General features: G+C 47.9%; 2 protein-coding genes and 1 non-coding gene across 4 annotated transcripts in view; all 3 read left to right on the forward strand.

The window, feature by feature from the left end:
• Positions 1 to 4839: 4839 nt before the first annotated feature.
• On the forward strand, positions 4840 to 50834 carry BOD1L1 (biorientation of chromosomes in cell division 1 like 1). 2 transcript variants are annotated; one of them, XM_054708127.1, is made up of 26 exons: positions 4840 to 5171; positions 10697 to 10821; positions 16157 to 16347; positions 17058 to 17672; positions 18473 to 18622; positions 20404 to 20570; positions 21857 to 21968; positions 22967 to 23105; positions 24551 to 24623; positions 26190 to 32055; positions 32798 to 32862; positions 33916 to 34000; positions 35621 to 35664; positions 36969 to 37029; positions 38524 to 38594; positions 39192 to 39264; positions 41582 to 41661; positions 42259 to 42343; positions 42695 to 42768; positions 43754 to 43829; positions 43912 to 43946; positions 44707 to 44752; positions 46562 to 46611; positions 46709 to 46793; positions 47197 to 47350; positions 49523 to 50834. In XM_054708127.1, exons 1-26 carry the CDS (start codon positions 4935 to 4937, stop codon positions 49638 to 49640), a joined length of 8877 nt encoding a protein of 2958 aa, XP_054564102.1. In that variant the 5' UTR covers positions 4840 to 4934; the 3' UTR covers positions 49641 to 50834. The 2 variants fall into 2 exon arrangements, with proteins under 2 accessions (XP_054564102.1, XP_054564106.1); XM_054708131.1 differs by having other exon boundaries at positions 47197 to 47335.
• An 8562-nt stretch (positions 50835 to 59396) lies between these two features.
• LOC129147353 (small nucleolar RNA SNORA3/SNORA45 family) lies at positions 59397 to 59528 on the forward strand. Its single transcript, XR_008554731.1, has one exon. It is a non-coding gene; the product is annotated as a small nucleolar RNA SNORA3/SNORA45 family (small nucleolar RNA).
• Positions 59529 to 68773: 9245 nt separating this feature from the next.
• Positions 68774 to 70171, forward strand: part of NKX3-2 (NK3 homeobox 2) — a 2892-nt gene continuing 1494 nt past the window's right edge. Inside the window, exon 1 of the mRNA XM_054724136.1 lies at positions 68774 to 69239. Within this exon, the coding sequence (XP_054580111.1) occupies positions 68774 to 69239 (466 nt within the window). The remainder of the gene's footprint in view (positions 69240 to 70171) is intronic.

The following is a 70171-nucleotide window of genomic DNA, read 5'->3' on the forward strand; positions in this document are numbered from 1 at the left end:
TTGGCTCAAATAAACTCACAAAAATTATTTTTTTAAATATATTTTTATTGATTTTACAGAGGAAGGGAGAGGGAGAGATAGAAACATCAATGATGAGAGAGAATTATCGATCAGAGGTTCCTGCACGCCCAACACTGGGGATCGAGCCAGCAGCCCAGGCATGTGCCCTGACCGGGAATGGAACCATGACCTCCTGGTTCATAGATCAAGGCTCAACCACTGAACCACGCTGGTTTGGCCAAAAATTCTTTACAGATTTGAATGTTTCTTACATTAACACCGGACACCAGGCGTCAGACCATGTAAGGAATTGAAACTGTCCTGAAGACGCCTGATCACACACCTACCGGATTCCGTCTGCATTCCAAGCCCACCAGCTCAGCCCCCAAACCCACTGATGACAAAGTTTCCCGCCAGTGACTGTATATAAGGATGAAACTCCAGCTCCTGGGTGCTGCCATCATCGACCCAATGTCCCCTTGGCTGGGGTCTGTGTGGCCCTTCCCTTTGGATATCCTATCCCTCTTCCCTTTCCCCTAAATAAAATCAATTTTCTTTTTTTTTAAATTCTTTATTGTTGAAAGTATTACATATGTCCCCTTTTCCCCCCATTGACCTCTCCCAGCCCACCCTCAGCCCCCAACCTAGGCCTTTACCCCCCTATCGTCTGTGTCCATTGGTTATGCTTATATGCATACAAGTTCTTTGGTTGATCTCTTACCCTCCCCCGCCCAAATCAATTTTTTTTTAATTACCATCTGAAATGGCTATTTAGCCTGCCGGCGAGCACCATCCACCATGTTCACCTTTTTATCATACTACACACTTAATAACATATACATTTAGCAACATGTTATATTGCTAAATATATTGTTGGTAATTAGGTAAACGGGAAAATATGTCATATTCCCATCTTGTTTTTTTAACTAGTTTTGAAAATGGATAAAATAATTATATCTCCCACCATTTTAATCTTGATTGCTTTTACTAATAAATCTTTTAAGATTCATTTCATGACTCTCACTGCAGCCTTCATTATACTCCTCAAAATGCATGACGCTTTATGGGAATTGATGCAATTAAGCCAAACTGTTTCTGAGGGAAAGTAAATGCAATTTGGCTAGTTTGATGTTAATTAGGTTATAAGACAAGCATTTTTCATACTTGACAGTTTCACCTTGAATGAGCTGCATCATTAGCTGCAAAGTTTGGGCAAAAACAAACTTGAAACACTTAACAACACCACCAAAAGGCATTTTATCCAAAAACTTCATGAAAATGAAAAATGTTTACATTTTCCCCAAAGTTTGACTATATCAGGTAAACATGGTACATCTCATGGTGGGGTGGGGGGGGGGGAGGTCAACATCAAAGTCATTTGATGTCTTGGTAAAACCTATTTGGTATATTTCCCCAAAACTGAAAGATTAAGAAAAAGAAAAAAGGACAAGGTAAACAAACCCTCTGACAAGGCAGGTGGTTTTCAATTCTTTGCTTTCAACAAAATTGGAGGTCCTGGTTGAATAGTCAGCTCACAGATCATCAAATCTAATTTTTTGAGATGAAGAATTGAGTGACATTGCTACAATAAAACTCTGTCCACAGGTATAGTGCTTATTTATATGAACAAGGTTTCTGAAGGCATACAGCTATAAAAACTGGAAATAGGATTAAATTGATGTACAACTCTTCCTGTTCTGGCAATGACATCACCCACAGAAGAATGAATTTTATAAAGCAACTAGAGGCCCCGTGCACGAATTCATGCACAGGTGGGATCCCTCTGGGTAGCCTGTGGGGATTGGGCTGAAACCTGCAGTCCAATGCCTCCTGCAGCTTATACCTGCGCCTGCCAGCTCATCCTGGCCCCACTGTGCGTGCTGAGGGCTTGTGCCCAATTAGTCCCAATCCGGAGAGGCGTGCTGCCACAGCATCGCTCACCAACTGTGAGCCCTGCATCTGGCACCCTACCGAGGGGAGTGGCCTGCAGGATCAGGCTAAAACCTGCTCTCCAACATCCCCAGAGGGGTCCCGGATTGTGAGAGGGCGCAGGCCAGGCCAAGGACCCCACCGGTGCAAGATCAGTCTCGGGAGGGACCACGGGAGGGTTCCAGGGCATGTCCAACCCATCTGGCTCAGTCCTGATGGGCCGGACCCCAGCAGCAAGCTAACCTACAGGTCAGAGTGTCTGCCCCCTGGTGGTCAGTGCACATCATAGCGAGCCATTGAGTGGCCTTAGCATATAATTAGCATGTTATGCTTTGACTAGAGGCCCATTGCAGGAAGATTCCTGCAATAATAGGCCTTCCTCAGGCCTATTCATGCAAGAATAGGGCTTCCTCAGGCTATTCCTGCAAGAATAGGGCTTCTGCTGCCTCGCTCCCTCCCGTCTCCGCTGCCTCGCTCCCTTCTCTGCCGCTTTGCTCCCTTCTGCAGCGCTTGCTTCGCTCCTTTCTACACTGTCTTCAGTCTTAACTCCGTGCATGTGTATGCAAATTAACCACCATCTTTGTTGGGTTAATTTGCATACTCGCTCCTGATTGGCTGGTGGGCATAGCGGAGGGACGGTCGATTTGCATGTTTCTCTTTTATTAGTATAGATTGTTTGAACAGTCCATGGGTCACCTGACTACCGGACACTTAGCATACTAGGCTTTTATTATATAGGATGCTATCCACTTCACCAAGATGCATTTTCTTTTTCAATAGGTTTTCATTGATTTTAGAGAGGGAGAGCAAGAGATAGAAACATCAATGATGAGAATCATTGATCAGCTGCATCCGGCCCGCCCCGCCCCCTCCACTGGGGATTCAGCTCAGAAACCCTGCATATGCCCTGACTGGGAAGCAAACCAAGACCTCCTGATTCAAAGGTTGACACTTAACCACTGAGCCACACCAGCTGGGCAAGATGCATTTCCCAACACATTTTACATTCTACTCAATAGTTATGAAAACCGGCAATATTTATTTTGCTTTGATTGTGTGCTAATGTCCTATCTAATAAAAGAGTAATATGCAAATTAACCATCACTCTGCTACACTCACAAGCCACGCCCACCAGCCATGCCCCCAACCAATTAGAGCGAGTATGCAAATTAACCTCAACCAAGATGGCTGTAGCCACAGAGAACAGGAGGGAGGCTTGGGTTTCCCTGGCAATGGAGGAAGCCAAGCTTTCCACACACCCTGTCGGGCTCAGGCCTCCACTCAAGGGTACAAAGTTTCAATTATAGAAGGTAAATAAATTCCAACAGAAATGGTGGCAGCCACTGAGCTGGAAGAGCAGGAGGCTAGGGTTGCCCCAGGTGATGGAGAAAGCCATGCTGCTGCAGCCCTGGCTGGCTCAGGCCTTCACTCCAGGCTACAAAGTTTCAATTGTAGAAGGAAAATAAATTCCAGATACCAAGGCCTCAGCTTGGGTCGCCGGGGGGGCGTGGCCGGCCTGCAAGCCACCACAGGCCCCTCACCCAAGCTGCCCCATGCCCCAAGGGAACCCCCACCCTGATCCGGGACACCCTACAGGGCAAATCAGTCGGCCCCCACCCATGCACCACGCCTCTATCCTATCTAATAAAAGAGTAATATGCAGATTGACCATCACTCCAACACACAAGATGCCTGCCCCCATGTGGTCAAAGATCCTGCCCCCATGTGGACACAAGATGGTCACCACAAGATGGCCAGCAGGAGAGGGCAGTTGGGAGGCACCAGGCCTGCAAGGGAGGGCAGTTGAGAGGGACCAGGCCTGCAAGGGAGGGCAGTTGGGGGCGATCAACCCTGCAGGGGAGGGCAGTTAAAGGTGACCAGGCTGGCAGAGGAGGGAAGTTGGGGGCAAACAGGCTGGCAGGGGAGCAGTTAGACATCAATCAGGCTGGCAGGGGAGTGGTTAGGGGGTTATCAGGCTGGCATGCAGAAGCAGTTAGGGGCAATCAGGAAGGCAGGCAGGCGAGCAATTGGGAGCCAGCAGTCCTGGATTGTGAGAGGGATCCCAGATTGGAGAGGGTGCAGGCTGGGCTGAGGGACACCCCCACCCCAACCCCGTGCACGAATTTCGTGCACTGGGCCTCTAGTTTTAAAGATAATAGCCCAGAATCACGTGATTGGCTTTCTCTATAACCTTCAGCAATTTAGCTCATAGCTCTGGGCCTGTTTCCCGCTTTGCGAGTTGAGGGTAGTGTTGCTACAAAGATTGAGTGAGATGATGCAGGTCAAAGCTCTTGACGCCAAGCTGGTACACAGTGCATGCTACGCAAGCGTGACCTGCTATGATCAGAGGAATCAAAAGCAAAACCCTTAAAACTAAGCCTGTGGGTTCATCTTCGCTGGCAGGGAAACGGTGCTGGAGGGATGGGGTCCAGCTGGCTGGCACAATGGGAGTAACAAGGGATGGGACCGAGGACAAGGAGGATGGGGCGGGGACCAGGCAGGAGGCCCCTGGAGCTACCTGCTTGCAGGAAAACTGGGCTGGATCCTGAAAACGAGGGTTTGGGGAGAGGTCAGAACAAGCAGTTCCACGTGCGGTTCGCATTATAAAGGTCTATGGATCTCGACTGCTCCGTGAAACAGGAGCCAAGCACCAGGCCAGCGTCTCGGCCACCCGGGTGGCCTCGCGGGCCGAAGGCCAGCCCGTCGTGGACCGAGCTCCGCGCCGCCGCTCCGAACGCAGCACAGCCTCGCGAGTGCGCCTGTGCGGGCGGCGGCCGGAACTGGCCCTGCGCGGCTTCCGTCGCCGCCCCTCCGTCACGGTTGTCACCGCCTTTTGCTCCCTTCCCCCGGTTCCCTTTCACTTCCGGGGTTGCTGTGGATCCGCTGGTCCCGTAACAACATCCCGTGGGCCTCACTCGGGCAGCGGGACCGGTGCAGCCGCCGCCTCCCAGGAGCGCCGCTCGCGCGCGCGCCCTCCCGGCCCGCACCCTCCCGGCCCAGCCGCCATGGCCACCAACCCGCAGCCGCAGCCGCCGCCGCCCGCGCCGCCTCCTCCCCCGCCGCAGCCGCAGCCGCCGCCGCCGCCGCCCGGCCCTGGGACTGGCCCGGGCGCGGGCGGACCGGGCGGCGCGGGCGCCGGCGCGGGGGATCCTCAGCTCGTGGCCATGATCGTGAACCATCTCAAGAGCCAGGGCCTCTTCGACCAGTTCCGCAGGGACTGCCTGGCCGATGTGGACACGAAGGTTCGGGGCGCGCGGGTGCATGGGTGTGCGGGGCACGGGAGGGGAGGGTCCCCGGGCCGCCTTCTCGGCGGTCTCCCGCGTGCGTGGACCGGCCGCGCCTCTGCCTCCCCGGCGGGGGCCCCTCCGCGTGCCGCTCCCCCGGTTCCTGGGCAGCCGCTCCCTCCGCAAGCTGCCGCCTGCGCCGCGCTGGGCGCTCATTCATTCGCCCGCCGGCTCCCCGGTTCAGCCCGACGGGGGCTGAGCACCGACTACGCGGCTTAGGCGCCAGGGATATACCCGCGAGCAAGACTCCCTGTTCACGGGGGGACACGTTTGGAAAAGCTAAGCAGCGCTTTCATCCCCGGTTAATTTTTTTTTTTTTCGCGGTTTGCTTAGTATCCATGCTCCTCTCTTGAAGAATTCTGGGCGGGAAGGGTCGTGTCTTTGTCCTTTGGAGAAGTTAAGTGGTACGTGAATCAGATTGTGCGTAGGGTGCATTGCTGGATGATTGCGGAGGGGGGTGGGTAAAGGTACAAAGGTAGAGCTGGACAGCGAAGAGGTGGGTTGGGGAGATCTGAACTTGAGTGTCTACCAGTGACTGTCTGATGTGGGTAACTCAGGCCAGGTCACTTCCCCATAGTGAGGAGTTTGGGGGCGGAGGGGAGACCCGAGCCATTCCGTGGGAAAGGATGGAGGAGAGGTGACAGCAGACGATCAGGTGGAGGAAGGGCAGGAAAGAAGAGTTCAGGAGCGTGATGAGGAGAGGGGAAAGGTCTGCAAAGCGCTTCCCTGGACAAAGCGGGGTTGCACAGGGGGCGGGGCTTAGCACCAGATGTCAGCGTGGAAGGGGTGTTAGCAGGAACCAGGTAATCAATCTCACCTGGTTCTGCAAAGGGAGCGCCAAGGACACCGAGAAGGAGCTTGGTGAGAGGAACGGAATCCTGGAAGCCAGTGAAGCCGGAAGCCTCGGTTGGGAACAGTTGGGAAACTGTTGCTTTTTGCTTTTTTGGTTTGGTACAAGACAGAGTATGGTCTTGTGTGTGGGTTGCGGGGAGGGTGGTTGGTTTCGGCCTAGATCTGGTTGGGTCCATCCGGTAGTTTTGATGGGGTGAGGGTTTTCTCATGGCATGCTCAGAGCTGTTCTGAGAAGCCCCGTTTCTTTGAGAAAGGGGTGTTTGCAGTGCCCACCAGTTAATTCTTCCCTGCAACGTTGAGGTGAACTGCACAGTTCTGCTGTGTCCTCTGGGAATACCTTGGTGAAAATCGAGGCACGTCTTTTCTTATAAGGACCCTGGCCCCCTATGTAGACCAGAGTACAGGGTGCCTTTTTAGGCATTGGATTTTTTGCTCCACAGATAATCAAATCTACTTGGGATGTTTATCTTTGCGGGAAGTATATAGTTTCCTCACTTTGTTTTAGGGAATATGCACAGCCACCTTTTTTAAAATAATGCCCATTGCCTTTTTTTTTTTTTTTTTAAGGGGATAAGATTAGATAGGCATGGCCAGATAAACGTTACCCGGATAAAGCCAGTTATTTGTGTCTGAGATTTCACTTTGCAGTTCCCAGAAACCTACAGATCTGTGTTGTTGTGTATGCCAATTTAAAATATACTGATGGGTACCTGTATAAGGCTCAGCTTTTTCTTTACTCCAGCCCCACTAAATGTTACTACTCCGTGCCTGTAATATTGCTACAGATCCTCTCAAAGTGAAGCTTGAAGCCTTAATACCTGTCTTGGGGGGAAGGAGGGAAGCACAGTTTCTTAGACAAGGTCCTAATGAAAGCTAGGACCTCCTCCCAAGAAAAATGCACACGTACATATTAAAGTGCTGTTTTTTACAATTCAAAAATGGCTGACAGTTGGCAATTTCATGTTGCTCAACCGAATATGTAATTTCCGGGCGTGTTCAGGGACCACTGAATAAGGTCCCTGTGTTGATGTTTGATGCTAGAAAAGAGTGGAACTGAAACGATACCCCCTCCCAACAGAGTATGGTCTTGTGTTCTCCCCTCTCTCTCAAAGAGCGTAAGTTTGAACATACAAAAGCCAAGGTTTTCTTCTATGTGAGCTTAATATTCCTGCCAATTTGGCAAGTGGGCCAAAGCAGAAGTAAGGGTCCCTATTCATGCAAAGGAGCATCATTTTAATGGGATCCTGGGGTGTCATCTGTAAGGAACACCTTAGAGTTTAGACCACTTGCGGGACGGTGCTTTTGCTAATTGAACCCTGAAGACTGGCTTTGCCAAGCTCTGACCTGTAGTATATAGCATGCCGGGTGTCCGTCACATGCATAGTTAAGGATCAAGACATGTGACACCTGCCAGGTGCTCTCCAAGAGCAACACTACCATCCGGGCCAGTGTGTTCAAAGCAAGATGAGAAGTTCCGAAGTCTGCTGCCACTCCAGGGGATCCTAGGACCCCTCAAACTGTACTGGGGTCTTGGATGGTCCCGCCAAGAGAGATCTGAGGATGAGACCACATCAGCCCTCTCACCCAAAGAATCGGAACCTTGGGCAGCCCCAGGACCAGCCAGCGCTGAGGCTCCTCTGCTCAGACTCCCAGTCCAGCTCCCTGGAGTAAGCTAGGCGGTCACAAAGCCAGTCTGACCCCTTTGCATTGATTGGCAACTGGAGAACGTGAGGAGGGAAGGTCGAGTGTCCATCATTCTGCCCCAGCCAGGGAGCTCTCGTCAAACAAGTAAATATGGCACCTCTCTCCCCAGTAACGGTAATAAGGCCAGTTTTTAGATACTTTCTGAGGTGTAAATGACTCCTGGTCACTGTGATTATTGTCTGTTTTTTTCTTAGATTTGAAAGGAGTACCAAAGACAAAAATATAGAAATGTACTCACCCTACAGATATTTATGGTGTACCAGGCCCTGTTTTAGATGCCCGAGATATATCAGTGAACAAAACGTCCCTGCTCTTACAGAGCGTACGCCCCCCAGAAAAAAGCAGATGTCATAGGGCCTATGGAAGCAATAAAGCAGGGTGAAGCTGGAAGGACTGATTTGTCTTGAGTTCAGGGGAGATTTCAAATAAGATGCCATTTGAGCCATCACAGAAGGAGCCGGAGGAGCCTGGCAGCTAGCTATCTGGGCTGAGTATTCCAGGTAGAGGCCACAGCCAAGTGCAGGAAGCCTCAGGCAGAAACTGTCAGGAGAAAGTGACAGGAGGTGAGTAGGGGCGCCCCTCGCTCCCTCCTCAGCTCTGCTGGCCTGCGGGCCTTTTTAAGAGTTTGCCTTTTACCTGAGCTGAGAAGCCTTTGGCAGGTGTGCGTAAGGAGAACGTGCTTGCTCTGGCTTCCATCTTAGATGGATTGGCCATGTGTAATGATTAATAGTGTCTCCTTCACGCTAGGCCATGATCTGGTTTGGACAATAAATTATATGGTTGCCCTGATTTTAAGAGATTTGCATTAGCTGCTATAAGGAAAATAGACTTCAGGTGGGCAAGGGTAGACGCAGGGAGATGAGTTACTGTAATCCAGACAGGAGACGAAAATGCATCAGCATCGTAGCAGGAAAGATAGTGGAAGTGGTCAGATCCTGATGTCTTGTGATGCTAGTGCTGACAGTATTTGCTAATGGTTTGGATTTGCAGCGGAAGAGAAGGGGGGAGTTAAAAATGACTCCAAAGCTTTTGACCAGAGCTCTCTGGAATGGGAAGACGAGGCAGCAAAAAGTTCCCAGAAGAATAATGGAATCCTGATGTCTGGAGTCACCAGGCTAATTTTTACTGACAGGAGAACTGGGAACAAGGAAAATTACCTGTTGTGGTTCAGATTTGCTAGTGTTAATGGGACAACTAGAGTGCTAAATGCATTGTGATTTTTTTAGCCTAATATTTCTGAGATTTGGGAATACTGGAAAGAAGTATGTTTTACAGTTCTGCTGAAAATCATTGAGAGGAAGGATTCGTTTTTTCAGTTCACATTAATTGTGAATAAATAGAGAAGAACATGAGAAATGATCATGAGACTGTTTCTTATGGGATTGAAGTGGGAATTAGCAGAAGTCTGGAAACTGGAAGGGATACTGGGATGAAACCTTCAGCATCCCTGTTGGAGTTGGTGACCCATCTAACAACCACATTTTAATTGCTTATCTGCCAAGCAGTGTAATAAGCTTCGTGAACACATTTACCCGTCAGCGGGGAGGTTAATATCCCCCCTTCCCAAAATACAGTGCAGTGCAAGAGCTGCTGAGATGATAGACATATAGAAGGTATAGGGGACAGGAAGTATGTGGGGGCGGGCCTCAGGGGGCTACCTTTGGGTGTCAGGATAACTGTACAGATTAGGGTGAGTTCTGAAGGTGAGAAGTTTGCCAAATGGACAAGTAGAGGGAATGGTACATGAGGCTGTACGGTTTTGTTGAAAACATTGGGAGACACTCAACTCTATCTGCATTAAAGCCACTTAAAAGAAAGACATGACGAATGTGAGTGATGGGGAACAACTAGGAATGGAGCGTGTGGTCCTGCTTGAGTGGATGAGAACTTACTTCCAAACATCCCTTCCAGGCAGGAGTAGCCTTTCCAGTAGAAATGGCATGGCATGTGTCCTCTCTGCTGCTTCCCTTACATCAGGGGTTGTCAGCCTCAGCAGTGTTGACATTTGGGGCTGGATGGTTCTTTTTGTGTTGGGGGTTCCCCTGCATTGTAGGATGTTCAGCATCCCTGCCCTCTTCCCACTAGATGTGAGTAGTGGCTCCCCCATTTTTCTCCAGACATTACCAGATGTTCCCTGGGGAGGGGGTGGGGAGCAGTCACTCCCAGCTGAGAGCCACTGCCTAGCATTGAATGTAATGCCCAGTTCCCATGGTTGTCCCTCCATAACTTCTCTCAGATCCACGCCTTTCAGCCCATTTCTGCCACCCCATTATGAACCTTCGTCACTCTGTTGCATGCTCTTCTAGAAAAATTTAGTGTCTGTTCAATCACCAGAAAGCTTAGCCAGCACATATCACTCTGCTCATATGTGCAGGGCTTACCATTCTCTATCCCATAATTACAAACTTCTCAGACAGGTACCCAAGTCCTTCCAGCCCCTGGCCCCAAACTGTCGCCAGCCTCACTTTTCTGCTTTTTTGTATTCTCTTTTTCAACCAAATTGGACTTAATAATTTGGGGTGGGGGGGCCCAAACACTCCCAACCTCATGTTTTCTCATCCACTTGCTCTTTGCTTTATTGTTGGGGGTGCCTGCAAGACGACCTTCGAATTCCCAGCTGCATCGTGGAACCTTGAAGGTTCAGCTCAAATGCCACATTCTCAGTGGCTCTTTTCCTCTCCCTCTCTTTGCGCCAAATCATCACCGTAACATTTATTGGTATCCGTCTCTTGTCTACATAGAAGAGGTATGTTCTTTCTCCTTTGTACTCATCATATCTCCAAACATAAGCTATAAAACTTAGTTGCCATGTTGATACTCTAAGAAATGTGAACACTGTTAAAGATACTCCAAGTCTGAGACCATCAGTATTGTTACTGTATAACATTGGAGATTTTCAACATTTGTGTCTTCTTTTTTCTTTCTAGCCTGCTTATCAGAATCTGAGACAACGTGTTGACAACTTTGTTGCTAACCACTTAGCAACTCATACCTGGAGTCCCCACCTCAATAAGAACCAGCTACGAAACAATATTAGACAACAAGTGCTCAAGTAAGTCCCAGAATTACAGAGTTCCAAGGCGGGCTTGAAAATGCCACAATCTGCTTTATCTGAAAGCAGAGACATTCTGCATAAGTCTGATTAGCTCGTGCTAATTTTGTGTAGTTTGGCACCTTCGTATTGTGATACAGTGTGATTTTAAAAGGCTCTGGTCACTTCACATCTCCCCCATCAATTTTAATAGTCGGATTTCTCCGCAGCCCCTTGGAAATACTGAAGGAAGGGAATGACAATGTGACTTTAAAAAGTCCTAGATAGAATACTAATAGGTAGTAAATGCCGGAACATTCTGTACCGTTTATTTTCACAACCATTTTCTTGGCCCTATAAAGAGAAGGCTTTATTATTATTTTACAAATGAAGACATTGAAAATCACTGAAATTAAAATATTTTCTCTGGTTTTTGAAGCTGTATCTTCTATCTTCTGATACTGTCTAGCCCCTCCCCCCTGCCCATTTTATCTCTTGTGTTTTATTGTGATTTTAACTGTATTTTAGTGATGCTATTGCCCAAAAAAAAAAAAGAACCAGAAAAGTGCATCTAGACCTGTCAGCCATTTTTGATTGAACATAAGATAAAGAGAATGAGAAGAGATAAAATTTTTAGAGGGCCCAAGAAGTCATATTCCCCAGAAAAGCAGATTTGCAATATTATCTTGTTCTTAAATATAAATATTTGCCATGACAAGAAATATTTGCCTTCTGTCCCTACTTCAGCCCCTGAAAAAGGTGACTAAGTTATCTTCCTGCCTTGACAGATATTTACATTCAAGCACATTGTTTAGAATGAAATCTTGCTTGAAAACAGTTAAGCAGATCGCTTTTATACCGGCCTCCTCTGAATTCCCTCCTGCCCCACGGGAACCTGGCAAGCCTACCTAGTGTGCTCCTCTGCTGATAGTTGTCACCCACAGGAAGCCCCGCACGCACAGCTCGCACTGACTCGAAGGCCCACTTAGCCACAGGTAACACTAGAACCAGGAGCCGGACTCCTGTCTCCAGGGAAGAAGGGAAGAGAGAAATTCAACAATAACTTTGTTGTCTGCATTTTAAAAGATGTTTGAGGAACCTGTAAAGAGTCCAAATGAGATCAAAAGATGCCATTAGAGGCTGCATAACAGCACCTGTGGGGAAAAGTGAAAGCCTTTCTTGAAAAAGGTGAGACTGAAGGGGGTCTGTTGGGTTGACAGGCCTGAAAGTTGACTCATTTCCAGGCATTTAGGAGAACAGTAACCAAGAAAGCAGGGGGTTGCTGGGGGAGGCAAGCTTCCCCAGTGTCCCTCACACGGACATGGCGCCTTGCTGAATACTGAGTGCTTTCACTCAACAATCTACATAGCCACCTCCCTTCCACAAATGACTACATTTCTTTAAAAGCACGTTCGCTTTCTTTGCCTTCAGGTTGAGACTAAATGGAAGGCCAGTTTCCTGGAATTGCATTTACGCCCTAGCATACCAAACCTGTAAAATAGGGAAGCAGCCGTTTAGTCTGTTCTTACGGGAACTAAACTCAGTCTCACCCATGTAAAACCAGGCACTTACCACTCTTGCTGTACTGCTGCGAGACGATGTTTCCAGAGAATTGGTGAGTGGTGCGGGGCACATCAGGAAGGGGTTCTGTGCTGTCTGACTGAGGTTAGTTCAGGAGCACTCTGCTGGTGAGTGACAAGGGGAAGCAGCTGTCTCTTGGATAAGTTAGTACTTTCTAGCTGTTTTATTTGTAACTAGAGGCCCGGTGCATGAAAATTCATGCACTGGAGGGGGTGTCCCTCAGCCTGGCCTTCCCCCTTTCACAGTCCAGGAGCCCTCAGGGGTGGGAGGTGACCCGGTGATCAGGGGAAGGCGATGCCTCATCACACCTCTGCTGCTGCCACTGCCGGCCCTGATTACCTGAGCCTCGGGTGGCCCTGGGCAGCTGGGCAGCCAACATCTGAGGCTTTCCTGCGCCTTGGGTGTTGGCTGGACAGCTCCATCCAAAGCTTGCCTGCACCTTGGGCCGGCCCTGGGTGGCTGAGGGGACTTGGGGACTCTGGAGGCAGGCCCGGCTGAGGGGACTGGGTGCCGCCATCTTTGTGATGGAGTGAGGATCAATTAGCATATTCCCTCTTTATTAGATAGGATACACTTCTCTTATTTAAATTCTATTAGTAAAGTTATGTTATCGATAACATTTTAAAGCTTCCTGAAAGAGACTATTTAGTTGTGTCTAGCTAATGGTATAGGGATGTACTGGCCACCATTAATACAATTTCAAACAATTTTTCATCCTTATAGTTCCAGAAACACTCAGTTGACTGTTATGTTAAACTATCTACAGTTGCCATTTTTATAGGACAACAACAGTCTACTATCAGCAATTTGGGATGGTTCGATTTAATAGCTAATCTTTAGACTCACTACGGGGAAAACTTATTTTATCTATGTATTCATTTGTACAACAGAATCTAAAAATGCTGGATGCTCAGAAATAATTATCTTAACTGAACAGGATTTAAAAGGAAGACAAGGAAATAACTTTAACCAGGACAGTGCCAGCTGCTAGCATTTCGCTTTGCCCTTGAATCTAGAGTGTGGCTTCCCTCTAGTGAGGCAGCTGTCTATGGCCATGCCTCTAGAGTGAGCCCACTGGGAAGGGTGGGGTCATAAGCGCTGGCCGACAGATTTATTCATGGTCAGAGCTGACCACTGTGAGAGTGGACTAAAGTGGACAACGGACCAGAAAATAGGCAAACAGACAAGCACTAATTTGGAATGGGTGGTTTTTATTTTTTATTGTATGCCTTTATACTTGTGCCTTAAATCAAAACATCTTTATGATTGCTTGTCCTTGTTTTTTTCCCACCTGCTACATTTTAAAGTCACCTCTAAGATGCATTGCAGGATCTGCAATTTTTTATCTTAGAACTTGACAAAGCAGGTTACCTACTTTGTGTAGGGTTGACTCATTTTTCTCTATGGCCCACATACGTAGCATTATAGTATCACAAGGCTGCAAGGTGCCTCAGGAAAGGAAAATTAAATTCATCCTCCACTCTAGACAGGGCTGTACTCAGATCACCATTTGAGTGGAAAGGAGAGACCCCCTCATTCTGCAGAGAGAGCCTGAGGTCTAGAAGCTAGAAAGGACCAGCACCCGCGCTCTTCTGACACTATCCAGGGAACTTCTCAAGCTCTTATATATTTTTTAAAATATATTTTTATTGATTTTAGAGAAGAAGGGAGAGGGAGAGAGAGAAGAAACATCAATGATGGGAAAGAATCATTGATTGGCTGCACGCCCCCTACTGAGGATTGAGCCCGCAATCCAGGCATGTGCCCTGACCAGTGACCTCCTGGTGCATGGGTCAACGCTCAACCAATGAGCATCGGGCTCAAGCTCTTTTTTAAGAAGAAACAAGGTTTAAGTATATTTCTCAAGATAAATTCACATCCTCTTATTTTGCTCACACGCCCTTATGATTTTCTGCACATTTGGAACTTAGTTGCCCTGTTGGCTCTTCTGTCTCTTGTCAGTGGTATTTCTTTAAGCTGTTTCTTCTCAACTCAAATGTCTTCTCCAGTGTGAAGCATTCCCCAGTTATCTCCGCTGTATCTAATAAATCCGTGTTCCACTCTTTCCCTCCAGTAGATGGTGTGTCCTGGTGCCTGTCGCCTTGTATTTTAATTGTTTATATCTGTCTCCTCGTGAGAAAAAGGACCAGGTCTGGCTTGCAGCAGCCCAGTGGCCAGCAGGGTGCCTGTTAGTGTAGAAGACACTCATTCTTGTTGAATGAATAAATCACCCAGTTTTTTTATAGCAAGAAGATAACAAAAAGAAAGAAAAAAATCCTAAGTTTTATTTTTGTTCTAAAAGTTGTTTTTTTGTAAGTTTGATGAAATTACACTTTGTGTATTTTCTTTCATTTTCCTGGAGACTCTAATACTTGTAAAAGTCTTACATTTTTCTGCTTAAAAATAAAGGTGCAGAGTCCATTGATTTATTTTATATCCAGAACTGAGCTTTGGTGATTATTTATTCCTTTAGGGGCAGGGTTGGAGTAAAAAAGCATCATCTGTAAGCCTGGGCTCTAGATAGTGTGCTGTGTGTAGTTTTGTTTGGTTTGCTTCAGTGGTTCTAGTGACACAGTGGTGAAGAGTTGAGAGATTTTTGCGAGATGGTATATCCAGATGCCATCGCTGTCCTGTGGAACTTGTCATTGCCTATTCTAGATGAACAGATTGGGAAAATTTAAGGTTGGAGAGAGACTGTTTTACCTAAAAGTAATTAATGCAATTATTATATACTAGAGGCCCGGTGCACAAAATTCATGCACAGGAGGGGGGGTCCCCTCAGTCCAGCCTGCACCCTCTCCAATCTGGGACCCCTCAGGGGATGTCCGACTGCCAGGATCAGGCCTAAACCGGCAGTCAGACATCCCTCTCACAATCCAGGACCTCTGGCTCCTAACAGTTCACCTGCCTGATTGCCCCTATCTGCCCTCCCTGCCAGCCTGATCACCCGTAACCACCTCTGCCTGCTGGCCTGATTGCCCCTAACTGCCCCCCTGCTGGCTTGGTTGCCCCCAACTGCCCCCTCCTGCTGGCCTGAGTGCCCCCAACTGCCCCCCACCCGGCCTGGTCGCCCCTAACTGCCCCCCCCTCCTCCAGCCTGGTCGCCCCTAACTGCCCCCCTCCCCCCGCTGGCCTGGTCGCCCTACGCAACCTGCTGTTCAGTCGTTTAGTCGTCCCTCACTAACCCCCCCTGCCAGCCTTGTCGCCCCACACAGCCTGTGTTCGGTCATCCGTCCAGTTGTTTTGGTCATGACAGCCCTTGGTTTTTTATATATTAGGATACATACTATATAGAGAGGCCCCCAGTGTACGAAATTCGTGCACTGCAGGGGGAGGGAATGGGGGGTCCCTGAGCCCGGCCTGCACCCGCTTGCAGTCTGGGACCCCTCAGGGGATGTCCACCTGCCAGCTTAGGGGATTGGGCCTAAGCTGGCAGTCAGACATCTCTCTCGCAGTCTGTGACCCCTTGCTCCTTACCACTCTGCTCGCTGCTCCTTAGCACTGCCACGGAAGCGGGAGAGGCTCCTGCCACCACCGCTAAGCTCGCCAGCCATGAGCCCGGCTTCTGGCTGAGTGGGGCTCCCCCTGTGGGCACACACTGACCACCAAGGAACAGCTCCTGCATTGTGCATCTGCCCCCTGGTAGTCAGTGCGCATCACAGCGACTGGTCGTTCTGCTGTTCGGTCAATTTGCATATCAGGGTTTTATTATATAAGATAATAATGAAATATTATGTATATTTTTAACCTTTCTGCAAATTATCCTGTGTTTCAGATCAGGAATGTTGGAGTCTGGCATCGACCGAATTATTTCTCAAGTTGTGGATCCAAAGATCAACCACACATTCAGACCTCAGGTGGAAAAAGCTGTGCATGAGTTTCTGGCCACGCTAAATCACAAGGAGGAAGCGGGGGGCAGTGTGACCCCCGAGGAGGAGAAGCCGGACTCTGCCGTCAGCACACAAGGTGCATCACTTTTCCTCTTGAACTGAATGTCAGTTTACGGGTATTTGGGCTTTTATTTTTATTTTATGTATTTATTTTTTAGATATATTTTTATTGATTTCAGAGAGGAAGGGAGAGAGAGAGAGAAGAAACATCAATGATGAGAGAGAACCATTAATCGGCTGCCTCCTGCATGACCCCCACTGGGGATCAAGCCTGCAACCCGGGCATGTGCCCTGGACTTGAATTGAACCCAGAACCCTTTTAGCTCTACCCACTGAGCTAAACCGGCAAGGGCTGGATATTTGGGTTTTTAAACCATTTGTCTACTTGGCACAATAGTGAAATTGTATTATTTCAAATACCACCCAGAGTCCTTAACTGGCTTATATTTTTTGCTTTAATACAAAATAATAGGCATTTTAGTGATGTATTCCGAGTATATATATATATATTTCAACAAGGAATAATTAAAATAATTAGAGAAGATACTGTTATTCTGGAGCTAGGCTGCTCTCAGGTTTGCATGGTGCCTTTCTGAGATACTGTAGTAGAGAAGCAGAGAGGCAGAGTGTGCCTAGTACCGGCACTGGTGCCCGAAAGGCTAGAGGCATATGAGCGGTCTGCACAGCATGTGCATCAGACTAAGGTGACAGTGGCATGTAGCATTGGTTCAGCCAGGGGGTTGACTTTCTGTATAAATTTATTCTAAAACTTGTCTTTCCCTCAAGGTGTCCCTGCTCCTGGGCCCAGTGCCAATGTGGCCAATGATGCCATGTCCATCTTGGAAACCATCACTTCCCTTAACCAAGAAGCTACTGCTGCCAGGGCCTCCACGGAAACATCAAACCCCAAGGCTAGTGAGCGGGTCTCCAAAAGGCTCCCGTCCCAGCCGAGCACCGACACCAGTGCTGAGAAGGAGAGAATTGCAGAGGACGTGGCTGATAAAGACAAGTCCGTGCCGGACTCCGTGGGCGAAGGACAGGAACCGGCCCCTAGGTCTGAAGAATGTAGTGATCTCCCTTGTCCAGCTGAAGAAATTAAAAATCACACAAAAGAGAGTAGCAGTTCAGTTCTGCTAAATAAAGATGGTCAACAGGAAAGCAGTGACCAAAAAAATAAGTCAACAGACAAAGGTGAAAAGAAACCGGACAGCAATGAAAAAGGAGAAAGAAAGAAAGAAAAGAAGGAAAAGACTGAAAAGAAATTTGATCACTCAAAAAGGAGTAAAGATACACAAAAAGTCAAAGAGGAAAAACAAGCAAAGGATAAAGAAGCAGAGTGCACAAAAGTTCCTTCAGAAAAGAACAGTAATAAAGCTAAAGCCATGGAAGGGACAAAAGAAGGTACAAACATGCAAAAACATACAACAGTTTAAAGAACAAACAGTGTCCACTAGGTGATACCAAATTTGCCTTCAAATTTTAATAAATTTGATTCTTTTTTGTTTTGAGAGAGAGGGGGGGAGAGAGAGAGGGAGAGAAAGGGAGAATCATTGATCAGCTGCCTCCTGTACACCCCCTACTGGGGATTGAGCTCGCAACCCAGGCATGTGCTCGGACTGGGAATCAAACCAGCGACCTCTCAGTGCAGGGACAATGCTCAACCATTAAGCCACACTGGCCAGGACAATAAATTTGATTCTTATATTTCAAAAGCCTGGGAATATATCCCCTTTGCTAAAAAATGAACGATAACATATGTGTATTTATCTTCTATACTAGTGTTCAGATTGACAAAGTAAATGAGCAGAGAGGCTCTAAACCTTATAATTCAACTCATAATTTATTACCATACATTAATTCAGGCAACTTAATTCATAGTTGTATATCCTGATCTTTAAAATATCACATAGTAAATGTATTAATTACTTAAAGTTTGCTTTTGTTTCTATCACATCATCAATTAATACTTTCATTATTTTTTCTGGATAATAGTTTGCCATTGTATTTTCTGGAAACAACTCTATCTTTTTTTATATTGGTTATGAGAGATTTTTATTTCTAAAGTTGAAGCTCTTTGAAATGGATCTAAAGAAGGAAATCTTAAGTGTAATTTGGGAATTGGGTGCTGAGTGTGTTCCTGTAATGCAATGATTTACCTTCTGTGGGTTTTTTTGTGTGTTTTTTTTTTTGTCTCCTTGAAGATGGCTCTGCAGTAGATTCTGACGTGGATGGACTGACGGACATTACGGTTAGCTCTGTCCATACCAGTGACCTCTCGTCTTTTGAAGAAGACACTGAAGAGGAGGTTGTAATGTCTGATAGCATGGAAGAAGGAGAGATTACGTCAGATGGTAAAGCATTTTACTTAATAATGCCTCTGTGAAGCTTCCGCCGAACATTTTGTGTGTATTCACATGGCTATCTCGTGAAAGACAGTGTGGTAGAGTGGCCAGAGCATGGGGCTTTGTAGTTGGAAGATTGGTTTCTGAGTCCCAGCTCCGAGGTTTTCTGTCTGAGCAAGCTTGGTAAGTTCCTAAACCTCAACAAGCCTTGGTTCCCCACTTCTTATCTCCATTCCTTGGGATGATTATACAAATTAGATGAGATCGTGTACATGAAGATGTGTGTGTACGACATTTGGGGAGTACTGTCCACAAGATTCCCGTCACTTCTCACATCAGTTGGGGTTTCCAAGATCACCTTAGGTTTGGTAATTTGCTAAAAGGACTCAGTACTCCCTGAAATCTGTGAAACTTGGTTACAGGTTATTACAGTAAGGGACACCGATTAACATCAGCCAAGGGAAGAGGGCTTAGGCCAGAGTCCAGGAAAGTTCCGAACACGGCGCTTCCACTTCCTGTGGAGTCGTGGACAGCATTACCTTCTCAACATTGATGTCTGACAGTGCACACGGGTTACTACCAACCAGGGAAGCCCACCCGAGTCTTGATGTCCAACGTTTTTGTGGGGCTCCATCAAAGAATCACAGTTACCTCCCAGGTGCCTGGTCTCAGTATCCAGCCCCTCTGGACGTCCAGCTGATGCTCCATGACCTAAAGCCCCCACCCTAAGTCATACTCTTAGATGATTTGGCTTGACATCAGACCCCTAGGCGACCAAAACACACCTGTCGGGTCTGGTGTTCCAGAGGCTTGGAGATGACCTCCCAGAAGCCAAGGCAAAGCCTGGACCTCCCTTTACTGTACAGTTGGTTTTTCAGTAACCCTTATTAAGTACTTACTATATTCCTGGTCCTGGGCTAAGTTATTACTCTCTTGTGTGTAATAACGTCTATAGTCCTCACAACCACCCTCGGAAGGCGGACTGAGGGAGATGTCTCGTCCAGGGTGAGCACCAGTGCCTGTCTCAGACCTGCATCTGCTTCTAACCAACTCTGTGTGCTGCTCTTGACCACGCGATTTAATTCTCTTTATGATATCTTTAAAAATAAAAACATTGAATATTATTTGCATCCGCCTGTAGATAGCATGTAAATTTGATGCTGGCTTTGGGATGGAATATCTAGAGGAAAAAGTAGACGCTTTCAGTGCTGCAGATCTATTTTTTTTTTTTTTTAATTCTAGATGCTTTGTTGGGTTTTTTCAAGTTTTTTCCTGGACAGAGCTAGATTTTATATATATGGGATCCAGAAGGAAAAAAGAGAGCTATTTTGAGAGTTCCCAGTGGTAGGAAAGGAAAACCTTGTTCCCAAGTTTCCTTCTTGCTGTGTTCCCAGGAAGCCGATCTGCCTCCTGAAGTGGAGGGGTGTTAGTCAGTTACTGATTGTTTCGTCCTCTGTCCATTTGGACAGTGGTGAAGCATTCGTGTCAAGGCTACTGCCACTCAAATAAGGATTCACTGTTTTTCAAGAAAATATGAATAACTATAAGCTTTAACTTTTCGTTACCGTCCTCCTTTATGTTTAAGAAGCTGATCGTTAAGAAATAAATGAAGATATGGATTCCAGCCTTTATAAATTTCTGAAATTTCTCATACTGATATTTCCTCTATTGGACCTGCAGATACACTTGAACTACATGGATACTGCTTTTGCTGCTTGATGTTGATCAAGCATAATGTTGGTTTTATTGCTAATTCACAGGGCCATTCCTTTCTGTTGACTTTCTTCCAGATGAAGAGAAGAACAAACAGAATAAAACAAAACCTCAAACCTGTGAGCCCAGTGAAGGAAAAGCTAAAAGTGTACGGCAGGCTTACGTTCACAAGCCATTCCTGTACTCCAAGTATTACAGTGATTCCGATGATGAGCTCACGGTAGAACAGCGGCGACAGTCGATTGTGAGTCATGTTTGATCTGTTGTTATTTTCACATATTAAATGAGGTTGAGAAATTACTTGTCTGGGTGCAGGGTAGTAAGCATATGGATCAGCAGCATACAGGTTCTGCCTTCAGGCACCTTGTTATTACACTAGACCAGTGGTCAGCAAACTCATTAATCAACAGAGCCAAATATCAACAGTACAACGATTGAAATTTCTTTTTTGAGAGCCAAATTTTTTAAACTTAAACTATATAGGTAGGTACTTTGTTATTAACTTAATTAGGGTACTCCTAGGCTGGCCTTTGCTAAAAACTCAAGGGGCCCAAGAGCCACAAGTGGCTCGTGAGCTGCAGTTTGCCCACCACTGCACTAGACAGAATGGACACAAACACGTGGTGTTCGTGTCATTGTGATTAATAGTGAAAACCTGGTAACAACCTGGAGGTTTCACGGTGTGGAAAGGTTTGACTCAAGTGTGAATCGAGCTTGTGGTGTAAAGTCATGAGTGTAATATTAAGAGGGAAGTACAGTCCACGTGTTTACTGAGTGTGAAAATACTTCTAATTATAAGATGTGTCATTGACAACAGCTTTTTAGGGAAAAAACTACTACTTTATCATACATGTTCATCAGTTTTAAGATGACTTGAAATTTCAGAAACATTAAACTATGAAAGGTTGTGCATCTTACAACGAGGAAATATATTACGTAGAAAAATGATTTGAAGGATGTACACTAAATGCTACTAGTGGCTTAACTCTTGAGAAGTTTGTTTGGTCAGGAGTTAACAAACTTTGAGACCGTGAGTTCTGGCCGGAAAGGGGCAGTAGGAGTGACACAGTGACCGGATTCTCTCTGGCTTTAAAATTCAGTGGCAGAAAGTTCCACGTCCAAAACCTGCGTCCTCAGAGTATAACCAACAGTCGTATTTGCTGTAGGACTACCATGTCACTGGACTCTGCATTTTAATGAATAATCAAAAATTACAGAGACCTGCTATGTCCCCCTGATGCTCAGAGATATTTTCACCGCTATCTTTTCAATTGTGGCAACCATTTTATTAAACCACCATTGCTCAAAATGATACCTTTCCCATTCTTTAAACTAATGGTATTCTGAAAGAGTAAAGAAAAATTTTCACATCTGTCTCTGTTATTCTGGTAGCTTCCAAATGGTGTAGTGCATGTGCACTTTTGCAGAGCCCATTCATTTGTAAGAACATTTGAAGGAAAAACATTGTTTTTTTCAGTGTTTTACTTTTGCCTGATAATCAGAATAATTGTGAGTATGTTGTGGTTTTAGGCTAAAGAAAAAGAAGAGAGGCTTTTAAGAAGGCAAATTAATAGAGAAAAACTTGAAGAGAAACGAAAACAGAAAGCAGAAAAGACAAAGTCTTCAAAAGCTAAGAGTCAAGGTATAGGAGATGTTAACTTTAATATTTTAAACTATCTTACATACTCTTTTAGTTCCTAGAAATTTATAGTACTTATGAGATATGATTATAAAATAAAGTTATCTACATTATATCTCAGTAAAGCTTTTATATTTTCAGTTGTGCAAGAGTTCCTTATTTTCTAATCTGATGTGTTTAGTCAAGTTTTTAAAATTATATTGCTGTTTCAAGATTAAACATTCTATCAGCTACCAGCTTATACCACTCACATGTTAGCAATTTATTGCCCAGTGGCTGTGGAATGAATTATCAGTGGAAAATAGTTTGTTAACAAATGAGTAATCAAGCTGCGCTGGTGATATTAGTCGAATTAATCTATGCTTAATGTCAACTCAAATGTCAAACATTTGTCTGCCATGATTTATTCAATAAAATTGAACTTCCTCTTGTTACTGACCCTATATTTGTATAATATACAAATACATACACATAGGAGGTTGGGCAAAGGTGGGTTTACAGCTGAGAGTACCTGAAACACAGTTTATTCTTGTATTACTATTCATTGTTGTATTATTGTTGTTGTTATTTTTTTTAAAATATATTTTATTGATTTTTTTACAGAGAGGAAGAGAGAGGGATAGAGAGTTAGAAACATCGATGAGAGAGAAACATCGATCAGCTGCCTCTTGCACACCCCCTACTGGGGATGTGCCCGCAACTAAGGTACATGCCCTTGACCGGAATCGAACCTGGGACCCTTGAGTCCGCAGGCCGACGCTCTATCCACTGAGCCAAACCGGTTTCGGCTGTTGTTGTTATTAATACTCCTGCCCATCCCTGTGTAAGCATTTGAAATAAAAGACAAGTCACCTCCATCTAAAATATTACTTGTATTCCAGCACAACTTGATTTTAAAGCCATTTTGCATTTTCACACTGATTAGAAAATTTTAATGAAAAATAATTATTACACTGTTTAGAACTGTTATGAAATCCCTTATAGATTCCTTTCTTTCCTAGGCAAAAGTAGTGTGGATTTGGAAGAATCATCAGCAAAGAGTTTGGAACCTAAAGCCCCCAGAATTAAAGAAGTCCTTAAAGAACGGAAAGTTTTAGAGAAAAAAGTAGCCTTGAGCATAAAAAGAAAAAAAGATTCAAGGTACATATTTTACCTGGCCATGGTCCCATTGTCGCATTCTCTCAGCATGCTTTCAGAAGCAAGGCATTGAAAGTGACAGCGAAGAGCCAGACTTGAGTGTGTGTGTTGTTGCATGCTTGTTAAAGACCTCGGAGTTTCGTTTTTAGTATCCTAATTCAGTGTGCTAATATCTATAATATGAGTTTCATCTTTAGTATCCTAATTCAGTGTGCTAATATCTATAATATGAGTTTCATCTTTAGTATCCTAATTCAGTGTGCTAATATCTATAATATGAGTTTCATTTTTAGTATCCTAATTCAGTGTGCTAATATCTATAATATGAGTTTCATTTTTAGTATCCTAATTCAGTGTGCTAATATCTATAATATTTCAAAGTGTTCACCTTTATAATCTCTGGGGGTCCAGATCTTTTTGATAATCTGATGGAAGCTTTGGACTTTCTCCCCAGAAAAATACATGTGAAATACATGTGAGTAAACAAACAGTTGTCCCTAGAGTTCCAGAGGGCTTATGGGCGCTCTCGATGGACTCAGGAAGTGTCTCCCTTTTGAACATTCAGGAACCACTTACACTGATGGCCTTCATTTTCCCATGTTTCCAGCAATTCTCTTCACCAGTATTCCATGCTTCTCCCCATAAACCAGAGGTCTGACCCAAATTCTTTTGTAATACTGCATTATCATAGTTGATTCTGTAAGAATTAGGAAGATGAAGAGGTAGAGTGGCTCCAACGTTATGTGAGCCATGGGCTACAATAGCTGTGCCATTAAGATGCAATCATGTGAATTTATTACGACTTCAAGATACCTAAATGAGTAATTTGCAAAAATCTGTGAGAGGAGTTAGCTCTCAGTTTGCTAATACCTCATTTCTATTGATCTGTACAAATAAGACTACCCTGTTTACTAAAAAAAATAGTAAGACTTTCAAAATGTAATTATAGATCATAACATTCAGTTTCAAGCAGCAATTCAGGAATTTCTGTATTTGTTATACTTTCCTGTGTAAGTGTTCCAAGAGTGTTGCACGTCACATTTGGATTGTGTTCTCTGTTGACTAAGAATAGCATTTCTTTAAAAAGTCTTTTTTTTGTTTAATATATTTTTATTGATTTCAGAGAGGCAGGGAGAGGGAAAGAGAGATAGAAACACCAATGATGAGAGAGAACCATTGATCAGCTGCCTCCTGCATGACCCCCACTGGTGATTGAGCCCCCAACCTGGGCATGTACCCTTGACCTGAATTGAACCCAGGACCTTTCAGTCCACAGGCCCATTCTCTATCCGCTGAGCCAAACTGGCTAGGGCAAGAATAGCATTTCAATTGAAACATAACAAGTCTGCATTTATGGTCAAGTGTTTATACAAAAGGGAAGCTAAGCGCTTTTTTTTTAACCTTCCTGAACATTTCAAAGTTTATTTTGACGTTTTCCCCCTACATAGGAATGTTGAAGAGAATTCTAAAAAGAAACAGCAAGCAGAAGAAGATTCCAAAGAAACACTCAAAACAAGTGAGGTATGTCTTGATTAATAAGCCCATTTTCAGTGCTCTTTTGTTAGATACTTCCATCCTTTGAAGTAATACTTAGAAATGCAATTGATCTTTTCCAAGTTAAATAAAAAATCCCTCACATTCTATTATGGTCTGAATTCCCATTATTGTCTGAATTCCTCATTTTGGCAAGTTGATTCATGTGATCATTTATCTAGATAGTAGCTACTTTTCTACTCCCCCTCCCCACCCACTCCATTTCTTATATTGGCAATAACAAAACTGCCAGTTACAGTAACGTAGAAGAAAAGGGGAATGAATAAAATCCCTCCCCCATAACAAAGCACCTGTTTCATTCTCTTTTGTTTCTCATCCACATATGCACATAATTTTGTAGTGTGGATATATTCTTGCAAAATGTTTTTAACATTCACTCTTACTTATTTTATCTTACCTTATAAGCTTTCTAAGTATTATCTTTCCTGGTAGCATAGTGTATATTGAACGGATAGACCATAATGTAAGCATTTCCTTATAGTCAAGCACTTAGATGTTTCTGAGATTTGATCATTTTAAATTGTCAAATTATGGGCAATGAATACATTTCTTCTCCTTTTTGGATTATTTTCTTGGGATAAACTTTTGCTTTTATTGGTTTTAAATCCTTATTTATAATTCTATAGATGAGCTATCTTAACACTTCCCAGGGGACAAACTAATAATTTAGTGATTACTTATTCACAGCCAGTAAGTATTCTTGATTTCTTTATTTAGAAATTTGAGGCATATTCTGGTATTTTAATGTCACTTTAAAAAAATATTTAATTTTATTTCGTGATAAATTTCTTTGAAAAATGATCCCAAAATTTTATTCACATTAATTTGTTAGAACTTAAGTTAAAATTAGGTTGATGAAATCCCTTTTAGTTTTTTCTTTGAGGAATTTAAACTTTAAAGTATTTTTTAAGACATTGCTATATCCTGGTCCCTATATTAGTAAAAGTACATTAATCGTTGTGTTAAATTGTAAGGAGATGCCATGGTAAGCTGACCCAGAAGCACAGAGATCTTTCTGAGAACTTCAGCCCATCATTTAAGTAATAAAAATTTCTGGTGTCTAAACTAAAATGTTGGAAACTTTTATTTTAGTATAAACTTTTTAAATTGGCTACAACATGCTTTTGGGCTGAAAAGAACGTTGGATTGTCATCCACTCATTTTATATTTATTAATGACCACTGGGCATTGGTGGACTGTAGAGATTGAGAGTTAAAGAAGGCCTACATGCATGGACAGCTCTGGAGAAGCAGCTAGTCTCTCTGAAGGTGCCTGCGGTGTAGGGGGAAAGGACTAGATTTTAGACTGAGATCCTCTGAATGCGTTGCCCAGGTATGAGCTTACTGAGTCATGCTGGGTTCCAGTTTCCTCGTGCAGAAACGAAATTAATAATCCCAACCACAGGCTGCTTGCACAGACTAAGTAGGGGATAAGATATGTGACCACTCAGCATATGAAATGCACTCAGGTGTTAAATTTGCTATAAAAATGGACTGTGGTATTTCTCATATTTGAACCTCTATTTTCTTGCAGCATTGTGAAAAGGAAAAGGTGTCTTCTTCCAAGGATTTGAAGCATGTTCACACAAAAAGTGAAGCAAGTAAACCTACCCGGAGACTCTCAGAGTGTTTGCATTCAGCTGATGAAAGCAAAAATGAGTCCAGAGTGGAAAGAGAACACAAAAGGCGGACCTCTACTCCTGTGGTGGTGGAAGGGGCACAGGAGGAGACGGACACGCGCGATGGGAAAAGGCAAGCAGAGCGCTCAGAAATGGGCACAGAAGAACCCCCGAAACAGAAAGGCACCCTGAAAAGTGAAAAGCATGTTAGGAAGGAGGATTTTGAAACACAGCACGTGAAGAACCTCCCTAAGAAAGAGACAAAGTCCTCCAAGGAGAAGCCCGAGAAAGAGAAAACTCTGTCCGAAGACAAGTCGTCTGTGAAGCATAAACATAAAGGGGAGAGTGCGCACAAAGCAGGCGATGAGACCGAGCCCCACCCCCCTGAGAAAGGGGTCAAAGGAGAGGACAGCATTCAAAAGCAAGGCCAACAAGCGAGGCTTTCCGCGGATGATAAAGCTGAACGGAAGAACAAACATAGGAACGAAAGGAAATTGTCAATTTTAGGCAAAGATGGAAAGCCAGTTTCTGAATATATTATAAAAACAGATGAGAATGTGCGTAAAGAAAACAACAAGAAGGAGAAACACCTGTTGACTGAGAAAACTAAGGCAGAGCACAAGTCGAGAAGATCGGGTGATTCTAAAATTCAGAAAGACTCTCTGAGTTCCAAGCAACATGGAACCCCATTACAGAGAAGAAGTGAAAGCTGTTCAGAGGATAAGGGTGACGTGGACTCGACTCATTTAGATGGCAGCTCAAAACCTGAAGAGGCTGTTCCCAAGGAGAAGCGAAGAACCAAGAGCTTGTTAGATGAAAGACCTGCGCTCAAGTCTAAATCAAAAAGCCAAGGCAAGCCGGTAAAAGTCAGTGACATAGAATCACAAGAAGGCGTCCCAAGACAGACAACCACTTCCAAACCAGATAAGGAGAGGAGCACAGAAGACAGTGACCCAGACAGACAGCGGAAGTCAAAAGCCGAGGACAGATCCGAGGAGGCCGGTGCTGACCCCGCAGCCGAGGGTGCGGCATCCTCAGCCCACGGTGCACAGAAGGACTCCGGTCACCGAGCAAAGCCGCTGCTGGCAAAGGACAGACACAAGGGGGAGAGGGAGTCGGGCTCCTCCAGACTGGAGAGGAGGTTATCGGATGGGCACAAGAGTAGAAGCGCAAAGCACAGTAGTAAGGACCTGAGGAAGAAGGAAGAAAGCAAATCTGATGACAAGGATGGGAAAGAAGTTGACAGTAATCATGAAAAGGCCAGAGGGAATAGCTCAGTCACGGAAAAGAAATTAAGTAGAAGGGTGTGTGAAAATCGGAGAGGCAGCTCATCCCAAGAAATGACCAAAGGAGAGGAGAAACTGGCAGCCAGTGCTGCAGGCACTCCCAGTGCTTCCTCCCTTCAGAGACCAAAAAGAGGAGGCGATGCCACACTGACCCCCGGGCAAGAGCCAATGGAGACCGACGTGGAGCCGGCTGTCGGGAACGCGCTGGAAGTATCGAAAACGCCGGAGAGCGGCAGCAGCGGTTCTCAGCAAGATACCGGCCTTGAAAACGTGATGAAACCAAAAGCCACGGCCACGGTCCTAAAGGATGAGTTAAGAACTTCCACAGGAGATGCAAAAGCTGTTCCCGCCTGTAAACCGGAACGTGGAACAGTGGCTGCTAGTAATTCTGAAAAGCACACCAACCATAAAAGCGCCGGGACCAAGAAAGCACACGTTCAAAGCGCTGTGTCCAAGCCGAGTCCCGGGGAGAGGGATCCCCCTCAGCCAGGAGCCCATGAAACCGGTGTGGACTCCGAGGCTGCTCACAGAATGGTGCCTCATGTCCCGGCAGAAAACGGCCGGGCACAAAAGACTGTGAAGCACCCAAGACCCGCTGAGGAGCGCGTTGCTCAAGGAGGTGCTGTTCATGAACATTCCACAGATTTGGACCCATCGCTGTCCTTAAGCCCTGTGACTGCTGTGCCTCAGAAACCACCCCATGGTGCAGAGGTTCCTGTAGGCGACAGAAGGCCTGTGTCAGACGGTGGCTCGGGCAGCACCTGCCTGGGGGACCGCTTGGGGCTCCCTCAGCAGAGCTTGTCGGTGAAGGAATCAGAAGTCCTGAGGTCAAGTCACAGCAAAGAAGGCAGAGCACTCTCCACACCCGATGTGCCAGCAAAAGCGAGCCTAGATAGCAAAAGACACATTCCAGAAGGTTCCCAGGCCGCCACACTGCATGGTAAACAAGGGAAAGTAAACATGCCTCTTGGTAGCAAGTTAACAGACACGACTGCGGGACAGGAGAATGTTAGCAAAGAAAGCAGCTTGGTGGATGAGGCCAGGAGACAAAGCGCCTTGGGTACAGAGCCCACCTCCAAGCAGACGGTGAGAACTGGAGCAGAAAGTGGCAAAAAGGACGGGCTCGCTGCTGTCCCTGGCGTGAGCATGAGCACCGACAAAGATGCTCAGACCGGTGACCTTAAGCACAGTGGAGGCCCAAGTGAAGTAGAACGCCTGACAGTTGTTGCAAGAAGGAAGGAAAACAGTGAGGTAGACACCAGTGCGGGAGGTAGCGCTGCTTCCTCCGTTTCACACCAAAGGCATCGGAAAGCTGAGGACGTGGCGAAGCCTTCTCTCGCCACCAGCACCGAAGGGAAGGACAAAGGCATGACCTCCAACCCGGTGAACGCTGGGGCTGCCACAACCACTTCCGAAGCAGGCGAGGGGGAGGTGGCGCTGCCTTGCACGAGCATCGAGGCAGACAATGGCCTCACGGGAGGTTCCAGAAGCAATGCCCTGCACACCGGGGCCCCTGCCAGCCCAGTCACCGTGTTCGCCGCAGCGGAAGAAGGTGGGGCCGTGGTGACGGAGGGCTTCTCAGAGAGCGAGACCTTCCTCACCAGCACCAAGGAGGGAGAGAGCGGGGAGTGTGCTCTGGCCGGATCTGGAGAGCCAGCCGCAGGCCCAGCAGCTGCCCAGGCAGCCACGGTCAATGACAGCATCAACAGTGCTATGACGGAAGAGAAGGACGATGCTGTGACCAGCGCTGGCTCCGAAGGGAAATGCGCGGGTTCTTCCAGTCGAGACTCGGAAAGAGTCGGGGGGCCTGTGACTTTCACTGGGGAAGGCGAGAGCGACGGGGCCGTAACCAGTGCTGGGACAGAACTGCGAGAGAGATCCTTAAGCAATGGAGAGAGAACCGTGACGAGAGTGGGCCCCAAAAAGGAACCCGAGGGGACCGTGACATGTACAGGAGCAGAAAGGGGAAGCGAAGGCATGGCGGTGTGCGCGGTCACCGGAGCAGGGCCCCAGGAGGAGCGCCTAGTGACGGGTGCAGCGGAGGTCCTGGCAGACAACGACACGCCGCCAGGAGCCAGTGTCCCCCGAGAGGGAGGTGGGTCTGTGAATGACGGGGCGGAGGGGGAGAGCGCCGTCACCAGCACAGGGATCACGGAGGACGCAGAGGGGCCGGCCAGCTGCACAGGCTCAGAAGAGGGCAGTGAGGGCTTGGCTCTGAGCTGTGAGTCCGAAGAGAATGGGCAGAGTGCGACGGGCAGCACCGCAGCCAAAGAAGCCACCAACGTGCCCTTGGTCGCCGCCGGTCCCGGTGACGGCGAAGACATTGTCACCAGCACGGGTGCCAAAGAGGAGGACGAGGAAGGGGAGGGGGTGGTGACTAGCACTGGAAGAGGCAACGAGATTGGGCACGCCTCCGCCTGCCCGGGGATAGAGGAGAGTGAAGGGGTGCCCGTGTGTGAGAGTGCGGAGGACGGGGATGCTCAGATCGGGACTGCGGTGGGGCATGCGGCGGCGGAGGCCGGGGCCACCGTCAGCGCCCAGGAAAGTAACGTGGACAGCATGAGTGCCGCAGCCAAGGAGATGAAAGACGCAGAGATCTGCTCCAGTGCGAAGGGGATCGTGGAAAGCAGCGTGACCAGCGTGGCTTCGGCCAAGGCCGGGGCGGCACTGGGGCCTGAAGGGTGTGAGGGGCCCATGACAAGTGCAGCTTCGGGTCAGAGCGACAGCCCGCTGGCCAGGAAAGACCACGTCGAAGAGACCGCTATTTCCACTGGCCTGGTGGGGGGCAGTCACGAGGGGCTGGTATCTGCTGCAGGCCCAGAACGGGAAGTTCATCCCACGTCGCCCAGGGAGAAAGAAGATGAAGGTGCCATCACCTCTGTGGAGAGTGAGGAGTGCGATGGCCACGTGGCTGCCACCGCCAGTGACACCGTTACCAACCAGAGTCGAGGCATGGGCCTGGTGATCTCCACCAGCACGATGCGTGATTGCCCCGCGCAGCTGAGCGCCAGGATAGACGGGGAGGGTCATCCGAGTTCTCTGAGGGCTGAAGGGGGTGCGGAAGGTACCGGGGTCAGCACGGAGGAGTTCGAGGCCCCCATGCCCAGTGCGGCTTCGGGAGAGGAGAGCCCCCTCGCTGTAGTGGGAGAGGAGGAGAAGGACGAGTGCGCCAGGATTTCCACCAGCCTCGGGGAAGAGTGCGAAGTGCCCGTCTCCAGCGCAAGCACCATCCTGGGTGCTGGCGGCCAGCAGCCAGTCACAGCGGTTGGAGGAAGAGCCACCGGCCCCATGCTGGTCAGCACTGAGGACTCCGAGGTGCCCATGCCCAGCGCACCCACGAAGGCCGAGAGCCCTCTCGCCTCCACCAGCAAGGAGGAGAAGGACGAGTGTGCCCTCATCTCCACCAGCGTGGCCGAGGGCTGCGAGGCCTGCGTTGCCGGGGTCGCCGCGGAGAGTGGAGGTGAGCAGCCTGGCCCGGCCGTGGAGGAGAAGGATGGGAGCGCGGTCATCTCCACCAGCTCAGGGGAGGACTGTGAGGGCCCGGTGTCCAGTGCCATCCCTCGGGAGCAAGTTTGCCCCTCGGCCACCCCAGCTGAGGAGGTCAGCGACACCACTGTCATTTCCACAAGCACCTCCGAAGGCCGGGAAGCGGTCATGCGGGGGGCCGGGCTGCAGGATGAAGAGCGGCCTGCCACTGCAGGGGCGGAGGACGTGAGTGAGGCCGCCCTCATCTCCACCAGCACGGCTGAATGCGCGCTGGTCCCCGCTGGCCCGGATGGGCCTGGGGAGACTCCGCTGACTGCAGGCCGCCCAGAAGGGACAGGGGGCCAGTCCACTGCAAAGGCGAGCAAGTGTGAGGCTCCCATGCCCAGCCTCATCGCTGAGAACCATTGTCAGTGTCCCGGGCCACTCCCAGGAGGAAAAGCAGTGAGCCCAGAGGAGGGGCGGGCCAGGGTGCCAGTCAGCGCCCTCTCTGCAGGGGGAGGCCAGTCGGCAGAGAAGAGAATACCCTTGAGCCCCGAGGCAGAGGCGGCAGGGGACAGCGGTACAGCCGGCCCTTCGGCAGGGAGGCACTTGGAGAGGAGCGCTGGCGAGCCTGCAAGCCTGAGACCAGAGCAAGCACCTGGGCAGACGGCTGAGGGCTCCTCTGTCCGTGCCCACTCCGTGACAGCAGGGCCGGCCGGGACTGAAATGGCTGAGGGCGGGCCACAGGGCAGAGGCACTGCAGCAGAGCAGCCCTGTCCTCCTCCTGCCCAGCGGGACCCCACCACCACCGCGTGTATTCACGGCCAAGGTCCCGACCCCGCTCCTGCCCGCTCCGTCCTTCCGGATGTCTGCAGTGCCGCTCTGCCAGCAGCCGCGTGTGAGCAGGACTTGCCCATCAGGAGTGTTCAGGCACCAGCTGAGAAAACAGGAGATGGCATGGCGAAGCCATCCCAGAAGGAAGGAGCCCTCGCGGTCCCTGTTTCTCCTGAAGAGAATTCGGGTGACAAAGGTGAGAATCCCTCTAATGGCAAATTGTAGCATTTTATAGAGATGATTGTATGTTGAGCCCATTTGCGGCAACCTTCCAAAACATGGTTTTGGTTCCAGAATGGCCCAAAATAACTTACCAAACTCAAAGATCAAGCCTCTCCAAGAGGAACTTGTGTTCAAAAGCTCAGAGCCTCCGACCCATTTCTCATGGGCACAGAGGGGAGAGGCAGGAGGCCGAGGGACTGGAAGCTGCAGGTTACTAAACCGCCCTGACCTTCAGTTCAGGCTCCTTGTCCATCGGACACCTTCCATCAGCCCTGTGAAATTAGTATTCTCTAATCACCATTTTACAGATGAGCAAAGGGGTCATAGAACTTAGGTAACTTGCATGGTACTTGGGTGCCTTGTAGAAAACACTACTTCTGAAGCTCAGCTTTCTGTTGTATAAAATAGGGATCCAGATTGCTATTTAAAAACACTTGGGAATAGATGTCTCCACAAATAATATACTGCGTCATTCTTTCTGAGCAGCCCTCCTAACAGCAAGAAACAATTTTACCGTCTCCACAAAAACTTAAATGACCCATGCATTTCCTTGGGTAATTTTCATACATATTCCTTTTTCTCATTTTCTATTGACTGCCAAATAAAACAGCAAAGTGGTGGGTTGTGCTGGATAAGAACCTTCTGTTTCCTTTTGGTTCAGGATGTATTTTGCAAGCAAGTTCTTACATTGGTTTAATGGCTTTGAATTTCATTAGGCAGCGAAGAGTCTCCATCGGATGGTGTGAAAGGATTGGACTTGAAAGCCAGCTTGAGGACTGAGGTATGGCTGATGGTTCAGCTGCGCTGAGCTGTAAGTGGTGTCCATACCGTTTCACCCTATGTGCACACAGACACGTAAGCTCTGTGTAGCTCTCTTGTTCTCATTGAACTTAAGACACTTTAAGTACGGTTAATGTTACATCCTGTGGTGGAGAGCCAAGAGCCTCCATCATCCCCGAATGTAGGGTCATCATCAGTTCCATTTGCTCCAACCAGAAACCCGAGTCACCCACGTTTAATCCATGGCCAGTTCTCATAGGCGCCTTTCCAGAGTGTAACTGGAGTCCATCTGTTTCTGGTTCTGCAGATACTGCCCTAGTCTCCGCCCTGCTTCAGTGGCTCCCTGCTAACTTACTTCCTCTCCAGCCCTGCTCCTCTGATTAGCACGGCCCTGGGAGCTAGCTTGAAAAACATAAATTAGGTCATGCCATTACCCTGCTTAAGATTTCCAGTGGCTTCCCATCATACTTAGAAGAAGTCTGGCTTCTCATGGACTTTGTGGTTTACATACTTTAATCACTGTATCCCCTTTTCAGCCTGCTCCCGAAGTGCCCTCCCGGTGAGCAGGGCAGTGGTAGGCAGGCAAGAGGGCTGAAGGAGGACATGGGAGTTTGCATTGGATTTAGCAAGTAGAGTAGAAGTTCACCAGAGAAAGAACAAAAAGCCTGCCAGTCAGGGAAGTCTGTTGTAGGCACAGAGGGAAGGGTCCATGGTGAAGGGGAGTACTGCGGTGGTTTTGAGGTCCCGGCCTCGCGAGGGAGCAGTGCCCGTCAGGAAGGGCCTTAGTGTTGTACTAAATTGGAGTTTTAATTTAAAGCAGTAGGAGAGCCATCTATGGGTGAAATATGAAATTAGATTGATTTTTCGTTTTTTGGTGTTTTTTGTTTGTAAAAGCCAACATGTATTCATTTTGAAATTTTGCACAGACTTGAAAGTAGAGTTTTATATTGTCACAAAATTCTGGGTGGTTTTTTAATTCCCTTGAGGTTAGACTGGTCTTCTTGTTATAAAAACCACAGCTAAGTCATGTTTTATGGCAATTTGGACTTTTTAGACATTTGTACCAGCAGTGGAAGAGAAAACTCATGACATCCCAGCACCGTCAGAAAGTCCACGTGGGAGAAAGCCGACTGGAATAGGTAAGCTCCTTTTAGCAGGTGTTCACATCATTTTCCCTTGCATGTGGTTGTACCTTTCATTGCAGCTTAGCACCAGTAGCCAATTCATCACAGTATGCTGACAGGATATATGAATTTGCCTTGCACTTTTTAAAATAGGTTAGAGAGAACTCTCTGATTTCATTTTTTTTTTTTAATATATATATGATTTTTTACAGAGAGGAAGAGAGAGGGATAGAGAGTTAGAAACATCGATGAGAGAGAAACATCGATCAGCTGCCTCTTGCACACCCCCTACTGGAGATATGCCCGCAACCAAGGTACATGCCCTTGACCGGAATCGAACCTGGGACCCTTGAGTCCGCAGGCCGACGCTCTATCCACTGAGCCAAACCGGTTTCGGCCCTGATTTCATTTTTAACATAAACCTTTTCTTATGAAGTGCCATTTTCATAGGAGGTAACTGTTTAAATGTGATGGCTCCAGTCATTGTGGCAAACAGAAAGTTGCTTTGAGCAAACTCTTGCTCCATCCCCAAAATGTGTCTCTGTGCCTCCCTGCCCTCCTAGGGGCTGGGGCTGTTATCACAGCTCATTTCCAAAAGGCAGGTCTGCTGCCGTGCGCCCACCTCTCTACTAGTAAACCCCCGCTCTGGGCCCTGGAGCCCTGGCCTAGCCCTGGTGACTGCGCCGAAGCTGCTCCCAGCTTGCAGAGCCTTCCGGCCTGTCCACACCGCAGTCTTAGGAGAGTGCGTGCCCAGTGTCAGGAAGGATTAGGGCAGCAACACACACTGTGGTCCAGAACTTGTCTACACTCTTAAAACTCATTGAGGACCCCGAAGAGCTTTTGTTGTGTGGATTATACCTCTTGACATTTACCAAGTAAGAAAACTGAGCCCTGGCCGGTGTGGCGTCCTCCCTTGCACCAGAAGGTTGCTGGTTCGATTCCCAGGGCACATCCAGGTTGCAGGCTTGATTTCCCAGTGGGGGGCGTGCAGGAGGCAGCTGATCGGTCACACATCCATGTTTCTCTTTCCCTCTCCCTCTCCCTTCTTCTCTCTGTAAAAATAAATTAAAAAATATTTTTTTTAACAAAAAAACACTTTGGAGGTTCTGAAGTCCTTTGTCCCCACAGTTATTTCAGATCACTGTGTCTGGGTATGGTTCAGTAAGAGATCTACTTACGTAAAAGGAAGTTGTTTGAAAGAAAAATGTGTGTTCTGTCATGTTGATTAGAAGCAGTAGACCTTGTACTTTAAGTTTCCAAAGAATATAAATAGACCTTTGCTGTTCAAGGGGGAGGACCTAACTTTTCATTTGATGAACCGGCTTCACACTGCGGCCTGCCTGTCAGTAGAGGTCTCCCACCTTTCTTCCGAGCCTCGGGTCCTCGGCCATGAGAGCAGGGGGTGAATTAGGGACACTGCCATTGCAGTAAAGAGGCCGGCGGCTTTCATTTCTGTGGATGTTCTGATAGAACATGGACCACAGAGAGTAAGTGGTCAGAGTTTTATAATTCACAGAGGCAGCCAGGCGCGTAGCATCGTAGCCCTGCCTAACTGCTCTGAACATCTCTGGGTTGTTTCTTTGTGGTTCAGGCACAGTACTCCGTTTCCTTATTTCTCACTGTTGTTTTGAACAGCTGAACAGCAGAGGGAGTCTGGGTCGGTGAACGCGTCACTGAAGGTGAGTCGCTGTGAAGGCTGGTTTTCCTCATTGTTGGGGTGGTTTTGGTTTAGTGTTTGAGAGCCATGGGGGAAGGCTGTCTTGTGCATTACTTTAGGAGACAGGAGGCCGTCGGTAGCATGCTCTCCTCTCGAGTTCACCTGACCAGAATATTTACTTGTCCTTTTTCACATCCAACTATATCCACTGATGTCATGAAATATAGTTGTTTTCCTCAAAAACAAAAAAGTCGCTCTGAATTTCCAGCACTGAATCTAGGCCAGTGTCATGAAATAAAACCAAGGAAGCGTAAGGCGGCCAGATCGCTGAGACTGGGATGCTCACCTGGGGCGCCAATGCTGAGGAAATGTCAGAGAACTGGCCTTCCTGCCGGTTATCGCTGTGTTGCAAGCCATGTTGTGGCAGTCATTAACCACGGTGCTGTGGACACAACGTATTTTTGAGAACTGAAGTTGACTTTATGTTTTAGTACAGTTTTTCTGAAAATACCAAACTGTAATGGCCATATATACTTTTTTTTCACATGTGGCTCTCATAATCCCTTTGGTGCCCTGAGATCATACCAGGAGTGAACACTGTAAAACACTTGTACACTGCAAGCAGCCACGATGTTTTCCCAGCCCCCTGTGGCCTCAGGGGCCTCACCCTGTGGAGACACCCCGTTTGGAGCTGGAAGCTCGTGCACAGGCTGCTGAGAGAGAAGGAAGGAGAAGGCCACTTGGTTTGGTTCAGGCTTTCCCTGCAGAGCTAGCAGGCGACTGTGAGCTCCCAGGATGTGCCCTGTCCTACCTCAGAGTTTCCCTCAATCCCTGAGTCCCCGCAGCTGCCTCCCCATCCAGGCACAGCCATCCTTTCTGACATTGGGTTTTTAATGTTGTAGGCTATGCTGAGACTTCCCCTCAGTAAAGAGAGAAACCAAAGGTGTAGTTGACAAGATTTGCCAAAGGGAAATCTTATGACAGAACGACAGAATCCTTTAGCATTTTAAGAAAAGAAAAAAAAATCAAGAGGGATCATTGGATGGGAAGAGAAATCACAGAATTCAGGGATGTTTTCTCTCTTACTCTTTTGTGGCAATAATTTTAAAGGCAAGGAGAATAAGCACGGTAGAATGGTAATTGTTAAATGGGACCTTCCTCCAGAAGAAGATGCTCTGTGCTCTTGAACTTGGGTGAAAATGAAAAGAGCATCCCAGCCCTTCTCAGCATCCCCACTAACAGCAGATCATGCGCATCCCCTTACCTTTCCCTTCTGCCTCCCAGACTTCTCAGATTATCCACTACAGTTTCCTATTGTATATTTAGGTGGAAAATTCAGGCTCAAGAACAAATGAAGACGTTCACAGCAAGTCTCATAACAAAGAAGGTAAGTTAACTAATTCCCTAGGAGTCATTTTACTGGCAGCTACAATGACTCTTGTTAAGTGCCTGCATGTGTCAGGCCTTGGGGCGAGTACCCCTCGGTGTCCTCCCATTGAATTGAGGTAATGCAGTCAGGTGAGGTTGGTGGCACCACATCAGGAGTTGAGGAAAGAGAGGCCCAGGGGCTTAGTCAAGGCCGGGCAGCGTGTAAGTGGTGCCTGGAGCACTAGAACTTGCCAGTGACCTCGTGGTGGGCTCCGTTCAGTGCGCATACAGACATGCAGTTCCCTGTGGTGTGCACTGCGGGAGAATTCTGAGCTGAGGGTTGGCGGGGTTAGTTCCTCATGGATCAGGGCTGTCACCTTTATGTCGGTCTCTCCCAGGGGTGGGGTCTCACTTCATGACGGGGAAGGCTGCCAACTCCAGAGGGATAATTCTCTTCTCCAACAGATCATGGAGTTTGGTTTGTTCCTACCGATTTTGTTCATTCTGTATCTAAGAATGGGGAAAGTGGTCTTAATCCCCGCTGCAGCTATTTTATAGCATGTTACACCATATTTCAAACCAGCGGAAAGCAGCAATAATTATAAATCCACGTACTCATCACCTAATTTTGTCATAACTTAAAATTTAGTATATTTGCTTCAGATGCTTTTTAAAAAATGTTATAGATGCTTTTTTTAAAATGTCATAGATACAGTTGAATCTACATGATACCATCCCAATCCCAGTCTCCTTTTACCTACCCCACAGGGACCCACCACTCTGTATTCACTGTATATGTTCTCACACACAGTACGCAGCCTGTGGTGCGAGCGTTAGGAAGAGGGTATCTCATTGCAGAAACTCCAGCACATTTATTCGGCAGCACTGTGTTCTGAAAGGTTGTCAGGTCCATGTGTCTACTCTAGTTACTTTTCTTCAGCTGCTCTTCAGTATTCCGAGGGTGACTAGACCAGTTCTTACTTTTTGGCTTCGTTGGGTTTTTAGTCACTTCTCCCATTACAAAGAGCTCCCCCACGCGTGATCCTGTCCCTGTTTCCCAGTGCACGTGTAGTGAGTGCACCTGTCCCTCCAGGTGTGGGATTGCTGGGTCGGGAGACACCTCCTCAATTTGACTGAATGTGCCAAATTGTCCCCGGTGGTTTTTCAGTTCTCACCCCACGCCTTCTCCCATGTTTGATTACCCTGTGGTTTGGGTGTTCGCTAACCTGATGGCTGAGAAGTGATGCCCGTTCTCCTTGGGCGCTCATGCTGTGCTGCTGCCGGAGCCAGGAGGGGGGCTGTGAAGTCAGGGGTCCTCTTCCCTCCCCGAACCCCTTTGACTCACATCTGGAAATGGAAGTCCTGGTCCTACCCTGGCGGTGTCGGGAGGGTCCCGCCACGTCGTCTGCAAAGTCTCTTCCTCTTTCCTTCCCCGGCCACACTCACCCCTGCAGTAGGTATTGGGATCAATAAATATTTAAGGTTGTTTTTCTTTTTTGTGTTTATTGCTCAGAGATCTCCAGTGCTAGAGATGACAGCACAGAAGCCAGACGGGGTCAAGGTGCTGAAGCAGATCCTACAGAGGTGGGTTTTCATAAGACACTGGAGGATTTTGTGTTTTATACGGTGTTTTCACCGGTGCGCCGAGGCTTCACTCTGTGTATATGTCAAAAATAAAGGGGAGGGTTGAGAGTTCTCCATATCACTGTGATCTGTGTCTGCTCAGGTGGTGCTCAGGTAATTGGACAGACCCCAGGGTGACTTGGATGTGTCCCTGTCGCACACTCAAGAATCTCTTTTCATGTCCTGCCTCTCACTGCCCTTTCATGGGCCACTGAGGGGAGAGAAACACCAGTTAGTTCGTGATGTGCCGTCGATTGTCACGCATAGCTCGACTGCAGAGATGGCAACATGAGAAATGCTTTGTAAATGTATTTTAGAACTGTTTGAAGTATAGTGTGTAACCAGAGACAGATTTGATATTTCATGTAGATTTACACTCAAATTGAAAAAAAGAAAAGACTCAATCTTAGACTAATCCAAATCTAGATGCCAAAAGTGTTATTCTAGACTTTTACATTTATATGAAATTATATTCTGAAGGCTAGAAGTTAATGTGCCTCGTTTCAGTGGGCAGGATGCAAATCCAGGTGTCTTTAACAAGGTCATTCTTAATTCCAGGTGGAGGAGAACGAAAGGCATACACCTAGGAGGAAAAGGAAGAAGCACTACCCCTCTTCAGAAGACGAACTGGGTACTTAGAACATACATGTTCTTGTTTCAGGCGTATTTGAAAATCATGTTTTTTTCACATGTGAAATAGTGGGCCAAGAGCAGAAAATTCTAGAGGGTGGTACAGTTGACCCTTGAACAGAACGAGGGGTAGGAACCCTGACCACCTGCACAGTAGAAAATCTGAGTGTATCTTAGGTCAGCCCTACGCATACACAGATTTCCAACCAAGGATCAAAAATACAGTTGACCTTGAAGAATGTGGGTTTGAATTGCCTGGGTCCACATGTGCACGGGTTTTTAAATCAAGCCCGCGTGTTCACGGATGAATTGTAGTTGTTTACTTCCCAGCTCTTGAGTGTAGTTGGTTTCCAGACCAGCTTGACACCTGAAGGGTCTTTTATGGACTTGGTCCAGATTGTCTGCTGAGGAAGACCCAGCCCCTGGGACTCCTGCAGCCTGGGCTTGAGGCCCAGCCAAGCACCACCAAATTCCTTATTTTAGATTATAAACCAGTGCCCCACAGAGCTAGTGAAGCACTGAAGGCACCTAATGGCCCTCCTGTGCCTCGTTGGCTTCCTCCTGGTCTGTGGCAGTGCCGTCCTGCAGGAAAATGCCCTATATTTGTTGTGTCTAGAACAGTGGCTACTAGCCGTGTGCTTGAATGTGGTACATGTAAATGAAAGACTGAATTTTTTATTGTGTTCCAATTTAATTACTTTAAATTTCAGGAGCCCCATGTGGCTAGTGGCTACCATTATTGGACAGTGCAGAGATTTTTATACTTTAACTAGAGGCCTGGTGCACGAAATTTGTGCACGGGTAGGGTCCCTAGGCCTGGCTGGTGATTAGGGACGATCAGGGCTTTCTGGCTGCTGGTTGGGGCCTCCCTTCCCTGGCTGCCGGCTGCCAGCCGGGGCTTTCCTTCATTCCACACTCCCCCCTGGTGGTCAGCACACGTCATAGTGAGTGATTGACTCCTGGTCAAACTCCCATAGGGACACTTTGCATATTAGCCTTTTATATATAAAGATACTGACACAAAGTACAAGTTCAGTAAACACTTATCTATTTACATAAAAGGCTAAGTGACCAAACATATGTCCGTCCATCAGACGGACCGACCTGCCAGTACATATGACAGGAACTGGCAATTTAAAAATAAACGTTGACTAGCACATGCTCAAGACCAACCGGCCAGTACATATGATGCCCAGTGGCAATTTAAAAATTCTATATAATAAAAGCCTGATATGCTAAGTGTCTTTTGACCGGTCAGCCATTCAACCAATCAAAGCATAATATGCTAATGATATGCTAAGGCCACTCAACCGCTCTCTATGATGTGCACTGACCACCAGGGGTCAGATGCTCCAACCAGTAGGTTAGCTTGCTGCTAGGGTCTGGCCAATCAAGTCTGAGCGAAACGGGCTGGACATGCCCTGGAGCCGTCCCACAGTCTCTCCCTGGCGGGCCAACCTCCCGCATCTCTCCCCTCCCCAGTCATGCACCGGTGGGGTCCCTCGGCCTGGTCTGTGCCCTCTCATTCCAGGACCCCTTGGGGGATGTCAGAGAGCCAGTTTCGGCCCAATCCCACAGGCCAGGCCGAGGGACCCCACTGGTGTGTGAATTTGTATACCGGGCCTCATATAAAGCTCTTGCTGGTGCCAATTGCATGTGTGTGTTTCGATCTGTCATTATCGATCGTGAATTTGGTTGACACTTCTATTATAGAGAAAGGGCGAATAGCGATATTAAAATATTTCTTCTAATTAATTTCCTTTCAATGTGCATGAATCCATGCACCAGGCCACTAGTTAAATAATATGTGAGAAAGAATACATAAATACTTTGCTTTTTTTGGTAGGAAACAACTATTTTATAATTACTCAGTTCATACTATATCTAGTTCTTATCTATGGTAATATACACATTCACAGTAACTATGTGTTAGGTATTGTCACCATTTAATAAATAAAAACAGTAAGATCCTGAGAGATTCCCAGCCAAGCCCACGGTCTTCATCACTAACTGCACCTCATCGGAAACTCGTTCAGGAAGGTGGAGCATCCACATGCCCTAAGCCCTTTCAATAGAACTGCTGTGTTTGTGGTGACATCTGAGCATTTGTGGATTTTTATATTAGTATTTATATTTTTGGCTTTGCCAAGGCCAGTGTTCAGTGTTCAGATCACATGACATGCATACATTTAGAATACCTAGCATCTCTGAAGCACAAGCCCCAGAAAGAAGTCTCAGACTGTCCTAAAACAGAACCAAGTGTTTCATTTCCCATTTAGCTTTTATCCCTTTGTGATTCTGTCCAAACTGATTTTCAGACGATAATTCAGATGCCCCGGATTCCAAAATAGAAGCGGCACGGAGGCGACGCTCTGAAGCTGAGCCACGGGATGCAAAGGTATCTTTCCACACGCTAGTTTAAATGCCAGGAGTGACCCCATTACTGCAGTGTGAGCACGTATATATTTTTCCTTCCAGTACCCTTTTTCCTTATGAATTCCTCATAATAATCACTGTATTATCAAAGGTGTATTTTTAGGCTCAAAAAAGAAACAAAAGGTACATTTTATTTTTTACTTTTTTAAATATTAAATTATATTTAATGTGCTTGTTATAAGATAGACACTAATAAAAATCCAGGTACAATTTTTTTATTTATTTCATTAAATTTATTGCAAGTTCCTGTTCTCCTGCATTTTCTCTTGAAAACACCAAGTCCAAGGTGAGGGAGAAGAGCGGTTTTCATTTTGCAGGGAGAAAATGGGCAGCTTTGGTGCTTTACACTTGAACCTTATCTCATGTCCTTCTGCCTTCAAAAATTGTATCCTTTTTATACTTTCACTGGCAGCAACATTGTTCCTTTTTAAAACAGTTTACAACAGACTATTGTAAAAGATCACTGGGGAATTGTTTTTAAAATAAAAAGGAAAACTTTGGGAGGCTAAATGGATGAGTTTGTAAAAGGCGTTTCTTGTCTCGTTCAACTCCTCTGCAGGAAGAGAGCTCTAGGGATTCGGAAGAGTCCTCTAAAACCAGTCCCAGCACGCGCACCGCTGCCGCTCGGGCCATGGAGGAGCGAGGTGAGGGGGCGTCTGCTGAGTTGAAATGTGCTGAGAGGAGACTAACCGTTCAGGCAGCAGCATCTCGGGCCAGGCATCCCCGACAGAAACGGCACTCGCTCCTTGCTCCCCTTGACCCTCCGGTCACACGCCTGCTTAATATCCGTGGGGCTTGGGCATCGTTTCTGATTTGGATCCTGTTCTACCCAAAGTGTGCTGCTTACCAGTTAACCAGACTCTGGCTTCTTAACTGTGGGGGCCTGGGCCTGAGAGTGGAGTACATGTGTGGCAGGGGCGGTGTGGTCCCCTGGGTGGGGTCGGCAGTGAGGCGGACCCTGGTCCCCAGCCGACTGAGCTCTGCCGTTTCTACAGATGAGTATAGCGGTGGCGAAGCTGCTGGCGAGAAGACAGAGCAGAATGACGATGACAACACTAAGTCTCAGGAGGTGAGTGAGGACGGTTTTCATACTTGTTGTTCCCATTTACTCCAGGACTAAAAACAAATAGAATGCTGTAACCTCAATTTTCTTTTGAAGGAGTTGAAGAAGTTGTGCTTTTGTTAACTACAGGGGGTGCCTTTTTATACAGTGCATTTTATCAGTGTCGTTTTGATTAATTGTGTTCTCTTCACCTTCATTTCATCCAGACGTTTGTATGAGGCCTATTTCTGTCACAGCCGCACAGGGTCAGCCCAGCGCTGTCCTCACGGCCACGTCAGGTACCTCACAGGCAGCTCAGCATAGCTGCCCACACAGCAGTGAGACCGGAGTGCGGGTGCTGCTGCGCCCAGGCTCTGGGCGGACAGAACGGGAGCAGCAGCCGGTGTGCGGGCCTGCGGGGTCCCACGGGACCAGGGTCTCGAGGCCCGGCAGAGGCTCCTGGGAGGCTGCTCGCTCCCTGTCCGTTCGGATTTGCAGAGAGCCCAGTGGGGCACATAACCACAGTGGCCTGGGACAGGCTTTGCATCCAGCAAACAGCCTGAGCCCCCGCCAGGCCTTCTAGATAACCATTGCCTAGTTTGCCGGGCTTTTTAATCTTTCTTTCTGTTTTCTCCTACTCTAAATGAGAAATTCAGTGGCCTCCTTTCTTCTTTATAAGGAATAACGTGTGGTCACGAGGGACTGGACTGGACCCAAATATAAATGGGTGTGCGTGTTTATTCAGAAGGGAAAGCTAACACCCAGCGCCCACTGGCATTGCCTCATTATCTCAGAATTCTCACAACGAGAGTTCGCGCTGCAGTGGCCAGTGTGTGAGGTGAGGGGACAGCACTGAGGAAAGAAGTCTGAGCCCAGCGTCCCGTGTGTTTTAAGGGACAGAGCCGGGACCGGAGACCTTCAGGAAGGAACCCTAACTCGCGTTTTGAGAAAATGACATATGATCTGTGCAATGGCGGGTAAAATGAATATATGTTTCTTCCTTTCCCCTTAGGAAGACCAGCCAGTGATCGTTAAAAGGAAGAGAGGAAGACCTCGGAAACACCCTGTGGAAACAGCAGTAAAAACAAGTGGGTACTTGGTGTGTTTGTAGTTCACACAAGGCATTTTCAAACTGATTTTCTAAGTGAGATTTGTTTTTGCACTTTTTAGAAGAAGACTGCAAAGCAGATGCCGGCGTTGTCACTGTAAGTAATTGCAAAAGATGAGAACTCTTCACGTTTGCTCTTGACCTAGAATGGGTATGCCGCAGCGTCTACTATTCCAAACAACTTTATTCTTTAACAGTATTGGAAAGCTTTAAAAGGCTTTCTTAAAGAAAATATTGAATAACCTTTCAACTACTATCTTATTGCTAAGATTTTCACATCAGCATTGTGGGTTCCTCAGTCTGCTTCCTTCCTCACGTGAGAGTTTGGTTACATAAAAATTTTCTAGGAACTTACCCTCTGTAGTCACCCTTAATTCATTGTATCCAGATCGTTGTATCCAGATTCCACTGCGTGAGTGAGTTTTGGTGACAGCATCATCAGAAGGACAGACATGTCTGCTGAACTAACAAAGGGCAGTGGGATTTGGGCCTCTGCTCTGCCCCTTACTGCCAGGCCATGACATGGGGCCAGCCACATGGCCCTTTGAGAGTCCATTTCCTTGGGTATCATAGAATTATTGTAAGACAACAGAACCAAAGGGGCACATGTGAATGCATTTCCCAGTGTGCGAGCTGGTCACGGGGGTGGGGGACAAGTGGGCTGTGCTGCGTGTCCTCCAGTCCCGGGGAGGAGGCTGTGGCAGCCCCGAATAAAGCATGGCGTCATGTTCGCTTGGTGTTCTTCATCCCCTGCAGAAAATAGGACCCAAATGTTCTGTCTATTTAAATGGAGGTCCTAAACCTTCTATGTGCTGATGACCAATGCTGACTTCAGTGTTTTGTTTGTTTAAATTTAGGTAGAACAGTCTCCCCCTGGCGGCAAACCGAAAGTAATGCAAGCAGGTGTGTACCTACAGGGTTGCTCTGTGTGATGTAAGAAAGGCATGAGGCTGCTGCAGGGGTAGCTTTGCCGTTTCATGGTTTCTCACTGGAGTGGGTGGCCTCCTTGTAGAAGACAGCTGCCTTACAGCCATGAGAGATTGTGCCTATTGGCTTTCCCTGTGATCTGAGCCATTCTTGGTTTTAGAAGTCTGGGAAGCCTTCGGAGAGGAGCATGAAGGCAGGAAAAAGCAAACTAGGGAAGATACTTGGACATGTGCAAACCATAACTTACTGGACATGTGTCCGGGAGAAATAAACCAGCGTGCTGGGCACTGCTATCAAGAGCCTATTCTCAGAAGAAGAATTGCTAAAGCAGCTTTTGCAGTGTCAAAGCCAGGACGCAGGAGATAAAATTGTTTCAAGTATTTGTGTCCTGGTTCCAACTGTTGATGGTGATTAGCTCCGGATGCCGGGATGATAGGCACATTCCATGTTTTTTGTTACTGTTGCCTACATTTTCCAGAATGTTTTACAATGTGTATGTATTCATTTCATGGTCTAACTATTTTCACATAAAAGCAAGAAGAGCCACTACGGGGTTTTGTAGGTTCGATATAGGCAAAAAGATGGGTGTGGCAGCTATTTTGGGTCAAATAAGCAGCATGGTCAAATCAGGAGGGGATGTATCCTGATCACCAAGGTCAAGCAAATGGAGAATGTAAGTTTCTCCACATTTAACATGTGTGATCAGTGGTCATACTTTAGTTTTTCTTATCTCTTGGAAGATTAATGTTTGTTTTAAAAAGGAGATTCAGCGTATGCTTGGCTTTTAACCAATTTTTATTCACAATATAACAATATTTTAAGTCCATATAGCAAGGATTTTTATAACTTGAATGCCCTGTAAGGATTCCAGTGTAAGCTGTGTGCTTGTGTTTGGGGTTGGTTAGCAGTGGTGTTGTGAATCGGGGTGGTAATGACCAGTTTAAAGCGGGATTCTTCTTTGTGGGCCCTTTTCTTGATTCAGCCTTCCATGTGTGCTCGTCTGTCGACTGCAGAGAAGGGTGACTGCTACGGTCTCATCACTGATAAGTGTCTGGGTTGTGGAGCGTCTTACGAGGATCCCATAATCTAGCTGTTGGAAGATAGTGTATCGAACTAAACTCTAAACTTCGTTTTTCTTACCAAGACCCAGGGAGTTATAATACCTACAGAAAGCAAATACATGAAGAATAGGCATATACAAACCAATAGTGTCTTAAAATATTTTTTTATATTTTTTTTAGTTACCATAATGTAAGTACTTGGAGTCAAAGAATTCCAGCTATCACCCAATTTCTCAGTTATGTGATGAACAAATTGCTTAAATGAAGTTATTGGAGCCTCGTTTTTTTTCTAACTATGTAATGGGATTGTAATATTTACAGAGTTACATAGAGATTCTAGTGGAGTCTGCAATCCTGACCACAGTTCCTGGGGCTTTTGGGGGACCCCTCCATGGCCCCTCCTCCTCCTTTTCTGGGTTCAGAGCCTTTGAGCTGAAAGGGACCGTAAAGGTGATCTAACCCAACTCCTCCTCCTGAGGCTCCGGGAATTTAGGTGATTTGCCCAGATCCCAGAGCTTATTAGTGACAAACCTTCAGTGTCGTGACTCACATCCCAATGTGCCAGCTATTCCGGCTCGGACTTTGCTTGGCTCAAACAGACATGATGAATTGTATGAAAATCCATTCATGAGCACTGGTGTATTCATAGGCCACAAGCCAGACGGTTGCCATTTAAATGTTACACTGATGGAGTACTAATGCGGAGGTTTCCCTTTTCTTGAAGATGAGTCCAGTAAAGAACCAGGTGCCCTGCAAGAAAAAAGTGGAAGCCACGTAAGTGTTGCTTTTCTTATCAAGACACGGCCTTTCGAGATAAACTCAGTACATGCTCAGCGGGCCACCTTTTCAACTCTAACGTAATTGCTTCTAGGATGACGGTGACGAGAGAACAGTGGCAGGTGCACGGCGGCGAGGAAGGAAGCCCAAGCGTTCGCTCACCACGTCCGACGATGCCGGTACGTTCCCAGCGAGTGCTCGGTGCAGAGCCTTCTCATCTCAACACCGCCCTTCTGAGTTTCTCTTCGGGTGAGAAAACTCCGGTGGGGCACAGCTGGTATTCATGTTACATAAATACGTGTGAACCGGCTCTAATCCCGTGTCAGAAGTGGTACGTCCCAGATGCTCTGAGTCCGCGTGAAGTGTGCATGAACGCTGGCTGTGCACTGCCTAAGTAAACTCTCCCAAATGTGTTTGAGGCTAAGCTAAACAGTTGTGAGTCGCAAGCGCCGAAACCCAGAGGAAATGGAAAACCACTTCTGCCTGCAGGTCCCTAACACCCCACGCTCTGAACGCCGGGCTCTGGCCTGGGAAGCACGTTGGGAATTGTACAATCCAGGTGTGACTCTTCTCTTTGAGCAGAATCCTCAGAACCAGAAAGGAAACGCCAGAAGTCGGTTTCTGAAGCCACCGAGGACAGGAAAGACCAGGAGTCGGAGGAGGAGGAGGAAGAGGAGGAAGAGGACGAGCCCTCGGGGGCCACCACCAGGTCTGCCGCCAGGTCAGAGGCCCAGAGGTAACGGGCGCGCAGAGCTCCCAGAGGCCTTTGCGTGCCAGGGAGCCCGTGCTCTCAGCCCCTGACGTTTCGTTCTCCTTGGAGAACCTGTTCCCATCTTCCACCATTACTGGGGATCACAGTCTTTGCTTGGCTTCAGAGGCCTGTTTGGTGGAAGCCTTTACACGTTATTTATGGACCAGGCGTAGGTGTCTCTGATACGCTGATCACCAGGGTGAAAACACAACACACGCAGCAGCTTTTCTCCAATGAGCGAGGGAGGGGCCTCCAACCAGTCTTTGGAAGAGACTGCTCACGTGAAATTGCCCACGTGAGACCATTGTTATCTTACATAACTGGTAATTTCATGTTTCCCAAACCCTGATCTGGCCAGAAGCCTCTGGGAAATAGTACCACAGTCCAGTGTGTTTGCGCAGTCCCTTATGTCTCCGTGTCATTAGAACATCAGGGGCTTGGCATAGTCCTAAAGGAGAGAAGCCGGGTCGGTGTTCCTGTTATCACCAGTGTTCCCCGCCCCACTGCACTTTTCAGAAATGTTACGTCACTTTATAGTTTAATAATTTTTCTGAAGTGAGACTAGTTTTCATTTTTAATGTGATGCACAGCTGTTAATCTTGGTATCATCATCTATAATCTCCTTATCCAAGATTAAAAAGTTCAGGAACATTTATCTCTAGAATATCACTTATTAACACCTGCCATGGGAGTGCCTTATGTTTACACAGAGCAGTGGTTCTCAACCTTTTTAATGCCGCGACCCTTTAATACAGTCCCTCATGTTGTGGTGAACCCCAACTATAAAATTATTTTCGTTGCTACTTCATAACTGTCATTTTGCTACTGTTATGAATCGTAATGTAAATATCTGTTTTCCGATGGTCTTAGGCTCTACAGCAGCGGTTCTCAACCTGTGAGTCGCGACCCACAGGTTGAGAACCGCTAGCAGGGTGTAGGCTGATGAACCGAGTGTAGGCTGTGAACACGGAGGACTGCCCACCTCCGTTCCCGAGGCCTTTCGTCAGCGCGGCAGACCCTGAGCTCCCGCCTGACCTGCATGCGCCCAGCAGGTCCTCCTCGTAGCGTTTCTGCTGCTGACCCAGGTCTTCTTCACCCGGAACTTGTGTAGTAGACTACATGGACCAGTCCCAGGCCTTCAGCCTGCAGACTGTGCCTTCTTTAAGCTCGGCCCCGGGCTCCACTCTCGTGAACACTTTGGGGTCTTTACCTTGTCAGCCAATGTGTATCCTGTGCATCACAGATTCGTCTTTCTGTAAATCACTGGAAACTGTCTCACACAGAAAAAACAGAGTTAGTCTCGGAGGCAAGAGATCTGCTTGTTAGCAACGTTCCAGAAGACCAGCCATTGTCCTCCTTTCGTCCCCTTTCTCTGACTCACCCACGGGGGCCTCGTCCTCTCTAGAGGGCCAGGTTCCTGCAGTCCCTTTCAGAAAGCACTGTAGAGAGCTGTCTGCACGGGCCACCGCCCAACTGGGCAGCCAGAAACAGCTAGTAAACCCATTAGGAGGGTAAGTCCCTGCGCACTTCAGGTCACTAGCCCTCTGAGACTAGTTCTGGTACAGCAACGCCTTCTTCCTGAGTTCCCTGAGGCATTTTGTCTTGCCAAATAACGGTCTCTGGGGATCACTGGTTTCCCAAGTGGAAACCTACTCCAAACGGACTAGGAAGGTGCAGAGGGCGTCTCGGGGGCCTCACCGGTCTGTCCTCCCCACACGGCCCTCCTGCACAGGCCTGCCCTCAACGCCTGGGAGCCTTGCATGCTAGCGCCTGACCGGGACCGAAGGCGAGGCCTGTTTTCCTGAAGGTCACAGGTCTGAATGCCTGGCTAACTCGGCGCAGCATGGCCAAGCATGCCGGCTGCAGGTGTTTCCACTGGGGGCAGTTAGCGTGGGTGGCTATGTGTAGATGGAAGAGCTGGGCCCAGAGGTCAAGTTGACCAAGGTCAGCTCCTAGAGTGTGGCAGAACAGAGCCAGGCCAGGCATCTGACTCTGGGTGAGGCCATCAGCAAATAGCGGGTCAGCTCCAGCTCTTCTGGGTTTCTCTTCTGGGCGCTCCAGGTCAAAAACCTTCCTTCCATCTTTTCAGAGAACTCCCAAATCCTTCAGAGCAGCTCCTCTTACCTCTCACCCCTGCCTGGCTTTTGTCCACTGCAGGTCGAAGGCACAGCTGTCCCCTTCCACCAAGCGCAAGAGGGAGGCCAGCCCCCCTGGGGCACGTACGCGAGGCCAGCAGAGAGTGGAGGAGGCGCCTACGAAGAAGGTGAAGCGGTAATCTGCCTGCCGCCCTGGGCGCCCTGAGCCCCGCGTCCTGAGCCCGAGTAGTCTCGATGGAGAAGAGAGAGGACGGAGGAGAGAGAGGATGGAGGAGAGAGAGGACGGAGAAGAGGGAGGACGTGCCAGCCTCGCCGTCAGCGGGCTTTAACCAGGGAAAGGACATGCATGTGCTGAGTTCCTAGTGCAAGCTTTCCTCCTTATGTTTTAAACAGCTTTATAAACTATTGTTCATAGAAGGTATTATGTACATTTACTTCAGATAAAGGAAAATAAGTTTACTTTGTATCTGAACTCAAGACAAAGGAGCTGTGTATTTTAACATTGGACACTGGGATTTCCCCACAGGGCACACCACCAACACACCCTCCCGCCCATCGGACACCAGGCCGCCTGCGGGTCCCCTGTGTACAGTATATAAACATGTAAAAATAGGTTGTATTTTACTCTGTGTATGATGCTAATCAATGAACACTTTATTTATTTTACAGAGAAAACTTATCTGTGAACTTTACTATATATCTGTTTATTATTTTATTACTTTTTTAATTAGTGGAAGGGTTTTAGAGGCTGTGCAGTCATTAGAAGTGTGTTAGGACTGCCTGCCCTGTACCTGTCGCAGCCTGGCCTGGCAGGAACTCCGGAGCCTCCGCGCATGCAGCCAGGGAAGTAGCTTAGCTCACGGCCCCGCTGCTCTTCTGCTCGCAGTCGCGGCTCGGTGTTTTAGGATGTAACTTGTTTTAGATGATCCTCGCATCTGACTTTACTACCAGCCCACGGGCGGGAGGGGCTCTGGTCCTGGTAGCGATGCGGCAGTCACCTGCGGCAGAAACCCCTCCGCCCGTGGCCATGGCCCTCTGCTGCCCCTAGGCTGAGCCCCTGTTCCTTCCCCATCACCTTGACCGGAAGAGAAACGCTTCGAAGATCAGGTCACTGCTATCATGATTCAGGATTTTGTGTTGTTTCCTGCACAATTACTTCAGGATAGAGACTGGCTTTGCTGCCAGGTCCTTTTTTAAACACCGTCAACTCCCATACGAGCAAACTGTCCAACTCACATTTTTCATAAGATTAAACTGTTCTTACGATCAAATTTGTCTCTAGCAATGATGTGATGAGTTGCCAAATAATTGAGATTATTTTAAAATGTTTTATTCATATTCTTGTTTTGTAATTAAAATTTACATTCAGTGTGTGTGAAATTTTTTTTTGACTCAATGTAAAGTGGATATTTCTGTCATTTTACATGGTTTCTTACTGAGATTTTATATATAAATTATAAAATGTTTCCCAAAACTTTAGTGGCAAGAATTTTTTTTTCCTGAACTTTACAATTTCTCCCTTTGAAAACCATTTCTTCTCTTAGACACATTCCATTTTCACATTTAAATAGTCGGTGAGGGTGTCCTTGATAGAATTGAATATTAGGTGACATTGCTCTTCTGACAAGATTCATTGAGAATTGACAAAGTTGTATGTAGTTCCGGTCCACTCATTTTCACTGGTGTATAGTATTCCATTTAAAGGCTATATCACAATATACTAAGCTATCCATTGCCTGTTATGGCCTTCAGATTGTTTCCGGGTTAACATTTCTATGAATATTCTGTAAGTATTTTGCAGACAGACCTTTCCAAACTTCCCGTTGTACGTTCAGGAAGCGATATTTGTCGGCACATAGTGGTAAGTGGGCGGACAAGGCTGGCTGCTGTCTCCAGGCCATTAACCTGTGAACCAGAGCACAAGCCCTCCCGGCACTTTGAAGGCTAGGACTTTAATGTAGCCCCACCCCCCACGCCAAGACACACCAGCTTTCTGCTCCAGGGCACAGCTGCTCATTCCTAGGGTGGGCGTGTTTTCAGCTCTGCAGGATAAAGCCAAGTTGTTTCCCAGATGCTGTTGTCATGTTGTGTTCCTGCCAGCAGTGTACTTCTCTTCCCTGACATTTGCTTCAGTCCAGGCTGCTTCAGCTGTGCCTCTCTGGACGGTGGGAAAGATCTCACTGGTGAGATGTTCAAGGAGATTGAACATCTTCCCCTGTGTTTATTTCCATCCTTGCTTCCTCTCCTGTGAAATGCCTGTTCGTGCCTTGTGTCCATTTTGTTCTTTGTGGCTTTTTTGTTTGGTTGGGTTTTTTTGCTGACTTCTAGGAGTTCTTCATATATCCTTATATGAAGATATAAGCATATCTACATATTCAGCATAATAAAACTTGGTGTATATGTGTTGCAAATACCCTCCAACACATATAGTTTTTCTTTTCATTTCCTTTATGGTACTTTTTGGTGAAGTTTTTAATTTTAATGTAAATGAATAGAAACTTCATTTTGTGGTTAGTTCTTGGTGCATCTTGGCTGAAAATTGATATTCTAAAAGCTTTGATGTTTTGCCTCCCATGTTTACGGCATAAAAAAGAAAGCAATATTAACACATGACCCAAGAAGCCAAGTCCACAGAAGGGTCTAGGCCAAACTCCCGGCACCAGCAGATTTTAATGTGATCCGAGGCCAGAGGCACGCGGCTGGGACAGCTTGGGTCAGACTGCTCCAGTCTGGACTGGCCGCCTCGCCCCCTGGGGTCTGTCTCTAACCATTGCCCTTCACATCTCTTCCCTTTTAGATCCCTCAGACCTGCTTCCCACACCTTCCTCTTGCTTGTTTGCTCCCCTATTTCGCTGAAGCACTAGCATCTAAGAAATGGCTTCTGCGATAACTAAGAATCGTGAATGAGAGATACCCAGCATCAAGCTTACTAATAATGCCAAGGATATAAGTAGACACTGGGCAAAAGTGAGGTCGGGAGCTCAGGACAGCCGACCTACTTCCCTGGGTCATTCCCACCAGGACGCACAGGTGCCCAGACTAACACAAAGTGTCTGAGGACACCCTCAGCTTCACACGACAGACGCGGTGACTGGTGGAACAGCTCCCCTCAGGGGTGACCTGGCTGGTGTGAAGTTCTCCAGGGATCCGTGCCCCATGAACCGGAAAGACCAGGCACCTTCCACTAAAGACCTTCCATGAGTGCCTACTCCCCCTCCAGCTGTTTGTTTGAAGGTCAAACATTAAAGTGGACAAGAATTTCTACCTCCACGTCACTTTCCTCCTCTGCCGGGCACTCCTCACTGTTGGACTGAAGGCCTGACACCAACCATTCTCTTCCTACTGCATCCTGCACCGGAGACCTTGTCTTAGGGTGCAGTCCGCTATTGGGAACCACATCAGCTTTCTTTTTTTTTTTTTTTTTAATTGATTTCAGAGAGGAAAGGAGAGAGAGAGAGAAAACATCAATGATGAGAGAATCATTGCTAGGCTGCCTCCTGTACACCCCCCACTGGGAATCGAGCCCACAACCCAGGCATGTGTTCTGACCCGGTATCGAATTGCGACCTCCTGGTTCATGGGTCTATGCTCAACCCCTGAGCCACGCCGGCCCGGCCACATCAGCTATTTTTAACACAGTTGAATATTGAGAATGGGCTTCAACCACTATTTAAGGACGAAAAAGCAATAGGGCAACATGATGTGACACAGAGTGAATAACCAGAAAGCAGCCCTCAGCACCCTGGGCGTGGGGAATAAAAGGGAAGCCTGAGTGGGGAGGTGATGGGAGGGGATGGGTGCAGCGTGGGGACTCAGACCTGGGGAAGGGTGCTGCCCGTCTGCCTCGGACAGGACCCTGCGGCTGGTTCTGGGAGAGCAGAGAATCTGGAACCCGCTGGCACTGCCGGGTGAAGAGCCATAGCCGGCGGGAAGCTAACTAACGGAAGGAAGGGTGAGCAAAGAAGAGGAAGCAAGTTCCTCCTCGCACTTGAGCCTTCCGGTGCCTTTAGTGCCCTGCTTGACAGAAGCTGAGAGCCAGCCAGCTGAGGAGAAATGATGTCTGCAGACTCCCAGCTCCCACCACAAAGCAGAGGTGGGATGGCTGCATGAAGTGAAGGGACCACAGCTTAGTGATCAGTACAACCCACACGTCTGCTCACCCACACCCATCCATCCCACCCTCCTGTGCACACTTAAGTTTCTCTACAAGAACAGCTGTGCCCTGGCCAGTGTGGCTCAGTTGGTTGGGTGTCATCCTGTGCGGCGAAAGATTGCCAGTTCCATTCCCAGACAGGGCACATGCCTGGGGTTACGGGCTCGATCCCCAGTAGGGGGCATGCAGGAGGCAGCCGATGGATGTTTTTCTCCCTCTCTCTCTTTACAAATTCAATAAAAAAAATCTTTAAAAATAACTGATTGTGGATTCCCTTCTTCCCTGGGAAGCTCAGCAATGCCCTTTGAGTGAGATTCAAGTGTGGGATTCACCGGGCACCTGAGCGCTCTGCGGCAGCCGGGCCTTACACATGCTAGGCTGCCATGCTTTCTAAAATGGCAAGTCCGCGGGCATCTCTCTCTCAGAGCCTCTGCAGAGACCGTGTGTCCTCGCTCACTCAGCTTAGATCTCCTGAAGGACCTGTCTCCTCGTTCGCATCTAGAACATGCCTTCCCTGTGACCTCTCGCAGAATGGGGCCCAGGCGCTGTTTAAAATGTCATGCTTTCAAAATGACTTTATCATCAGAACTCAGAGTTGTTTTTATTTGCAGGAACCAATTTGTCAGTCTTCAGCAACTCTGACTCAAAATAGTCAAACTCCCAATTTTTCAACCAAAAGGAACTATTCAACAAGAACTTGCCTTCGCCTATTTTTGGCTCATAGGTCTCTCTGTTTACCCTCCAACGTTGTTCCTAAATTCATCCCTGTCATTCTGGGGTCCTCTGGTCCTTCAGAAAGACTCTTTCCCCAGTAAACATCCTTGGGGTTTAAAAAGATATAGTCAGTCATTTTGGATCTTAAAATTAAAAAGTAAAGCTAACCCTTAACTGAAATCCATGTTTCAATAAATGTGTCCACTCTCCACGCCCCCCACCCCCATTCCTACTTCCTTCTTTTATTTTTTTCATGTTTTTAAAAAAATCTTTATTGTTGAAAGTATTACCTATGTCCTCCTATTGACCTCTTCTTGCCCACCCCCACCCCCTGCCCCAGGCCTTCACCACCCTCTTGCCTGTGTCCATGGGTTATGCATATATACATACAACTTCTTTGGTTGATCTCTTCCCACCCACTCACCCTCCCCTGCCTTCCCTCTGAGATTCCACAGTCTGTTTCATGCTTCTATGTCTCTGGATCTGTCTTGTTCATCATTTTATTTTGTCCTACTTCCTTCTGACCTGGATACAGATTGATCTAGAAAAATGGCTTGGACAGAAGGCACCTTTACTTTTCCTTTGGCTGTTTCTCTTTGAATCCAGAGGAAGCCCACGTCCCAGCCCCAGTCACCTGCGTCTGTGTGGAGATCTCTCCGAAGCCTCCGCAAGCTTCTTCCTCTGACGGTTCCCAGGACAGCTCGGTCCCATCTGTCCACTTGACGTTCCATTAAGCCCGCGATCTCCCACAATATCCTGTGTTCCCCTTCCTGTTCCTAGCCACACTTACTCAGGCAGAATGACAGCTTGCTGCAATTCCTGGACATAAATCTCTCCAGTGAGCTCTCTCCCCACCCTCTCCCCACACCCCTTTTTCTGAAAGCACAGCCTTCTGGCCCTTTCCCTTTCCAAAATATCCCATCGTGGAAATAAACATCTCCAAGTTCTGCCGCAGAAAATGATTTATCAACAACAAAAGAAACTGAACTATGTGATTTGTGCTAAAAGGCTAAGGGAATAGCTGCGTACCTGAGTGCGATGGGGAGCCAGCCCGGCCTACAGAGCAGGCTGTTAGACAGGCGTCCCGACGCAGTGGCCGTGTTCACCGTGACCTTGAATAATTCCCTTGGCCTTGCTATGCCTCAGGTTCCTCATCTGTCAATAGAAATTCCTGTACCTGTCCCACTGGTCTCAGAGGGTTAAAATGAGACCATCTATTCAGTAAATATTTGCTAAGAGCATCCCAAGTGCCAGGCTCATTCTAGGCACCGGGGACACACGGTGAGTCACTAAAGCATCATTTATGAGATTCGTCCATACGGCTGCCTGTAGCTGTAGCTTGTTCATTCTCATTGCTGTGTAACAGCTTATGCTGTGAGCAGATCACACCTGACTTCTCCATTCTACTTTTAATGAGCCTTGAAGAAGGTTCCAGGTTTTTGGGAACTAGAAGGTAAGGCCATGAACATTCTGGCATGTGTCTTTCGGTGAACTTACATGCACATTTCTCTTGGGTCAATTCCTTTCTTGTCTTTCTGGTTACATCTGAAAGACTCAGGTGGATGCTAGAGTGCAGTAATATCTCTCTAGCCCTTGTCCATCTGTCCTTGTAACAGAGAGCCCTTCAGGCCCATGCTTCAGCATCCCGCTATATCTAGTTAGCTTACTAACACTGTTTTATCAGCATCCTATATAATAAAAGGCTAATATGCAAATCGACTGAACGGCAGAACAACTGGTTGCTATGATGCACACTGACCACCAGGGGGCAGACGCTCAATGCAGGAGCTGCCCTCTGGTGGTCAGTGCACTTCCACAGGGGGAGCACTGCTCAGCCAGAAGCCAGGCTCACAGCTGGTGAGTGCAGTGGCTGTGGCGGGAGCCTCTCCCGCCTCCACAGCAGCACTGAGGATGTCCGACTGACAGCTTAGGCCCATTCCCCATGGGGAGCAGGCCTAAGCTGTCAGTTGGACATCCCCTAAGGGCTCCAGGACTGTGAGAGGGCACAGGCTGGGCTGAGGGACCCCAGACAAATGTGTGAATTTCATGCACCGGGCCTCTAGTTTTATATATACAAAGACTATATGACTTGGCTGGGGTGGCTCAGTAGTTGAGCATTGACCTATGAACGAGGAAGTCATGGTTTGATTCCCACTCAGGGCACATGCCTGGGTTGCAGGCTCGATCCCCAGTAGGGGCCATGCCAATCAATGATTTTCTCTCAGCATTGATGTTTCTATCTCTCCCTCTCCTTTTTTTCTTTTTTAATAAATCTTTATTGTTCAGATTATTACAGATGTTCCTCTTTTTCCCCCCATAGCTCCCCTCCACCTGATTCCCCCTCCACACCCCATGCCCTTACCCCCAGCCACTGTCCTCATCCATAGGTGTAAGATTTTTGTCCAAACTCTTCCCACACCCCTCACGCCCCCTTCGCCCCGAGAATTGTCAGTCCACCCCTTTTCTATGCCTCTGATTCTATTATATTTACCAGTTCATTCTGTTCATCAGTTTTTTTATTGACTTGATTTTTAGATTCACTTGTTGATAGATATGTATTTGTTGTTCATAATTTTTATCTTTACCTTTTTCTTCTTCCTCTTCTTAAAGAATACCCTTAATCATTTCATATAATCCTGGTTTGGTGGTGATGAACTCCTTTAGCTTTTTCTTATCTGTGAAGCTCTTTATCTGACCTTCAATTCTAAATGATAGCTTTGCTGGGTAGAGTAATCTTGGTTGTAGGGTCTTGCTATTCATCATTTTGAATATTGCTTGCCACTCCCTTCTGGCCTGCATAGTTTCTGTTGAGAAATCAGCTGACAGGCGTATGGGTGCTCCCTTGTAGGTAACTAACTGTTTTTCTCTTGCTGCTTTCAAGATTCTCTCTTTGTCTTTTGCTCTTGGCATTTTAATTATGATGTCTCTTGGTGTGGTCCTCTTTGGATTCCTTTTGTTTGGGGTTCTCTGTGTTTCCTGGACTTATAAGTCTATTTCTTTCACCAAGTAGGGGAAGTTTTCTGTCAGTATTTCTTCAAATAGGTTTTCAATATCTTGCTCTCTCTTCTTCTGGCACCCCCATAATTCGGATGTTGGTATGGTTGAAGTTATCCCAGAGGCTCCTTACACTATCTTCATATTTTTTAATTCTTTTTTCTTTTTGTTTTTCTGGTTGGGTGTTTTTTGCTTCCTCATATTTCAAATCTTTGGTTTGATTCTTGGGGTCCTCTAGTCTATGTTGGATTTCTGTATATTATTCTTTATTTCAGACAGTGTATGCTTAATTTTTGACTGGTCCTTTTCCATTTTTTTTGGCATTCTCATTAAGATCCTTGAAGGTCTCACTAAGTTTCTTGGCAGTTTCTAGAAGATTCATGAGTAACCTTGTAACAGTGGTTTTGATCTCTATTATCTAATAGTTTGCTTTTCCTCCATTTCTTTCACTTGTGACATGTTTCTTTGTCTCAGCATTTTGGCTGCTTCCCTGTGTTGATGGAGTGGCTTTGTGTGGTAGGTGAACTATAGGGCCCAGTGGCTCAGCCTCCCCAATCACCTGAGGTGGACACTCTTGGTGCACCCGTTTGTGGGTTGGGTGTACAGTCTTGTTGTAGTCAAGCCTTGATTGCTGTTGGTACACTGGGAGGAATTGACCTCCAGGCCAATTGGCTATGAGGATCAGCTGTGTCTATAATGGAAGAACTGCTGTGCTGGAGACACCCTTATGGGGCAGGACTTGCTTCAGTTGGGGCTTTGGTGCTCATTGAGTCTGCCTCTTGAGTGTGTCACTTATGGATGTGAAGAGTTGAAATCTGGTGTCATCTCACACTGACCACTAGGTACATTGGCTCCTGGATCTTCAAGGAGGTGCAAGTCAGCTACTATCTGAGGCCACCCAGCAGGAACTACAGGGAGATCTGCAGATTTCTCCTCTTTGTTTGGGGTGTGGAAGTTTTGGAGCTGTCTGTCCCAGCTGCAGTTTGTTAGGTAAGCTGCGAAAGGGCAGGCCATTCATATGCAAAAGCTGCTGGGCACAGCTTGGGTGGGTTTGTAAATTGGGTGGGGCGGCGTCTCAGGGATCACTAGGGCGTGGCAACCAGTGATGGCTGCCAGTCAGCAGTCTCTGTGTCTCCGTGTTTACGGGTCTCCACATTTCCTTGTCCCCGCGTCCTGCGTCCCAGCACAGTAAACAATGATTCCTGCACGCACCTCTGTGAGAAAGCCACCCTCACTTTCTGACCCAATGCCAGACAGTCCAGTTTCTTCCTGTAGGAGTCTGGGTCCCCAGAGTCTCGCTGGAAACTGGAGTTCAGAGCAGTCGGGAGCTTGTATCTCCTTCCCGATTGAAAAAAACAGTGAACCCAGACGCCAGCCCTATTCGCGCACCTCCGTACCTCTGCTTTTTCGCAGCTCTGCACCTCTTACACAGTCTCAATGAGCTTTTTTCTTTCCTTCTAGTTGTAGAACTTCTACTCAGTCAGGTTTCCCATGGTTCTGGGTGATAGTCGTTTTGTCTTTTAGTTGTAGTTTTGGTGTGGTTGTGAGAGGCAGCAAATACAGGTGTATACCTTATGCCGCCATCTTGGTTTCTCTCTCTCCCTCTCCTTTCCTCTCTGAAATCAATAAAAAAATCTAAATTTAAAAAATATATATTATATGGGTAAGATTATATATAGTGAGGGGTGCTCCATTTGTTTATATATTTACATATAAATATAATTATATTATTCTTGTGTATTTATACAACAGTTCTTTTGAAAATATGGTGTTTCAAGCTCACCAACAATCATTTTTTGTTCTTTTTTATTTTTTATTGATTAAGGTATTACATACGTGTCCTTATCCCTCCATTGCCCCTCCCTTCCCCTCCTCGTGCCCTCACCCCGCTAGTGTCTGTGTCCATTAGTTAGGCCTGTGGTCGGCAAAATGCGGCTCGCGAGCCACATGCGGCTCTTTGGCCCCTTGAGTGTGGCTCTTCCAGAAAATACCATGGCCTGGGCAAGTCTATTTTGAAGAAGCGGCGTTAGAAGAAGTTTAAGTTTAAAAAATTTGGCTCTCAAAAGAAATTTCAATCGAGGCTAGAGTCACGCTTGGGTATTTGCTATTGCCTTAGTGTGCTAGAGTCCTCGAAGAGCAACTGCTACCCTTATTCTCTGACTGTGGTCCCCCTATGGCATAGTCAGTCACCAGGTTAGTGACATGCATCAGATTGACCTATACATTTGTTAGAATCACTTATGCCCTCAAATTAGGGGGTGGCATTTTAACTATTTGTTTAGTAGATTTCTATTCAGTGAAAGATCTGTTTTATTCAAAAAATGGCTGGAGTGGAATATCTGTTAAGTCATGGTTCTACACCCATTAACAATTTACACTGTAATGGGGGAGATGGATTATAAAGATGATAAACATAGCTTCTTAATTGGAGTGAAGTTAAGAAAGGGGTTGCAAAAAAAAAAAAAACAAGAAAAAAAAAGAAATTTCAATCGTTGTACTGTTGATATTTGGCTCTGTTGACTAATGAGTTTGCTGACCACTGGGTTAGGCTTATATGCATGCATACATGTCCTTTGGTTGATCTCTCCCTCTTCCCCCACCCCTCCCCTGCCTTCCCTCTGAGGTTTGATGGTCTGATCAATGCTTCTCTGTCTCTGGATCTGTTTTTGTTCATCAGTTTATGAGTGAGATCATGTGATATTTATCTTTCTCTGACTGACTTATTTTGCTTAGCACAATGCTCTCCAAGTCCATCCATGCTGTTGCAAATGATAAGAGTTCCTTCTTTTTCACAGCAGCATAATATTCCATTGTGTAGGTGTACCACAGTTTTCTAATCCACTCATCTGCTGATGGGCACTTAGGCTGTTTCCAAATCTTAGCTATTGTGAATTATGCTGCTGTGAACATAGGGGTGCGTATATCCTTTCTGATTGGTGTTTCTAGTTTCTTGGGATATATTCCTAGAAGTGGGATCACTGGGTCAAATGGGAGTTCCATTTTTAGCTTTTTGAGGAAACTCCATACTGTTCTCCACAGTGGCTGCACCAGTCTGCATTCCCACCAGCAGTGCAAGAGGGTTCCTTTTTCTCCGCATCCTCACCAGCACTTGTCATTTGTTGATTTGTTGATGATAGCCATTCTGACAGGTATGAGATGGTACCTCATTATTGTTTTGATTTGCATCTCTCGGATGATTAGTGACTTTGAGCATGTTTTCATATGTCTCTTGGCCTTCTGTATGTCCTCTTTCAAAAAGTATCTATTTAGGTCCATTGCCCATTTTTTTATTGGATTGTTTATCTTCCTTTTGTTAAGTTGTATGAGTTCCCTGTAAATGTTTGAGATTAAACACTTATCAGACGTAACATTGGCAAATATGTTCTCCCATGCAGTGGGCTTTCTTGTTGTTTTGTTGATAGTTTCTTTTGCTGTGCAGAAGCTTTTTATTTTGATGTAGTCCCATTTGTTTATTTTCTCTTTAGTTTCCATTGCCCTAGAAGCTATATCAGTGAAGATATTGCTTTGGCATATGTCTGAGATTTTGCTCTCTGTAGATTCCTCTAAGATTTTCATAGTTTCTCGTCTTACGTTTAAGTCCTTTATCCATTTTGAGTTTATTTTTGTGTATGGTGTAAGTTGGTGGTCTAGGTTACAAACATTTACATAAAGGTATTAAGTAAAGAGTGATCTAGGTGGATATGCAGAGATGGCAAGCTGTGCGTAAAGGTCCATGAATGGGTGTAGTGTATGAAGTGCTATGCTAAGACTTTCCAAGGATGCATCTTTGTCTATCATCACCAGGTGGCAACTTGCCCCATGAATTGATCTAATTAAAGACAAAGAGGACTATGGGCTTCCCAGATTCCAGGGGGAAAGGTCGCAGCAGGTGGGGTGAGAGAGTCTCAGAAGGACACCGAACTGAAGGAATGCGTGAGCTGAGCCTGGCTGTGAAGAACAGTATCTTTTAAAAATAGTATATTTTCTTATTTCCATGTCCTTTGCCAGACCTGTGGGTCGGTGGGATCTCCACAGTGAGGAACAGCACAGATGGCACGTAGGTAGGAGAAACAGGAGCCAAGGGTGTGGGGGGAGGTGTTCACAGGAATATCATAGGTTCGCTGGGCTGTTTGAGGAATTGGGAGAATAAGGCAGAAGGGCACCTCCAGTAATCAAGGCCCCCACACATGGCCATCACCCTGGACCTGGGTGTCACGGATAACCTGAGCATCTCTGAAGTCTTTTTTTTTTTTTTTAAGGCAGTGTATTTATTTATTTATTTATTTATTTATTTATTTATTTATTTATTTATATTCTTATTGATTTCAGAGAGGAAGGGAGAGAGGTAGAGAGAGAGAAAAACATTAATGATGAGAGAGAATCATTGTTTGACTGTCTCCTGCACGCCCCCTACTGGGGATCGAGCCCGCAACCTGGGCATGTGCCCTTGACCAGAATCGAACCTGGGACCCTTCAGTCTGCAGGCTGACACTCTATCCACTGAGCCAAACTGGCTAGGGCAGCACCTCTGAAGTCTTGACTAAGTTCCCAAAGCTATGACCACTCTCTTTCCAACTAACATCCCTGATACTCGGGCTCCCACTCCAGCCAGCACTGTCATCTTTTCATGGGTGCAGTTTAACGTGTTTTGCTCTTACAAGAAAAGTTCTGCAGAGGGATGGTGGTGATGGTTGCACAACACAGTGAATGTACTTCACGACACTGAACAGCATACTCAAAAGGGCTCAAAGGAGTAAAGTTTATGTTGTGTATATTTTACCACAATTTAAAAAACATAAATGATAAATACCACCCAAATCAGTGCCACGCCCGGCCCTTCCCTCCATCTTCAGCACCACCTAATAGAAGCCACCATCATCTCTGGCTTGGACTCAGTAACTTCTAACAGATTTCCACAATTCTCTTTTTGCAACCCCCACAGCCTTTCTGCACCTCAGCCAGATGATGATCTTTTAAGATGCAGATCATATTCAGTTAACTCCTTGCTTAGAATCTTCCTATGGCTTCTCCTTTCTGTGGCTTATGAAGGCTGCACAGTCTGGCCTCCAGTTGCCTCTGGGACCCCAACTCTTGCCACTCTGCCCATTCTAGCCCCAGGAGCATCCCCTTGGGTCCTTGAGCACACTCTAATTGTTCCCACTACGTGTCCTTTGTCCTAGTTCTTCCTTCTGTATAAAAATCTCTTCCTCTATATTCCTTCTGCTTCCCATCTCACTCCATCAAAAGTAGCCCCAAATCACCTCTCCCAAACACTGTGCTTTAATTTTTTATAGCACTTACATCGTCTGATGTTTTGTTATTTCTCTCTTTTTTTAAAGAGAAAGTTTTTAAATATATTTTTATTGATTTCAGAGAGGAAGGGAGAGGGGGAGAGAGAGACAGAAATATCAATGATGAGAGAGAATCATCCATCGGCTGCCTCCTACACGCCCCGCACTGGGACTGAGCCTGCAACCCAAACATGTGCCCTGACTGAGAATTGAACCATGACCTCCTGGTTCATAGGTCGATACTCAACCAGTTGGGCAAGCATTTATTTATTGATGGCATTCCACCACTGAAATGTTAGCCTATGGAGAGTAATGTCTTAGGGAACCTTGAACCCCTGAGCCTAGAATAGCATCTGAGGAAAAATCTGTTGAATATTAAATGAGTGAAAGGGAGAGAATGGAGAAAGGGAAATGAGTTGGGAAATTTTGCAAGAAGAACCTGGAATAACACCTTGAGAGTCCCCGGTATAGTTACTTAGACTCAGAAAGGTAATAAAATCAGAAGACTTTAAAAAAATTTTTATAAGCATCTCAAACTCAACACAAGCAATCAGACATATCATCTTCATGTTTATCCACTGAAACTTTCTCCTAACCTTGTCCCACAAAAGCAAAAAATGAAATAGCACCATCTACAACCCAAATTAGAAAATAAAACCAGAGGGACAGCCGAAACCGGTTTGGCTCAGTGGATAGAGCGTTGGCCTGCGGACTGAAAGGTCCCAGGTTCGATTCCGGACAAGGGCATGTACCTTGGTTGCGGGCACATCCCCGGTAGGGGGTGTGCAGGAGGCAGCTGGTCGATGTTTCTAGCTCTCTGTCCCTCTCCCTTCCTCTCTGTAAAAAAAAAAATCAATAAAATATATTAAAAAACAACAACAACAACGGATCTTGTTTGTAATGCCTGAACTTTCTGATGATTAGGGTGAAATACCCCAATTAGTCTCATGAAGAAATTAGTTTCTGAAAAACCTTCCCATGACTCCAATTAAGCATACAGACTACATGTGCCCTAAATTAGCATCCAGTCAGAGCACTCACAGAGGCATCCCGAGCAGCCCGCAGAGAGGAATCAAGGATGATGTGTTAGGTCAGGTCTCTGCAACTACCTCCATTCTACAGCCGATCCCCTACCTATCCCTGCCCTTGAGTGAGGTGAGTTTTCAGTGGGGATCGGGCTGTGTCTGCATGAGTCATAAAGGAACATCTCCGTTATTAGGTTGCTCATAACGTGAGACTGTGGAGACAATTAACAGCAAAAACATTCCGTTTTGTGAAACCAACATTTTCTTTTCGGTGTTTCAGTAGCTCCGTACGCCACACATCCCGCAAGGGTTCCCGCTAGGTGGCGCTCGTCCTCCACTGTACCCAGGCGGGTTCGCGAGGCCGCACTGCGCTTTCTAAACGTGAGAAGTCACCTCCAACACGGGCTTTTTACAGGTAAGAAAACCAAAGCTCCAAAGAGGAAACGTCTTCCGTGAGGTCGTTATCACTGCATCCTCCAGCAGAGCCAGGTCCGCATATTTCCGAACCCAACGAACTGTTTCCCTTTACACATGGTTCATTTTATTGATTATAATAATAATGGTGCTTCTTTCTTTCCACATAACAAGTTTTATGTCCAGAACCATGGGCTTCTGGCGTCCTTTATTTTTAAATGCACAAAACAGAAAAATCATTATGTTTGCCTGCCCGAATTCTTTCTTTGATTTCCTTAAGTTCCAGGCTCCTTTTCTGATGAAGGAGTCCATTGAAATGGGTCAGAAAGACAATAAGAAACATTTAATGAGAATAAACCTGAAGGTTCATAGAAAAACTGGTCAGAACACCCAACAGGATTGACATTAGACCGTTTTGAATCCTGATTTAGCCATTTACTGCTGGTCAAGTCATTTAAACTACGTGACTCTCAGTTTCCTCATCTGTAAAGTGGGGATAATAATGTTTTCTACTCACTACACCCTCAAGGTTGTGTCGATTAAATAAAACAATAGGCCTGGCCATGGTGGCTCAGTGGTTGAGTGTCAACCTGTGAACCAGGAGATCATAGTTCGATTCCTGGTCAGGGCACTTGCTCTGGTTACAGACTCTGTCCCCAGTGTGGGGTGTCCGGGAGGCAGCCGATCAATGACTCTCATTGTTGATGTTTCTATCTCTCTCTCTCCCTCTCCCTTCCTCTCTGAAATCAATAAAAATACATTTTAAAAATAATAAATAAATAAAGCAACAGGCTGGGGCTCCTGCAACATTGCTGGTGAACAGCATTTGTTTAAATAGAAAACTACCCTGACCCATGGCGATGCTTCCCTGTGCAGTCAGATATACCTGGACCACGTGTGTGAAAAACCCTGGCGTCTGGAGACGGAGGACTTAGGAACTCAGGAATTGGTTGGTGTTTGCTGGCGAGAAGGTGGCCAGTTGCTTGGCACTTGGGATGCTTGGAGCACCCTACGAGCCTGCTGGTGGGGACCAGGTGATCCCCGGTGCAGCCTCTGCCCGGCTCTGGCCCGAGAGCCTGCACCTGAGCCACACACACACACACACACACACACACACACACACACACACCAGCTCCAGCAGTTCAGCGGCGGCCTCGGCCTCGGAGGGCACCAGGTCCAAGCCCTCGGTTTAAAAGACTAGAAACTGCGGCCCAGGAAAGGCCAATGTCTTCAGTCAAGGTCATCAGCGTCACAGAGAAGTCCAGCGCGGTCCCCCATTGCAGCGCAGCCCCTGGCGTGTGCCCTCGGTCCAACGCGGGCACCGAAGGCAACTCCTCCCCGGAAGGCGAAGGACGGCTGAGGGCTCGGGTGATGGGCGGCAGGGGCACAGCGCGCGGTGGCCACGGGCGGGCCGGGCCCGAGAGCCGGCGTTTCCCCATCTCCGTCCCCTCGGCTCTCACACCCCCATCCCGTCCTCCGCACGCGGCCCGGGGAAACCTCACCGCCAAGCAGCGCCTGGGACCTGGGCTGTTCTGGGGCAAGTAGGGGGCGCGCAGGAACCCAGCTGCGGGAGGAGGGAGAGGGGAGCTGGGGGAGGTAAGGGAAGAGCCGGGCGGAGGAAGGCACCGCGCGGGGCGAGCCGGTCGCCTCCTGAAGACGGGTGGGTGACTCGGCGTCCCCACCTCCGGTTCCGCGGATTCCCAGGCCTGAGCGCGGCGCCGACCGCCCTCCAGGCGCCGTCCTGCAGCCGCGGGTCCGGGAGCTCCGCCGGAGCAGATCGCCCGCGGGGAGCTGCAAGCCGGGTGCCCGCCCGCCGGCGCGGACGCTTCCCGATCCCGGTCGATCTCCGGACCTGCGTGCGTTAAGCGCTGACCTGCTGAGACACGCCACGCACACCCTCCCCACCCACGCGCCGGCCTTTCCGCTGCGCGCACCCGGGGAAAGAAATCTCTGTGCATCCGACCACCTTCGCTCACCGTCCCCCAAAGCCTTTGCATTCTCCACCCAGCCGCTTCCAGACCCTGGTGTTTACCCTCGGCCAACACCCACCTCCCGGCCCGCCCGCGGCCGAACACCAGACCGAACGATCCCCTGCCCGCGCCCGCCCGCGAGGACAGAGCTCCCGGGCTGTGCGCCTCCTGCAGACTCGGAAGGCCGCCAACCTTACACCCCGAGCCCACAAAGTCCCCGAACCACAGCTGTCCACGCTCTGAACGCCGCTGCCCGAGCCTGTGGCAAGGGGTATATCCTACTTGGATTTGGGGTGTGTGTGTGGGGGGGTGCCTTTAAAAAATGGAGGGCTGCTAAGTAAGTCTTTGGATAGCCCCCACACTTACTCTCAGACTCAGTTATTCAACCCCCAAAACGTCTCTGCCTGCCTGAGTGTCCGTATTATGTGTCCACACCAAGTCCTAACCCCGCAAAAGGATAGCTGTCTGCGACACCCAGGTCACACCCGCCATCTCTCACCCTCTGGGCAACCTGGGTCCACCTCCTCCTCGGTCGGACCCCAGAGAATAGCAACACATTGCTTAGGGCGGTGGGGGAGGGGTGATTTAGAGGATAAATAAAGGTCGCGAGAGGAAGGCAAGGACACGCTTTCTTTTGAAGCCCAGGAGACATTCTGTTTTCCACTTGCCGGATCCTGACACCACATTTAAACTACCTTTCTCTCCAAACCTGATGCCCTCGTAAAGAGCTACAAAGGGCAATGACCTCTGCAAGCGTGAGGTTTTTCCCCACCGTATGCAGGACAGGATCCTCACTGTAGTGTGTCTGGGATGCAAAAAGCATCCTGTGGCTGACGCGCTGGGAAGTGGAGATGCTGCAGAGCCCCCGCTGAGCCTGAAAGCGGTGGACAGTGGGTGTGTTCCATCCTGCGGCACCCACGGAGAGCCACCAGAAAGAAAGCAACAAGGGCAATGTTATTTATGTTCGTGACACCAAAAACACCAGACCCCTCACCTCACTAAATTAAAATCACAGTTCCTTAAATGTATTTAATGGCTCCAGTTGTGTATTTGGTGTTAAGTTAAACCTCTGGCAAAATTTATGGAAGACAGTAAAGCATTTTACCGGTGCAAATTTTTTTTATTTAAAAATAAACAACAAAAATTAGTAACAAATGTTTTGATATACCCACAATATTTGTGTTTCTTCACTCGGCTCCTTCTTGTACAGAAAACAATGTGTTACTTATTTTATTTTAAGAGCATGTAATGCCAGTTCAGGATCATTACTATGGTAATTCCTAGAAATTCTTTTAAACAAATACATATCTTCTAATCTCATTTAACTCACAAGTAACAGAATATTTAAAGAACAAATAGAAAGGGTCTTTCTTTCTTTTCTTTCTTCTTCTTCTTCTTCTTCTTCTTCTTCTTCTTCTTCTTCTTCTTCTTCTTCTTCTTCTTCTTCTTCTTCTTCTTCCTGGTGCAAAATTTAACTCCAATTAAATTCAGCATTGACAGTGCAGGGAATAATCACGCAATTTCCAGAAACTCTCCTAAACATGCCTTCCAATTTCTCGCCTGATTTTAATTCTAACTGTACTATTTTTTTTTCCTTTTCAATTCCTCTACAGCAATCGAATCAAATAAAATACGGCCGGGAAAGAAAAATAATAGAATGATTTTCATGAACTGATTATTTTAGCGAAAAGAATTAGCAGTGAAGAGTCGCGAACGTCTAAAGGGGCGAAAGAAGCAATTTTTTCTAGCGGACAGAAACTATGCGCGCGATGTATGGAACTGCGTTATCTTGGATTTCCGCCTAGACTTTGACTCAACTAAACACGGTGTTGCATAAAAGCGCGGGAAAAGGTGGGTGCATCCACCAAGGTAAGACCCGCGGTTCCTCGAGCAGCGGGGTCTGCGGCCTCCTAGCTGCAGGAAGATGCTTCGCGAAACAGACTTGGGAGGAAAGGGGTTAAGTCAGACCCTGACTTTCTACTTGCAACGCGCCCAGTTTTGTCTGTTTCAGTGAACGTCTCCCAGCCGGAGCCAGCCAATGCGCTGCCGGGAGCGCCCAGGACCGCCCAGTGCAGGGGCGTGGCCTGCGGCTGTCACTCAGCGGTGAGGAATGACACCCGGGCGGGAGGGGGGTCCGAAGGAACGCAGGGGAAGGAAAGAGAGAAGAAACAGATAAAACCCAGGCAGGGGGTAAAAAGGTGCCCCGCGCCTCTCGGAATCCCGCGGCCGCCGCCACCGCTGCCGCCGGGGGTGGGCTCCGGAAGCGCGGGCCCAGCGGGGAAGGGAGAGGACGAGCCAGGAGCGAAATCCTGCAGGCGGGGAAGAGACGGAGGCTCAAAGAAAAAGTGACTCTGGGTCGTGCGCTCCGGAGGCGCTTAGGAGGGGACTGCAGCCGCCGAGGGGCCCCCGCGGATCCTCCCCCCAATGCCCTCCGAGGGGCCGACCCCGGCCCGCCCCTCGGAGCGCTAGGCGATGAGATAATTCAGCTGAGCTGCGAAAGAAGGGCGTCTGACTCTGGATTGGGAGGGAGGGGGTCTCCGGGCGGGGTGAAACTCGGAAGTAGGGGTGAGGGTCGGCGCTGATCCCAGGCCAGAGCAGGGCGCGGGCTACTGGACCGCGCAGGAGTGGGCTGCAGGGGCCTCGCGCGCGCCGGGCTCACTCGCGCCGCGGCGCCCCGCGCGTTCCGTCCAGCTCGGAGCTGCCCCGCTCCTCGGCCGCCCGGCCGGCCGGCCGCTCCGGCCCGCGGCGCAGATGGCTGTGCGCGGCGCCAACACCTTGACGCCCTTCTCCATCCAGGCGATCCTCAACAAGAAAGAGGAGCGCGGCGGACTACCCGCGCCGGAGGGGCGCCGGGTCCCCGGGGGCACACCGGTAGCAGTGGCTGGGGCGCCTGCTGTCTGCTGCTGGCGGCTCTTTGGGGAGAACGACGCGGGCGCGCTGGGGGGCGCCGAGGACTCTCTGCTGGCGTCGCCTGCCGGGACCAGAATGGCTGCGGGGCGGACCGCGGAGAGCCCGGGCGGCTGGGACTCGGACTCGGCGCTGAGCGAGGACAACGAGGGCGGGCGGCGCTGCGCGGACGCGCCTAGGGCCAGTCGGGCCGGCCGTGCGGGAGGGACCCTGGGCCTCATCCAGCCGGTCTGCGAGCTGCCCGCCGCCAAGGACCTGGAGGAGGAAGCCGTGGGCCGGAGCGACAGCGAGATGTCCGCCAGCGTCTCAGGTTCGCTGAGGCTTCCCGGGGAAGGGGGCCGGGCTGAGGGGCTGGGCAAGGAGGTCAACCTTGCCGAGTGGGGTGGGCCTGCCGCGAGCACCCTGCCCTGGGGCCCAGGGGCCGATGGGGACCCCAAGCTCTGCGCTCTGGCGCGGGCTGCTCTAACCCTCCGGTAAGTAAGCCCGAGAAAACCGAGAGTGTCCTCAGAGCCCTGTGTCCTGGGGCGAGGCCTGAGTTGTCCTCCGGACAGGGCTGGAGGGAACCACTGGATTTGAGTTCATCTTGAGTGCCTTCGGCAGGCCGTGTCTGTCTCCAAATCCCCAAATCAGTTGGAAGGGGGAAGAGCGAGAGGCCCAGAGATCTAGGATAGCCAGTGCCCTGGCCCTCACCCAGAGAGCAGAGACACTCCAGGCTGGAGGTCCCAGGGCCAGGCCCTGCAGCTCAAGGACAGGTAGCGAGGGACACCTCCTAGCGGGCCAGAGGACGGGATCTGCTGAGCCCGGGCTTGGAGAGAAGGGTTTGTTTAGCTTCCCAGACCCCAGGGCCTGGAAAGCTGTTCTGGGCTGAGGACCCAAGAGCTTGAGGCAAACCCAGCAGCCAGCTGGAGGCAGAGGGGCTCATGCAGGTCACCCCAGACGCAGCAGGGAGAGGGGCCTCCTCAGCTCCTGGCAAGTCATTGGTTCAGAAAGACCCCCACGCCTGCCCCGCCGTCTGGTAGACGCTGCTGTAGGCCTCGTTCTGGTCCCAGGCAAAGTCTGTCCTGTCTGCCAGAGGCCAGAGCGCTGGACCTCTCTGCTGGGTGCTGTGGCCAGAGTGCTGGGTCTCTCTCCTGGGTGCTGTGGCCAGAGCGCCAGACCTCTCTGCTGGGTGCTGTGGCCAGAGCTCCGGACCTCTCTCCTGGGTGCTGTGGGCAGAGCTCCGGACCTCTCTGCTGGGTGCTG

The sequence above is a fragment of the Eptesicus fuscus genome, chromosome 2, assembly GCF_027574615.1.
Source record: "Eptesicus fuscus isolate TK198812 chromosome 2, DD_ASM_mEF_20220401, whole genome shotgun sequence".
NCBI classification, from domain to species: domain Eukaryota; kingdom Metazoa; phylum Chordata; class Mammalia; order Chiroptera; family Vespertilionidae; genus Eptesicus; species Eptesicus fuscus.

Coding starts and splice junctions, on each gene's coding strand:
- BOD1L1 (XM_054708127.1), top strand. CDS start 4,935: ATGGCCACCAACCCGCAGCCGCAGCCGCCGCCGCCCGCGCCGCCTCCT. Junction 32,056..32,797: donor AGAGAATTCGGGTGACAAAG/GTGAGAATCCCT, acceptor GAATTTCATTAG/GCAGCGAAGAGTCTCCATCG. Junction 41,662..42,258: donor CTGAGCCACGGGATGCAAAG/GTATCTTTCCAC, acceptor ACTCCTCTGCAG/GAAGAGAGCTCTAGGGATTC.